The sequence below is a fragment of the Lacerta agilis genome, chromosome 6 (assembly GCF_009819535.1).
Source record: "Lacerta agilis isolate rLacAgi1 chromosome 6, rLacAgi1.pri, whole genome shotgun sequence".
In the NCBI taxonomy this organism is placed as follows: Eukaryota; Metazoa; Chordata; class Lepidosauria; order Squamata; family Lacertidae; genus Lacerta; species Lacerta agilis.
Genome location: NC_046317.1, coordinates 17,492,880 through 17,564,968, shown reverse-complemented (window position 1 = coordinate 17,564,968; position 72,089 = coordinate 17,492,880).

The window sequence follows — 72,089 nt, the reverse complement described above, 5'->3', positions numbered from 1 at the left end:
AGGAACATTGGCAACAGCATTACTAAGTTAATAGAAGAAAGGATATAAGAAGTTAAGATTTGGAATTTGATGTTTTATTATTAAGAATAAGTTGTATGATTTAAGATATGATGATTATAATTGTAAAATTAAGATTAGAAGTAAGAAACTAGATTTTACAATGTTACAAAGTTACTAAAGAAGATTAGAAATGAACGCATAAGAGAGAACGTGAGGAAGTCCCAAACTTATGATTTAATAGAAGAGAAGGATTATTAATTAATTGTTTTGTTTTGTTTGTGTGTCTCTATGTAGTTTGTGTAATGTGTGTATTTGTATTTGGTGTATTGTAATTCTGAAAATCCAATAAATTCTTATTTAAAAAAGAAAAAAGAAAGAAAATTGTTATCAATTTGTTATCAACTAATCCCAGTGCAATTACAGAGCTCGCACATATTATAAATTAATCCACAGTTACCACACAATGCAAACCCAAGATGCACCAAGATGCAAAGAGTTTGGATTCAGCTAATCTTGGAGTTGACTACCTCAGCTAGGTCTCAGCTGGCAGAAATTAAGCTGGTGGAACCTACGCTGGTGTAAGTCCCTAATAGGGGGCAGTGGGGGCAGGATGTGGCAAGGAGATACTAACTATTCTAACCCCCTTTCGGCTCTGTCATATGACTTATCAACCCAGAGAAACTTAGCCAGCAGAAAAGGCAGCGTGAGTCAAAAATTCTCCTGAAAGGAATTTGGAATGGGGTAATCTGATACAACATACACCAGATTTCTATAGTTAGAATTGCTCTGTTTGCATGTCGATATCTCGACCCCTCCCGAGAATAAATGACACACAAGGCACCGTAAGTAAGGTTAAATGGAGAATAAAAGGCCACAACTTTATTGGTTCAGGATGTTGAGCGGTATTGGCTTTAGGCATTGGATCTAACTAGACTATATCCGACTCCAGTACGACGTGCTGGCAGTCCAGGAAGGGATAATCACTGTTGGGTGAGCCCTTGCTGCTGCACATCAGCTAAGGACTCACCCTGTGATCACTGATCTGGGGCGTGCCTTAGGCCCTAACCACCCACGGCTCCGGACACGGACACGCCCCCGGACTCCTTTACGAAGTACCCTTCAGCACTTGGGGGGAGGTGTTGGCCCGTCCTCCCCCCCCCACTTCCTAACCTTCCTGACCTCATCCAATGCCTAACCACCAAACCAAAGTTGTGACGAGTTGCTACGAGGTAGGCGAAAAAACCACAAGGCGGAGCCAATTTGCCAGGTGGAAAAATTCCTACCAGGCCCCTCAACGGCGACCAACCGCGGTCCATAGCAAGGTCAATGAAAACCTAACCTAAAAAAGGGGAGGGTGGGAAGGGGAAAGCAGGAACGAACGGGAGCCCAGGAGAAAGAGGGCGAGCTCTGGCTGCGAGCCCACTTAAGTGCAGTGGGCACGCCCTAGCCGGCTGCGCCGGTTGGTCAGCCAGCTGGGCACCGCACCCAGAGCCCACCCAATAGCGGCAGGGGATGCATGCATCCCCTGTGCACGTGGAGGGCTCGTGCTAACTGCAACCCCCCCTCCTTTCTAAGGGCGGAAGGGGCTTTATTTTCCTGATCCAGTGAGGGAGCTCTTTCTGAAGTTCCTTATTGGACTGGAGATCATATGGTGGGACAGGGCAGCACTTTCCCGTATTGTCTCAGGCAGCAAAATGGGATGTGCACCCCTGGGTGCTATTATTGATTGAGATCTGCATCCCATACACAGCCATGAGTAATGTGCAACACGACTGCTTGCAACAAAAGCTGGGCTGTGGCCAACATTTATAAGCACAAACTCCTCAATGCAGCTCTGTTGGGTATTCGTCACAGCTACTTTGAATGCAACCATAAAGCAACAGAGACAAGAGAAGGCTATCAAACCAGGGACTCCATATATAATGATCGTATTTACCTATTAAAAGCAATCACCAATGCAAAATCGCATACCAAGGAAATTAAGCATAAATGTATTGGGTTTCGACATGCACTGTCAATAGTTGAAATATGGCAACCCTAAGCTACACACAAAAGCGGCAGAGTGGTGTCTGTAATGCAGGTTGCCACTAAACACCTCTAAGAATCGAGAAAGGGGGTAATTTAAAGCAGAGAAGCATGTGGGTGCAAGTGGTTGCTAACCCTTCCCCAGCTTGCTGCTTTCCCGGTCAAACTAGCCCCACCAGATACCCTTTCCCCAAGCTGTGGCTCTGAAACAAGCTAGGCATTCCTGATGTTCAAATAGCATGGGTCTGTCACAATGGTCTGCATCTGCATCCTCCATTGACTAGTGTTGAAGATCTTGCCCAGATAATATCTGCTCACTCTCCTGGTTGGACAAAGTGCCGTGGGGAAAGGTCAGGTACCTTTCCTTAGAACACACCCACCTTGCACTCTTCTCCATGATCATTCTCCTCAACCACCATCAATCTCTTACATCAGGGTCCAGAAGCAATGGATCCTTTTAACTTTCTCCCCCACCTCCTTTACTCTGGACCCCCAATTGTTCATTGCCTGTCTTGTGTTACAAGTTTCTTGCAAGCAGCTTAATTTTTTTAAATAAATATATATATATATTTATAGCCCTTGTATAAACAATATTAATAATGTACAGATCCATCAAGTATACAATTATAAACACACAGCCTTTCCATATCTCTTGCAGCGCAGTTTGAATATAAAATATTCAGTGCTTATCTTGCGTAGTGAGTTTTACGAAGTAATACTGTGCAGGTATGTGGAACTGGGAGGATAGGGAGACCTCTTTTCTCTTTGACTCAGGCAGCAAAACTTCCTCATGGAAGTTGCAGAGTAGGAGTGCCTTGTTGGCTTACATCTATCAACACCAGGAAAGCATCATCTCATTTGTCCAATACATCATTTTTATTAGTACCCCAACGATCCAACCATCCCATTCAAGATGAATATTACGTATTTTGTTTTATGCCTCCCACACACACACACTTCCCACTTTCTTTCTGTGTTACAAATCTGCAAAGACCACACACACACACACTTATTACACGCATTAATGAGCCAGTTTCCTGGAGACAAGGCTGGCTTTGGAGCACAACTTGAACACAGATCATATACCACAGATATCCGGTGGTCTCCTTTACCAGCTCTTGCTTGTGGAGAGAACAGAACTCAGCAGCAGACAAACAGAGCTGAGCCAGGGTTAGTACCTTCCGCAACACATGGAGGGGAAGGCACTATGAAGCCACACCCATTGCTTCATCTGAACTGGATTTTGGCACTTTGCAACTGATGTTAAAAGCGAGCAGACATTGAGAAAGTGTTAGCATTGAGGGTGTGCAATCACATGCAGCACACAATGTGTAGAGCAGGGCCAGGGAACAGTGGCTTGCAGTCAGTTAACTAGGAGGGCTAGGCTAGTCCCCTAAATGTTCCCAGTAAATTAGAGTATTAAAGTATTAAAGCCTAGAGTCTCCTCCCCAAATCCTGGGAAGCTTCTGCCCGGCTTGGGGAGGAAGGCACAATGCTCACACACATGACATAAGGATGTTGTGAGGTCACACACAAGCTGCACCCTTGCAAGCTGGTGCCTCTGACCCTAACTGTTCCCCTATGAAAAAAATTCACTGTATGCCACTGCTGGGGAATGCTCCCAGCATCTCTATCCAGCCCTTGGGACTCTTCCTAGACCATAGTAGGAGATGGTCCTAGGAGAGCCAGTGTGGTGTAGTGGTTAAGAGCGGTAGACTCGTAATCTGGGGAACCGGGTTCATGTCTCCGCTCCTCCACATGCAGCTGCTGGGTGACCTTGGGCTAGTCACACTTCTTTGAAGTCTCTCAGCCCCACTCACCTCACAGAGTGTTTGTTGTGGGGGAGGAAGGGGAAGGAGAATGTTAGCCGCTTTGAGACTCCTTCGGGTAGTGAAAAGCGGGATTTCAAATCCAAACTCCTCCTCTTCTTCTTCTTCTTCTTCTTCTTCTTCTTCTTCTTCTTCTTCTTCTTCTTCTTCATACCCCACCCCAAGCCCCACTCCTCAGTGGGCTTCCACCACATCCTGCTCCAGTGCTTTCCCCTAGCTGGAGTGTGATATTGAATTGTGATAATGCCTCTTGCTTCCTGGATGAAGCGTAGAGCAGTAACCTGCTGTACAAAGCTAAGACTCACATGCATTCCTCTGTTCACTTTTGCCTCTGGCCCCAACCACCACTCCTCCCCCCCCCCATTTAAAAAGGTCCACAGAATTCAACTAAATAAGTTATGCTAGTGAAATGATTAGGATTTCCCACCTCTCCTCCCCCAGTCTGTGCCCCATTCCATCTCCAAATCTGCTCTGAAGGGTTGGGGGGAAACCCATAACTTCTTGAGGGGATACACAGAGCGAGGAGATTATGCCACTGTGCAAATAAAAATCCATCTGCTGCCAAAACAATCTGCTTAATGCTACGTTGAATACAACCCAAGTTCTCCAAATTTATTTTCCTTTTTGCTCTGGCTGCCATTTTCCAGAATGGGGCTAGGTCTGGGTCATCGTAGCTGCTGCTATCACTTTTGGTACCAGCCAGGGAAAAGGAAAAATAGGAATCTAATTAGGGATGGACAGAGTTGGCTCTACCATCAGACAGACTGAAGCACCTGCCTCAAGTAGTGGATTCTGGGTGTCATGAGACATCAGTGAATGATTACTTTTTAATTAATTACAACACACACACACACACACACACACACACTCCAAGGAAACTTTGTGGGGTTTTCTGTCTTGGGTGCCAAAATAACTTGGACAGTTGGGGCACCAGAAGAACAAGCTGGATATTTTTTATTATAAAAGATTATATATATATGGAGGATGACACAGCTTGGGCAAGAAAATGACTTGGGCCATTGGTGGACAAAGGGCCATAATCAAGCACCTCACCAGGAAAGTTTTGATCAGAAACATAAAGGCACCTGAAGTGTCCATCCTCAAATCTCTTTATACAGACTAGTTACTACGCCTAGAGTGTTAGAAGATCCTGAATACAAAACAAAGAACAGGAAATCTACATTTAAAAAAAGACTGAAGAAGAACAAAGTCAACGCTGTTGACAGGCAGCCCTGTTTAGGGAAGTTTTTAATGTTTGATGCTGTATTGTTTTTAATATTCGGTTGAAAGTCACCTTATTATTATTATTATTATTATTATTATTATTATTATTATTATTACCCATCTCTACTTTGTGCATGAAACAGAGCATACACTGCTATGAATTCTCTCATTCTCTCTCTCTCTCTTTCTCTCTTTCTCTCTTACACAAACCCACACACCATAGCTGTCAACTTTTCCTTTTTTGGCAGGAAATTCCCTTATTCCAGCACCATTTCCCACTGCAAAAAAGGGGAAGGTTGACAGCTATGGCCGTTTCCCAATGCAAGAAAAAGGAAGGTTGACAGCTATCACACACACACACAGAGAGAGAGAGAGAGAGAGAGAGAGAGAGAGAGAGAGAGAGAGAGGAGAGAGAGAGAGAGAGAGAGAGCTCTATACTTTTGTCTAAAATGTGAACTGATAATGAGTTTCCTGGCAGGAGCTCATGGAATAGTACAAAAAGGAGGTGATTTCAAAACTACAGAAGCGACTGCATTTAGCAAAGCCCTGCATTTATAATCTGCTCCATATTTCTAAAAAGGAGCGGAAAGCCTGAAAGGGATTAATGTTTGGGAACAGGATGGCTCCCATTCACGCCACCAGGACAAAATTGATATCATTCTGTCATCCTGTGCAGACATGGATGGATGATCTCATAAACACAATGCTGGAGGCCATGTATCTATTTTCATTCTTTCCAGTTTCATCTCTTCTTCTTCCTCCCTCACAGTCTTTCTACATTTGGAATATTTCTGTGACTTTCTCATGACATCAGGGATGGCAAATAAAATACAATGAGCCAGCTTGATATTGTAGCTTACTGTGCCAGTATTTGAAATGTTCCGCACTCAGATTTCCTTGCCCTTTTGTTGAAAGTAGGATTGGGGACAAATTCGATTCAGTCTGCATTTAAAGAGGAACCTACTGACTATCCTTTGACATTTTCAGTGCCCTGAATTCTGCAACAGCCACAGTTCTCCAACCACATTATGGGCTAAAGAATTTGCATACGCTGTGGTAAAGTGTGCATATAAATTAATATATTGGGGAGAGTAACAGACAAAAAAGTTATGTCAGGGGAAATTGTGTTGTGAAAAAATGTGTATATTAGGCAAAACTGCATACAACAAATGTAAACAAGGAAACAGTCACACTGAAATGCTAATGAATTTTAATGATGCCCTTAAAATAATGTGAACATGGAGAAGTGCATTTAAGATTGGAAAGGTGAGAAAGCAAAATTGACTAGATTCCCTATTTAAAAGATGCAGATTGAATGGCAATCGTAGAAATAAGCAATTTAAGGATAATATTTTCCTTTTCACCTTTCTTTCAAAAAAAAAGAATAGCAAGTTTCTGACCCATGTTACAGAATAAACAGATACTGCCTTCCCATCTTGAATTCACTATTGCTTAATGTCCTACTTTTGGGCTTCCTATGGATATCTGGTTGACCACTGTGGGAAAGGGGATGCTGGACTAGTTTGGCCTGATCTGGAAAAGGCTCTTCCTATTTCTTACATTCCATTTGTTATCCCCCATAACACATGCTTTTAAGCTCCTTTGCTCAGCCCCTTGCATCTGCAGTTAAAAGAAACAGGTAAGGAAGTGAAGGGAAAGACCTCTAGCAAAGACTCTGCAGAGTTTGGGGTTTATTTTTATTTTTTTATTATTTGCCTTATTTGCCAGATTAGATAATACTTGGCAGGATGGACAAACAATCTGACCTGGTCAAAAGGCGGTCTCCTATCAATTCTCATCTATTTGGTTTCAGTCAGAATTTCACAAAGCATTACTGCTGGTAAACAACTGAGAACATGATGTTTCACTTCTGAAAATCGGATTGCACATTAAAAACAAATGCTAAAATGAAAGCCACAATTCCCGCACATTGAGAAAAATTACACACACATAACTGAATTTTGGGGACAAGGAGAGAAAATTTGGTGGGGTTATGGTGAGGGGAAGAAAAATAGCAACAAAGAATACACAAGGCCTTGTTTATATGTGCAGAAACAGTTTTGAGTGCTTTCACTGTGGTGTGTGCCCCAGTGCTCTTCATGGTGACTTGACCGGCAATTGACTTTACGAACTGAACTTGTTCTCTTCATAGACATGGTGTGAGTCAAAAACTACATGTGATTATACCTCATGAGTTTCTGATCAACACACAAGGTACACAGAGAGTGACACACACTCACAAAGCAACTATTGTTATAACAGTTACAAACAGTTATAACTGAGGCATACGTACTAGGCATCATCATGCATTAAAAAGGGGAGGCAGATGACTCTGTCTTGTGCTGATCATTTTTCTACACCCTAAAAACTTTTCTATAATCTAAAAAATGTAAACAGTCTCTAGGGATGTCAACTTGAATAAAATATGGAAGGGGGGCAGGTAAGCCCCGCCCCACATAACCGATCTCAGTATGTGGCGCATGCACACCATTTGAATGGCAATGCCCAACAACCTGGGGGGGGGGCTGAATCCCTCAAATATTTTATTGTGGGTGCTCAGCCCCTAGGAGTTGGCTCCTATGACACCCTCCTTTAATCTTAAATACTGTATATCCAAGGATTTTACCCATTCCTAATTTGATCTTCTCTGTACAACTTCATATCCAAATCCTTCAGTAATGCTTCAAAACGAACGAATGCAGGAGTGAACATGTTGAAACATGAGGTCTGAGGGTCGCAAGCATTTGGCTGCTAGAATATTGCCCCTTCCTTTACATTTTTATTTATTCATTCACTATATTGTGTACGTCAGCCACTAAAGGTATTATTACAGTTCCCTCAAGGTAGGCAACAGAATGTGCCTGGTAAATACGATTACCAAGTTAGAAGTGTGTGGGTCCCCCCCACACCCACCCCTCTGCTCACTCTGTTTTGTTTCTTTATTTCACAGTCTAACCACTGGCTTTAATTAAACTCAGCCAAAGGATGGCAAGCCCTGTAAATCTGGGAGTGCTGCCTATTCAGGTGGCATGCTGAAAGCTCTTATGGTTCTTGTTTAAGAAGCTTTGATTTAACGATTTCCCTTTCGAAGCCTCCAGCGAAAGGCGCTTTCCCTCAAAGTGACTGATTTAGCGGTAGCCTCAGAATATTCCGCTCTGGGTCCCACAGAGCTCATGATTAATTGATACAGGTATCAGGCACAAATGGTCTCAATGGGCTGTGGGAATAAAACATGTTGTGGTTTTTTTTTAATAGGATGACTTTTTCTCGATTACTGGTAACCACCTGCTACAGTTGCTAAATTCCAGACCTGCAAGTCTGTCCAACTAATTTAAGACAGCAGGGTAGATAAGAACATAGCATCCTGGTTCTGGATCAAGCCATCAGTCCATCAAACCATCTAAATCCACATCCTGTTAACAGACAAGCATAGTCAGCTAGATGCCTCGGGGGCACAGTGTGGGGAGGGTCAGTAGCCCTGGGTGCATGATTTTGAGGGGGTGCGAGCCAGGTGCCGCCCCCCCACAGGGATCCTTGCCCTGCCTGCTGCCAGGGGTCTCTGGGCCCCATAGCCTGGCCCAGCTTTGCCACTGTGCCTCCGGACCCCTCACTGAATGGCCATCATAGTTGGTTCCTCCACACTTCCCCTACACTTTGTGCCACAGGAACAAGGCTCTTGGGACTATTCTTCTCAGTGTCCCTGGTCAGAAGAAGAAGAAGAAGAAGGAGGAGGAGGAGGAGGAGGAGGAGGAGGAGGAGGAGGAGGAGGAGGAGTTTGGATTTGATATCCTGCTTTTCACTACCCGAAGGAGTCTCAAAGCGGCTAACATTCTCCTTTACCTTCCTCCCCCACAACAAACACTCTGTGAGGTGAGTGGGGCTGAGAGACTTCAAAGACATGTGACTAGCCCAAGGTCACCCAGCAGCTGCATGTGGAGGAGTGGAGACACGAACCCGGTTCCCCAGATAACGAGTCTACCGCTCTTAACCACTACACCACACTGGTCTGCAGAGCATCTTGCTGGTGGTGCTGGGATTTGTAGTCTCAGGCAGCTTTTTATTATTTATTTATTTCCACCCACCATTTAATACAAGCCCTAAAATGGTGTTATGAAATTATATATGCAATAAAATATAAAGCACAATGAAAACAGTAAAATGATCATAATTAAAATGTATTATTGCAAATATATATATACCAGTAGTCATGTCCACACAAAAAGTTTTCAAGAGATGCCTAAAAGTCAAAGGAGAGAAGATGCTCTACCATGTGCTATAGCACCTCTACCTTCTCTGCCCCCCACCCCCGGGCCTGGGCTTGGTTTTCTGGGGGACCCTAGGCTGCAAGAATGTGGAAAAGACAGAGACATCATGTGCCTTGTAAGCATTCACTGTAAACACACAAGGCTCCAGTCCATTGTGAGCATTTCACTGGAACATATACAAAACTAAACATTTCAGTAAATACTTGGGGCACAGAAGCAAAGGGAATATTTCCATTTTACCCATCAATAGTAGCAGCCTACAGAGGCTGCCTTCTGAGAGGCGTGAGAACCTTCTTAGCGGTGAAATTAGAACAATCCACTGCATAGGATTCAGGCGCATGTTTGCATTTAAACTTAGCACATCATGGGGAGCTTTTAGAGTTAGAACTAAGCTTGGGTCACCCTGACTGAAGAAGTCATGAAGAAGATCTATTTTGCACCAGCTGTAACTTTATCAGAGAATTACTGAAATAAAAATAAATCATAAGTACACTGAATATATATTCATTTTTGTGACAACGATTTGCATTAGGAAAATTCTCCCTAGACTATTAAGCAGATTTTGGGTAGCCTCACTTAAGGAAATGTGAAAATCTGATGTGGTAATTAAAAGGTTAGTATACTACGCACACCTGTTTCTGATCTTGGAAATGTGCTTGATTTATCTGAAGGGGTTTCAAAAAACGGCTTTAATAACCTATTCTGAAACTATCCCAAGTCTGATGAAAAATAGAAATTTCAGATCTCAGAAGGCTTGTTCAGGCATTCAGGACATGCAGTAATGTTTATTTTTGTGGGAGGCAGTGTCACGCTCACTTGTCCAGCCCCCACCATTGTGACCCATACAGACCCCCTTTAATGCTTTGCATGCAACTGGGAGTCTGTCCGCAGTGTGGACATACTGTCCCCATGTGATGGAACCTTGAGCACTCAGGATTCCAGCTCACTGAGACAGCCTGAACAGGTTTAGTAGTCAACCCCACGGCACAGATTTAAGTAAGAAGATCCTGCTGGATCAGGCCAATGGTCAATCTAGTCCAGCATCCTGTTTTCACAACAGCCAACCAGATGCCTTTGGGAAACCTGCAAGCAGGATCTTCCTGTGGTTTCCAGTAACCGCTGTTCAGAAGTATGTTGTCTCTGACCATGGAAGCACGGTATAGCTTCCATCAGTACTAGAAGTCATAGACAGATGTGTAGATACCATGGTGGATGGACAGGTAGGGGAAGGGGAAGGGCAAATATCTGTAGCCTCATTGCTGAGTTGTAGAGCCCCTGTCTTCCACGCAGGAGGTCCTAGGTTCAATCCCAGGTAGAGCTGCAGTGCGAATGAATCTCTTTCTGAAACGCTAAAGAGCAACTCCAGTACTGAGCAGAATGGACCAATGGTCTGAGACTCAGTATAAGATAGCTTCCTATGCTCCTTCCTCAGTGTGGCTGTCCAAATAAGGCTAGAGTTAAAAAGAGCAATGGCAGTCCAAACTGGGAAATTTAAGTGTTTCAGAGTAAGTCACAGTTACAAAATTCATTTCAGAAAGCTATTTCTCTATTAAGCTTTTAATTTTACAGAATCTAGGCAGGGCAGGGCTGTCAGTGATCAGAACCAGAAAGTAATGGTCCACAGTAAGGTTCAGTGGGTTATAGCTACAAGTAGGTTGTTTGGTGGTCTATTATTTATAGAGGCTTAGCCTGCAAGACCAAACAGAGAGCGCTTGAGGAAAATAATCCCCATGGGTCTAGGTAACTCTTGTGGTAGGACTCTGAAGTTATTTCAACTTTTGGTCCTCCCCAAAGAGGAAGACCCATAACATTTCAATAATGACCAGATACACATTAAAGTTCCACCTAAAACTCATTCTTGAGGTAGGAGTTTTAAAACAGCATAGAAAGCGGAGGAATTTCAAGAAAGTCAAAATATTTGAGAAGACCCGAGATACTTTGCAGTGAAAACCTTTTACACATTTCTAGATTGTCACCCTACCTTTAACTAATGCAAATGGTGAAACAAAGCTGCACATACTTTCATAGGTGAAATGAGTGAATAGTTTTTGAGGAAAAGCAAAAAGCATTTTTATTCATCCAATGTTTTTTCTCATGACTTTCTCCATACGTCCATAATGGCAGCACAATGAGTCTCAAGTCATATGAATAGTACCACCTTGAAGGTTTGATTCTGTGAGTGTGGCTGTGACTTAAATTCTGTCTAATAATGGTTCATTTATTTTGTGGCTTATTCACTGATCTTATATTGGCTGTGAACCAACTAACCAACCTTTTCCCCATATGGGATCCCTGCCCTTCTCCTCATCACTCTGTATTTATTCAAGTCATACTATTTTAGAAAGCCATAGCTGAAGGGACAAACAAATTCCCATGGAGATTAGGCACAAGTGGCTTCCCAAAGAATGAGACCTTTAAAATGATGGGTTTTATTTCCTAACGCAAACTTTCCCCTTTGAGAGCCCACTTGATGAGGCATTCCATGAGACATTATTGCTTGAAAATAGCTTAATGTAATAATATTGGCAGAGCTCCTGTTTTAAATTCAATTTTCTCTCATCACAGCCATGCTAAGTAATTGCATGTGGCATGCGAATGTGCATTCTCAGCTGCAGAGGATGTGGCCAGATACTTGTCTAGTTCATTTAATTGCCTCCGTATGAGAGCTACGGATGGGAATGTTGTGGGGTCCTAGCACTGATGAATATTAAGTGGCCTTGTCATACTGAGCAAGTAGAATACCTGCGAATGTTGGAAGGTTGTACCCATGGCATCTGCTGTATGCACAAATGGATCTGCAACAATAATAGTAATAATAATTTTACTATTTATGTAAAAGGTAAAGGTAAAGGACCACTGGACGGTTAAGTCCAGTCGAAAACAATTATGGGGTGTGGTGTTCATCTCCACTTTCAGGCCAAGGGAGCTGGCGTTTGTCTGCAGACAGCTTTTCCAGGTCATGTGGCCAGCATTACTAAACCACTTCTGGCACAAAGAAACACTGTGACAGAAGCCAGAGTGCATGGAAATGCTATTTACCTTCCCGCTGCAGCTGTACGTATTTATCTACTTGTGCTGGCATGCTTTCAAACTGCTAGGTTGGCAGGAGCTGGGACAGAGCAATGGGAGCTCACCCCATCTCGTGGACTCAAACTGCCAACCTTGCAATTGGCATGCCCAAGAGGCTCGGTGGTTTAGATCACAGCACCACCTTTACCTATTCTTTATATGCCACCCATCTGAGTGATTTGCCCCTGCCACTCTGGGTGGATCCCAACAAAATATTAAAAACACAATAAAACCTCAAACATTCATCAGCTCTGAGATTTTAGACTCAATATTTGGGATAAGACCTGTAGGTTTGGGGTTCAAGCTCTGTGGAGGAGCTTTCCTGTAGCACACATTCTGTAAGCTTTTCTCTGAGCAACTTATGAAAGCACAAAGATCTTCAAAACCACAGACCCGACTTTGGGACACATTATTTGGGACTATTTTATCAAAAGCTCATTTTCAACCTTGACTCAAAATCAAAGGCCTTGTGAGTTGGGCATGGGGACAATCTTCTTGGAGATAACAAGCAGCCCTGCCCCCAAAGCATGAAAACCACTGCTGTGCCCACTGCTTTTTTTTGAAGTTCTTTGCGGCCTGTTAAAAAGGCATTCCTTTTCTATCTCTTTCTCAAGGCTGAGGGAAAACGCTGAATGCATTTTTCATGAGAGGTGTTGGGCTTCCATGGGCAGCAGCACATCAAAAGATCTCTGGGCCTCCTCTCCCTGGACCTCTTTAAGTCACAAGTTTGGGTGGGATGAACAATTAGGACGCAACTATTTATTTATATTATTCATTTATTTATTAGATTTCTGTACTGCCCATCATCTGAGGATCACAGGGTGATTTACAATATAAAAACATTAAAAATACGTAGCGTAGTAACAAACAAAAACATCAATGGCTACTACAATATAGGGCTGAGTCTCAGATTGTTCTTTACTGAAAGCCAACACAGGAACTTTGTGTTCCTAGAGCATAGCCTGAATCCTTCTCTAATTTGTCTTGCCTCATTTTGCACAGTCTCGAGCCTGAACCTCACCCTGCATCCAACCTGACTTCTGCCTTGTCTTGCTTAATAATAATAATAATAATAATAATAATAATAATAATAATTTTATTATTTATACCCCTAGTTTCCCCCAGCTAGACAAATAGTCCTTGAAGTTTTGCCCCTCCGTGGCTTCTTTGGAGGTCTCTTCATTTCACCCTTCTAATTGCCTTCCGTGGAAATAAAATAAAATAAAATTGAGAAGAGCTATGGTCACAGCCAACACACACACACACACACAATGGTACCAAAATTATTTTTCTTTATTTGCATAACTAATCCAGGTACTGTCCTGAAAGGGTGGCATTCTTCATTAAGTATTTCCCACTGTGTTGTGAATACAAATTTTGTGTCACTAAGGTTGAAAGCCTATACTTCCTTTCCTTTTGTAAGTACCGTGATTAAGCTTAATTTGGTTTGATTCTAACTAGACATGCCTAAAACTGTACTGCACTTAGAGATAGAGAGAGAATACGGGGAAAGTTCAAATTATTCTTGACTTTCTGTAATAGGGTCACTTAATCACACATGGAAATTTTTAGAGAATGGAAGGCAAAAGCAAAAGGTGAAAAACAACAACGAACATCTTCATTACAGCTCAAGTAGGGTAATAAATGACAAGCATTATAAGATTATTAAGGTTCTCAAGCTTTTCAGATGGGTCAAGGAGGGAATAGGAGCAGAGTTTTTTTCAATAAAAAGAATCAAGGACAAAAGAGCAAGCTCACTAATAATATCTAAAGAGAAGGGAGCTGGTTATAAAAACAGGTGCAGAAAAAACCTGTGCATTTAAGTGTTTTGAATTATGCAGGAAGATCTCAGAAACAAATCTTGGCAGAAGGGATACCTTCAGGCAGGCTGCTACACGAAAGTGTGTCAGAGCGGCAAAGGAAAGGAATGAGCGGCAACTGCTGATATGGCCAGGGGCAGCCCAGACTTATCCAGCTCCACATACCCATGTGAAGTGGTCTTCCTTCCTGAGCTGTTGCCAAGGGACCTCACCAGCCAGTCCCCATTGCCTCCCATTGCACTGGTATTGCCAGACAGGGCGTCCTACTTCTCAGATCAGCTTATTCAATGGCCATTCAATGAAAACTGTTCTTTGAATCACCTTCCCCACCACCTTGTTTCAGCGAGGAGAAGGGAGGCTGATTCGAACTGCAGCTGGGCATGCAGATTTTTCTCTCCCCACTTCCATCACATGCTGTTGTTGTTCAGTCGTTCAGTCGTGTCCGGCTCTTCGTGACCCCATGGACCAGAGCACGCCAGGCACGCCTATCCTTCACTGCCTCCCGCAGTTTGGCCAAACTCATGCCGGTAGCTTCAAGAACACTGTCCAACCATCTCATCCTCTGTCGTCCCCTTCTCCTTGTGCCCCCCCCCTCTTTCCCAACATCAGGGTCTTTTCTAGGGAGTCTTCTCTTCTCATGAGGTGGCCAAAATACTGGAGCCTCAACTTCAGGATCTGTCCTTCGAGGGAGCACTCAGGGCTGATTTCTTTAAGGATGGATAAGTTTGATCTTTTTGCAGTCCATGGGACTCTCAAGAGTCTCATCCAGCACCATAATTCAAAAGCATCAATTCTTCGGCGATCAGTCTTCTTTATGGTCCAGCTCTCACATCACATGCTATATAACCTTAATACCTGGGGCTGCTGATACCACCACTGCTGCCTTCCCATCCCCACCAAGCTTACCAGGAAGGCTACCGGGTTCAGAGGGGCATGAAATGGCTGGGCCAAGAACAGCATATGGGTGGTAGGAGCCTGCCTTGCTCAAGGAGGAGGAAGTGGTTCGATGGAACCACTTCTCCCTCCCAGGGCACTTCCAGCAGTAGTGGTGGAAGAGGATAAAGAGCAGAAATAATTTATGTTTCATTCCAAAATGCAGACCTTCTTCTTCTGTCACCTAGCCCAGCAGCAGTGGTAGGAGAGGGGGCAGAGGGGAGAATGCTTCAACAGTCTAGGAACATCCCTGCACTCCTCCTTTGAAGTTCCCCTGGATTTCTCAGCCTCCCCATGCTTTGAAAAGCCCACCCCATGGCAACCCTTTCAGCCTCCAAATCGGAGATTGAAAGGAGCAGCACCGAGCAGGCTTTGCAAGGCATGAAGAGGTTTGGAAAGTCTGCCCCATGTTGCCGCTTTCAAAACGGATCGGCATGGGGCAAACCTCCCCACACCTCTTTCTCCAAGCTTTGATTGCAGAGTTTGGAAAGAGCTGTGGGGCTCGGAAAACCCACCCTGTGAGGATTCTTTTGATCTCTTTTTGCCTCCTGTGCAACAAGGCAAAGATAGATACACACACCATCCTTTCTCCCAAGTTGAAGGGGGATTCGCACCCATTAGCAAGCCTGTTATTTTGCCACCACCACCCCTTAATCTACCACCAAGGGCATCTGCCCACTCTTGCCCCCACCCTCAATCCAAGCCGAGCACATTACAGCAGGAATGAAAGCAGCTGGGCATCAGCTGAAAACAGTGCCACAGATCTGATACTAATGTACTATACAATTACATGCCTCTAGGAAACCCAGTTTTGATTTATTTTAGAATAGCATTTTGGGGGAAAGAAGAATTTGGACTGTAGAAGCAGCAGGCCGTGCAATGTACAATGTACATGTGATGCAGGGGTGAAGAGTTAAAAAGAACTATAAGGAAATGTCACCCTCTAACCTTTGCTGTTTGCCTCTTGGGACTTACAGCTCACTCCCTCTTCCCAGGTAGGTTGCCGTGTTGGTCTGCCATAGTCAGAACAAAATAAAAAATAAAAAATTCCTTCCAGTAGCACCTTAGAGACCAACTAAGTTTGTTCTTGGTATGAGCTTTCGTGTGCATGCATCTGAAGAAGTGTGGAAGGAATTTTTTAATTTATTTTGTTTTCCCTCCCAGGTCCTGCTCCTCAGCAACCACATCCTCTCCTTGCATTTCCCCCCTAGCTGGAATATAGCTTTGAACTCATATGATGTCTCTACCCTTCAATCTGCTGTACAAAGGTAAAATTTGCATTTGTTGCTCCGCCCACTTCTGCTTCTGGCCCTGCCCCCCACTAGCATGTGACCGCCAGAAGGGAATGTGGCCCTCGGGCTGCAGATGTTTCCCTTTCCCTGTAATTCTTGCCATCCAAAGCTCCTGACACACACTTGGTACATAGCACCCATGATTGTGACTCCTCTGAGACCAGGAAAAGTAAGCATGGAGTTTTCCAACTGGCTAAAGTATCTTCCGTGTCCTAGAAGGAGGATGCTATTTGCAAGCTGAAATAAAATATAACAGAAGCAAAATATAATAAAATTCTCCCAATTGCCAGCATTCAAACAGAGCTCTAGAGGGAGAAACAAAGCAATGGTGAGGTATTTTAAGAAGGACAAATATAATTTATTTCATATTTACTTAAACAAAATGGAAAACCTTCCTGCATATTTTTTTGCACCAAAGAACAGTTATATAAACTCAAGAGCACTCGCAGCTGTGGCGGCTGCAGAATGAAAATAAGACTTGAGACCATCTCCTTGAAAGCAACTAAATAAAAGTGATAAAACTATCTAATCTGCCCTGTGTAATATAGAAATAGAAGCTGTGCCAAGAATCAGAGATGGGCCAAACCCTCTCTAAATTTCACAGCCTTGTTCACCAACATTTTGCTGCCTGGGACTAATGTGGTGGGCATTGCATTCATTTTATACAGTATATAAAGGAATTAAACACACATGTGCAGTGAACATCACTAGGCAGTGTTTATTATATGGGATCCCAAGAGTCCACACTTCTGAAAGCTATAGTACACACACATCTAGAATATCTCACAGCTGTGGGCATAAGGCAGACATATTCCAGAATTCTCAGATCTTTTGGTAATGCTGCTAGCAAGTGTTCCACACACACACACACACACACACACACACACACACACACACCAATTAGAAAAGGAATTCATGTTCAGAGTCCCTGTACCCTGTGGCGAAGAGCCCAGGTTCTGGAATAGTTCACATTGCATGATCAATGTTGTCAAGGGACTAAGCATCCATTTGAATTGAATTTTGAGAGATTTCTGTGGGCACCAGTCACAAAACAGCTGTCATGTGAGACAGTATAGCACAAAACTGGTAGAAAATACCAGGGGATAACTTAATGAATTCTGAAAATTGTACGGAAGGCCCCAAGACCAACATGCTAGGTATCACTAGGTGTGGAATAATGTCTGTTATGATACCCACTGCTCTCCATCTACATCTGCTTTGTCATAACGGAGATCCGCTCCCCCAAACCAGACAGAAATGCTCAGAACATCTTCTGACATCCAGATATTCGCTGGCTCACCTATGGTCTTCACAGCAGTTTGCTCTTTAAATGTAAATGTTTACTCTTTAAACTTCTAAGTGTAAATAAAGCAAGAGAATATGTACGCAACTCCCCCTTTTACAGTAGATCACTCGCCATGTGGGAAGGCAGGTAGCAGTTACTTTCATTCAAATTAATTACATCTGAGCCCTTTTACTTTAAAATGCGGGCCCACAAGAACACATTCATTCTTCTTTTACCCATAAATTTCTCTCCATTCAGAACATCCACATGATGCTATTCATCTCTGACCACCCAGATTTGAAGTCAATCTATTTGAAATGCATCCCCTAGAGTTTTAGAAACAAGCTTGCTGTCAACATGTGTATGGTAGTTAGCTGCCAAATTCTTAGATGAGATCCCTACTGTCTGAACATACAGTTCGGTTTTCAAAGTGTTCTATCTTCTGTTTATTTATTACACACATCCTAATTAAATCAGACTTAAACACACACACACAAACATGCTGGTCTCTGAAGGCTTATAATGAGATGTTAACTTTGTCTAGCCTTCAAATTCTCTGAGTTGATTCCCACCCCACTCCCTTATCTATCTATTTCATTTGGCTTAAGCTCAAACTACATGTTACGCAGAGTTCTGAAAAGTTCTATAATTCTTTCCTTTGTGTATATGCTGTTTTCAAAGTCCAAAGGAGTTCTGGGCAGGCTGCAATTTTGAACAGAAGGGGCTATTACAAGAAAGGCTCTTTAACCATTTTTCCTTCTGTCTCATTTCAACTCAAAATCTCACTCTAAGGGAAGGCATGTGGTGACTCAGGTCTGAACCTCCTTGGTTGTGGCCCCTGTCTCTGGAGTGCTCTCAGTGATGTTTCTGTGAGGTTAAAGGTAAAGGTAAAGGGACCGATGACCGTAAGGTCCAGTCGCGAACGACTCCGGGATTGCGGCGCTCATCTCACTATATAGGCCAAGGGAGCTGGCGTTTGTCCACAGACAGCTTCTGGGTCATGTGGCCAGCATGACTAAGCTGCTTCTGGCAAACCAGAGCAGTGCACGGAAACGCCGTTCACCTTCCCGCCAGAACGGTACCTATTTACCTACTTGCACTTTGATGTGCTTTCGAACTGCTAGGTGGGCAGGAGCTGGGACCGAACAACAGGAGCTCACCCTGTTGCAGGGATTCGAACCGCCGACCTTCTGATCGGCAAGCCCTAGTCTCTGTGGTTTAGACCACAGTGCCACCCGCGTCCCCTTCTGTGAGGTTAGGGGTGGGCATATCTGTACATTTCAATGTGTTTCTCATGTTTCCAACCTTAATTTCAATTCCTGACATTTCCAGTTAGTGATTTAAAAAAAAAAAACTTTTAATGAAAATTCATCAGCATTTCTGTGTGAATTTCTCCTGCTAGACACATTTGTATATGCAAATTTTCCCTAATAGACATGTCTTTTCAAGCAATTTTCCTTAATATTATGTTATTTTCACTGTAAAAAAAATGCATTTATGTGCACATTTCACTCCAGCACATGCATTTTTGCACACATTACTTGGTTGCAGAGCCACATTGCAAAATGCAGAGCTGTGAATTTTGAACGATGGCTGTGTTTTGATTCTTATATTGTTTCCGAAAATGCAAATTAAATAAGTTCACCTTTTAATGCAAACTGAAACAAATTTCTCCCTCATCCCTACCTGAAGACTACATGAATGTCAAGGTTTTGCCCTGTAACAAAAAATTTAATAAGAAGTACTAAACTAATTATAGAGTTTACACATGCATGAACTATATGCCTGTAGGGTCTACAAAAAGCTGATTGAGATGTAGGGGATCAGGTCCAGAGACAGTAGGTATGATGGGGTGATAGTATGTGGATGCTGATGGTCTTTAAAAAAAAGACTTTGCTAAAAGAGGCAACCAAGTCTCTAAGAAAGTGCTTTATTGGAGATGTTGATGGATCCTAACTCGCATCAGTACTGTCAGGTGACAGAGGAAACAACCCCCATGGCAGGCTGCCAGGAATGGATAAGGAGAGCTGTAGCTAGGTGATCTTGCACCCCTGGCAGAACTGTCCAGATTGTGCCCCCTAGCCACAGACAAATTAGCTCTTCTTTCTGCCTCTCCTCCAACCCCACCCATTCAACTCACTCTCTATTTAAAACTATTTCTTATGAGGCAATAATCGAAATTTATGGACATTTTTGCCGATTTTGAGGGGGGGGGGTCATCACCTGCGCCCCTACCAGACGCCCTAGCTACAGCCCTGTGGATAAGACAAGGAAAAGTACTCACCATCTGCTTTTTATTCAATATTTACAGAGAGAGGCTTGAATTGCAGCCTCTTGGAATAATGGTGTTGCCCCAAGTAAATCTCCAACCCCCTTTTTCTCCCACTTCCTCATTCAACATCTCTTCTACAGGTGGCGCTGAGGGCCCTTTGCTTCTGAGCCCTCAGTTCTACTACTTTCAAGGCTCGCCAGGTTCTGGGGGGGGTATGGAAGGCTTTCTAAAGACACTGTGTCTGTCAGCTGCTGCCCTCCTGGTGGTTCCCCTTCTTCTTCCTCCTCTTCTCTCATTATTTCCCATCTTTCCCCCTCATCTGTCACTGAGCTGTGATCTCCCTCAACCCCCTGTTGTAAATCTGAACTGTCTTCTTCTCTGGAAGGGTCAGGCTGGCGAGGCGGTCTCTACCATTCCTCCTCTGCCCAGTCCCTGACAAGTACACAGCCTGAATCACTAATCATGAAGGAATATGGAAGTTTTATTCTACCCACATCCATGCCCTACTGAATTTGAACATAGATTACGGCTGTTAGCAGAAGCGAGCTCAAATTGTTCCAGCAAACTTTGAGGGTGATTGCTCCCCCAGTATCATCATAGCTGGCCATGGTGCATATTCCATGCAGCACAATCTGTAGCATGCTTATCCAAAAGTATATTTCATTTTCTTCACTAATGTAATGTTGGGAGAGGAGGGAAGGTTTAGGTGCTTTACCTTGGTGCTTTCAGACAGGTGTGTATTTTAAGACCAGTACTCCTCGTGTATGCAAGTTTTTTTTACGGCATCCATGTAACAGCCTTACATCAAAATATCAGCTTGTACTTCCACCAACCCCTCCATATAATCTAAGTTTACCCTTTAGATCCCATCTGGAAGTGTGTTCCATTTCATATAAAAGTATAGGCTTCTTATGCCCTGCTTTATATACTAATAGGACAGACATGTGCATGAATACATGTAGTTGCCCTGTTATGTCTCGGTTGGCCCTTAGCTTGCCACCTTGAGAATACTTAACTGGAAATAAGTCCCATTGATTTCAGTGGGGTTTAAATGCTGAGTAAACAAGTTTAGGATCGATCCTGGGACTGTGCCATTTTGAATATAGACTGATGGTGGAAGGAAATGCATTGATAGAATGTGTGCCCACAAAAAAAAAACTGCCTGTAGAAAACTAGTATATCACAGAAAAGTGTATACATAAGAAGCTAGCTTTCCACAAAGGGGGAGTCTCTGCCATATGATCTTCACATCCTAACCAGCAGCCTTTTAGAGTGAAAGTCTCCGGAGGGCTGTAACTCTTCTAAGTGTATTTACGAGCCTTGTGAAATGGCTGAATCAAATGTACACACTGCCCTATTAACAAATCCTGCAAGGATTCTGATTTGCCACATTCCTGGTATTTTCATTCCATCAATGGCAGAGGCAGAGTGCCAACGAAATATCATTACAATCATGCCAGCTCCTAACTGACACATTGAGTGAAATTATTTAGGTTCACAACTCTGAACACCTGGGCTCTAAAATTTGGGGTATAATTATGAAGTTATGTAACCTGCCATGCAATAGGCATTCTTTTTGTATCTCTGTAAAAAGGTGGGTATTTTTGTACATGACAGATAGGACAAAAATAAAAATTGATACAGGGTGCCAGGGCTCAGAGTTCTGAAAAGATTTCAAAAACCCAACACAGGGATAATCTAAGCTAAAAATAATTTCTCTCTCTCTCTCTCTCTCTCTCTCTCAAAAATATTGCAAGCTACATATTAATAGATCCTGACAAGAGTTTCATCCATTTCCCCCCCTAAATTATTATTACCTGAGAAATTACTTAGGGTTTGTATTAACATTTATTTTCTCCTTCATTCAAAGGACAGTGACACCTTAAATACAAGTTGTTCTCAGTTAATGTGAGAAGAGTTATAGAAAAATCCAGCACATTATAAATTCCTGAGAGGAAAGGGTTTAAAATAAAATTTCAGCCTCTATTCCCCCTCACCAAATGTTAGTAGTCTTGTAAGAGCAACAAAATATATTGATGTTGAAAACAAATTAAAAATGTTCCCGTTGCAATTTGATAAAGGCGTTATTGCTTTCTATCATCATTATTATTTGCAAGGTCCCTCCCCCCCCTGCTTGCACACACATGCACAAAAGCTCTCTTAGAAAATAGAAAGAAAGTCACAAAAAGCCCCTGGAGAAAAGTGAGATATAGATTGAGCTAAGCATTGAGTTGGCACTATCATCTCCTTGGGTCATCACCTTTCATATAGTGATTGGCATATCTGATCTGACATTGTTTGACTTGTCTCTTGATTGGCTGGTTCCCTGCTTAAGACCTCCCCAAGGCAAAGCCTTGGATTCTGTGCTTTGTCCAACAGTGGCGCTTCTCGGGAGCAGCTAAGCATTTTCATGAGGAAAGGACAGCGAGGTGAGAGGAAACGTCAATCATCGTGAGCAGTGTTGCAGTCCCTGCTGCACCGACAATGGAGAAAGAATATAATTTAGGTGGCTTCTGCATAAACACTATTAGTTTCATTCCATATGCTTTTATTTCTTTTTTTTTTATAAAAGGGGGTGGGGAGGGAGAAAGATGGCAGGGAAGTACCAAACGTCTAGCAATCTATATTTTCTACACAAATAAGAGGAGCCACTTTGAAATACAGCACTGAAAATTATGGAAGGTCTGAGATTACAGTGGTATCTCGGTTTAAGAACAGTCTGGTTTAAGAACAATTTGGTTTACAAACTGCGCAAAAGTGGAAATAGTGTCTTGGTTTGAGAATTTTACCTCGGTCTAAGAATGGAATCCGAACGGTGGAAGGGCACTGCCGGTGGGAGGCCTCATTAGGAAAAGTGTGCCTTGGTTTAAGAACGGTTTTGCTTTAAGAATAGACTTCTGGAATGGACAAAGTTCGTAAACCGAGGTACCACTGTTTTTACTGCTGGTGCTTATGTGACACTCTCAGAATAAATACAGTGGTGCCCCGCTAGACGAAAATAATTCGTTCTGCGAATATTTTCGTCTAGCGGTTTTTTCGTCTAGTGAAGCGGCAATGCAAACTGCGGTTTTCGCTAGACAAAAAAAAAAAATTCGTCTTGCGAGGCAGCCCCATAGACAAATTCGTCTTGCGGGGCAGCCTTCCACTAGATGAATGCCTTCATCTAGTGAGTTTTTCGTCTAGCGAGGCATTCGTCTAGCGGGGCACCACTGTACTGAAACTAAATAGATATCACTCTGTTCTGAAATCTTTCTGGGAGTCGAGGGGAAACCCTCATCACAGAATAATTGCGTCCAAGAGTTGCTATTGCTCAGTTTCTCTCTAGTCTCAACTGGCAGCAATACAAAACACAAATTGGGACCCACAATTTCAATTAGCATAGGGAGAGAGGTATATTGGACTAATTGCACTAAATAAAATACATTTAGATAAATATATATCTATTAGCTATATTTATTTTATTTACCTAATCAGGATATGGAGAGAGAGAGAGAGAGAGAGAGATAGCAGGTCCAATTTATCTCCAAAATACAGATGGATCCTGCCAGGTCCTCAATATAATTACATACAAAAGGATATGTAATTACACCCCAAGCTTTCAGGCAAATTGGAGTTCATATTGTGATACAATAAAATGTGAGATATAAGAAATATAATAAGCAATACAGTGGTACCTCGGGTTACATACGCTTCAGGTTACAAACTCCGCTAACCCAGAAATAACGCTTCAGGTTAAGAACTTTGATTCAGGATAAGAACAGAAATTGTGTTCTGGTGGCGCAGCAGCAGCAGGAGGCCCCATTAGCTAAAGTGGTGCTTCAGGTTAAGAACAGTTTCAGGTTAAGAACGGACCTCCGGAACGAATTAAGTACTTAACCCGAGGAACCACTGCAAAATACATTTTAAAAAAACATCCAGCATCCAGCACAGCACATTACAATTGCCACAACAAGCAGAAAAATCATTAAGTGGTCCACCAAGACCTTCAGCAATTTTCAAGTGGTCCATGGGGGAAACGGTTTGGGAACTACTGCTTTATATAGCTTATGGATTGATCCCCTCAATATTGTTCAAAAGAAAAAGGGCCCATGTCTAATCAAATTTCATAGCCTGGAATCCTTTCCATTACAAATTTAATCCCCCTCCCTGCCATATCATTTAGCACTGAATATTGCCACCATAGGTGACTCTGTCTTTTCTTCTTCTTCTTTTTACACTTCCAGCATTTATGTTATTTGTTGTGCCATCAGAACAGCAGTGTTGGATTCAGCCTACACACTTGTCTCTTCCTCACCAAGCTCATGTGTTCAGTATTGAAATTGGGAGGTATTTTTGCTTTGGTTTTTTTAAAGCTTCATTTGTTTTGTGTTACCCTAATTGTTTTCATGGGACGCAAGTGGCGTTGTGGTCTAAACCACAGAGCCTTGGGCTTGCCGATCAGAAGGTCGGCAGTTCGAATCCCCGCGATGGGGTATGTCTGACATCCTAGAAGTTTCCCATTGCTTTCAATTTTTTTAAAAAAACCAAAACATCACCTTCTCTTGCTTGTAATTTTGGTGTTTTCCCATTCAAATGGCATCAAATATTCAGGCTTTCGACTACCCTGCTGCTCTCCCCCAAGATAAGATCTACACAACTTCAGAAAGTCGCTCATGTAAAATTTGTATCGAACCCGAAAGCAAATGCACCCCAGGATGTTTGTTTCTAAATTCAGTTTCCTTTGAAACTAATGGGCACCTGATTTAAATGCATTTATTTATTTTTCAGAATGAACACGTCTAAATGGAAGACATTTTTGTTTAAAAGGGACTTTCCCTGAGGCCTGACCAAGTTGTTAATGGAATATGAATAGCAACATCTGCAGGAATGGCTTTTATTTATTTATATAATAATTTTGTAGAGATGGTTTTATGGTTTGTTTGTTTTTACAGTTTGTTGAAATGATTTTATTAGGGTTTTTTAAGAGCCTGTGCTTGTGCTGTAGACTCGTTTTACCTTGCACACCATTCCTATGAAGCAGTTTATCAATTGGTCAAACAAACAATTTCCTGGAAGCCCTAGGCGACATGTCCAACCTTTAGGGGCAGTTTGAGTTGCAGCTAATATCTAGAGGGCATCCCCGGAGTACGGATGCAAGTGACATTACACTGTGGATCCCATTTGTTCTGTCCAACAACACGCCAATTTCCCATTAGACAAAAAACACACTCAGAGATTCAGTTCCCCACCTGCAGCTTTTGAAGTGGCCCAACTGCACAACAGGTAGTATAACACATTCATCCACCTGAGCCTACTTTAAAAAATAATAATAATGTTATTGGTTTTTGCAATTACATACAATACAATTAAAACAATAAAAAAGTTTTTACATAATCAATTTCTGAGATTCTCTGAATCTCATGACTCCCCCACCCCACTCCCGTCCCTTGCATGGGTCATTATAACAATTAATCTACAACTACATATCAATACATTCTCCACAGTTTTCATTTCTCTAAATTATCCATATCTTTCGTTTCTTTACAAGTGGTTCTTAAGGTCTAGCTAACATTTTTTTATTTGTTTACAATGGTCTCCTAAGTAAATTATAATTTCCCCCCCCACTCTTTCTCTTCTTGGTTCCCGAGTCTCCCGGTCAGTTTTGCCATTTCAGCATAGTCCAGCAATTTGGCTTGCCTTTCTTCTCTAAGACTGTTGTTTCTTTTCATCTTTGGGCTAATAACATCCGTGCAGCTGTTGTCGTGTACATAAACACACCTGAGCCTCCTTTTTGATTGTCCCTGTTCAAAAATCAAGGCTGAATTGGATAAACACTTGCCTACAAATAAAGCCCATTGAACACAGTGGAATTCACTTCTGAGTACACATGCTCAGGATGAACATCTTTTTAAGGAATGGTTGGCACCAAACCACTCCTTCAGCATCCTGTGTCACACATGGAACACTCAACGACAGCTTATTATAGTCAAGCATCACTGACAGAATGGGATAATCAGGGTGGGTGGCATTTCCTAAATTGCTACAAAGATGTGGCAAGGATTAAAATATCACGCAGCTCTGCCTCTGAACATAGGTAGAAAAGCAACACAGAGTTTTAAAATCCCCCCACTTATGGTTATGGATTTTAAATTAGAAGAAAGAAGCTTTTGGGGGTCACAAAAAAATTGTTCAAAACATGCTGGGCATTTATAGCTGTCTTCAAAATATATTTTTCTTTTCTTTTAAAAAAATGACACCTGAAAAAGAAAAAAGGTGGAACGGTGAAATATTCAAGAGGAGGAGCTGCATTCGCTTGCTCCCAGTTAGGTTTACTAAGTCAGTCATGAAGGCAGGAGATGTAAAATGCATCAGCTGTCCTCTGTTCAGTCCCAGCCTGACAGTTCAATACTTCCTCATCTTCTGAGAATGGCAGTGCCTGAGCCCTGAGTAAACCATGTCTGTATGCAAACTGTCAAGGAGGGCTCGGCATATCATTAGGCTTGACCTCCATGGCTGCAGTGACAACAGGGAGCCTCGCCGCCAATTGCCACCTGTGTTAAAATTCATCCTTGCATCTCCCAATTCAGCAGCATGTGAAGCAAACCCCATAAATAGCAGCCATTTGATGAACTACCTCATTTACTGAGATAATCTTAACCCTTTAGAGATGGCAGGCATACATACACTGCATATTTAGCAGATCTATGGAGCCTTTGTTAAATTAGCGAGCTCCTACAATAGGATGCATTTCCAGGATTGAGGTTGCAATCCTATGCTAGGGGTGTGTGGGTGTGGGTGCAAATTGATCCAGTTTGCATCTTTAAAAGGCACGTCTAACTAATTTGCATGTTCTTTAGCAGTACATGAACTGAAACACAGCCATCCTGTGAAATTTGCACATCTCTGAATTTTGCAATGCTCTTCTCCAGCACATACTAAGGTAAAGTGTGCACAAAAAAGTCATATAGTATAACATTAAACATGCATTATATTAGGAGAAATTGCTGTGCAAAATTGTGTATATGAGGAGGATTGGCCTACAACTATGTGTCTATTAGATGAAATTTGCTGGTGAATTCTCATGAGGGTTTTAGGGGGGGGGATAAGCCAACTGATGCAGAAATGTCAAGAACTGAATTTAAGATTGGAAAAATGAGAAACCAAGGGAATAAAATATCCACTTGCTTCTAGAAACTGATAAAATGCTGTAAATCTGAGGAAATTTAAACAGGTTTTGACAATTCCCTCCTTGCTATTTTATTTCCAGCCAAATTTAGACTTCCTTATAAAGGTTTCCCTGATACAGAAAAAAAATGCCATGTCAAGGCTTGGGCTAGATGCCCACCAGTGTCCCTTTCAACTCAATCTCTATGACTCAATTAACTGAATTAGTGCAAACCTCATATGATCTTCATTCATTTCCCCGTTAAAACCATTCCTGTCAATTACTTCGTTTCATTCTAAGCACGCTGGAGTGTTCTTCATAATGTCACAATATAAGTACAGAATTGTGCAAGGTGGTGATCATTGCCTAATGGAGCTGTCAGCTGTGCAGAAAAGGGTTAGGAATAAGCAGCAACATTCAATAGTGTTCAACACAAAGTCTATTGTGGGGCTTTGACAGGAGGCATGAAAATGACTTAGATAATTTCACATGTATCCAGCGTTATGTCATAAGCACCTGGCTTATGCTCATTCAAGAAAAGAAAAGGGGAAAAAAGGTAGTGTTGCACTTCCAGTTCACTTCCTCACCACATTTTAGTCTGAGAGTGGCCTCACACCCAGGAGTAAAGCTTGGGTGTTTCCTTCTCAGAACAGTACCAGTATGCCCAATTAAAAACAGATCCATTTGCAGAAACAGTGCCATGTGCATCTGACAGAGCATTTTAAATTGGCATGTGTGTGTGTGGACCTCGAGATGGGAATGGAAGCTTTCGTATTAAATGTAGCAACAGCCATATTCATCAGGTCAAATATGGGATCAGGGAAGTTTTCTCCAGATCTCCCTTTGTCCTTACTTATAGGCCATGAGTTGGAAACAGATAGGTGGTTTTGGAGAGGTTAAGCAAACGTCAAGAGCAGGGTAAGGGGGATTCCCCCCCCAGTCTATCTTTTCCAGCATTTTGTTGTCTAAGTAGAAGTGATTTGAGTCAGTTAACAGCTACCCCACTAATCCATGTTGGAGCAGAGGAAGCTTGGAAGAAGAGAGGAGGAGAGGGGGGAAATGGCTTGAACAACCGATAGAGCAGAGAACCAATGAGAGATAGGGTGAAGACTTACATGTAAGGTAAGGATAGCAAGAGACATAGAAATGGGGATTGTGTGATATACAAAGCTCATTACTCCATGAAAAAAAAATGGGTTATACATCATGTGTCTCTTTATAGCATGACATCAGAAGAAGTACATCATAGCTGTCTATTGTGATGTGATACCCTGCACAGCTACTACTATTGTCTAAAGGGTGGCGCTGTGGTCTAAACCACTGAGCCTCTTGCGCTTGCTGATCAGAAGGTCAGCGGTTCGAATCCCCGCGACGGGGTGAGCTCCCATTGCTCTGTCCCAGCTCCTGCCAACCTAGAAGTTTGAAAGCACGCCAGTGCAAGTAGATAAATAGGTACTGCTGTGGCAGGAAGGTAAATGTCGTTCCCGTGTGCTCTGGTTTCCATCACAGTGTCCTGTTACACCAGAAGTGGTTTAGTCATGCTGGCCACATGACCCGGAAAGCTATCTGTGGACAAACGCTGGTTCCCTTGGCCTGAAAGCGAGATGAGCGCCTCAACCCCATAGTTGCCTTTGACTGGACTTAACCATCCAGGAATCCTTTACCTTTTTTTACCTAATGTTGTCTAATAATACCAAGGACTGTGATCATATCTGCCCTGTCACCAGTTGCTATATTTGTTCATGGAATCTTTTCTATTTTTAGAAATGCATTCTTCATAAAATTAATTAAGAGTTCTGCTACCAGTCAAATTTGGCAGTTGGAATGGATCCAATCTATTTATTCCGTTTATATCTCATGCTTCCTCCCAAAGGAGTTCAGGCAAGCAATGGATGCGCAGGCTGCTTTAAGGCCCTTCCTGGAAACTTTATATATATATATATATATATATATATATATATATATATATATATATATATATATATATATAAACAAACAAGAAACTAGGCTTCTCCTCTCCAAAAAATGTCATTGGGGAAAATTGGAAGGCAGGTTTGTCCAAAAAGAAAGTGGAACAGTGCATATCCGAGGGGGGGGGTTGATTGTTAAACCACTCTGGAAATGTGCGTTAGCCCTCAGCACCTTTAACAAACTACAATTTCCCAGGATTCTTGGGGGGGAGCCACAACTGTTTAAGTAAGCATAATACTACTTCAAATTTATAATGTTGAAGGGGCCTAAATCCACCTTGAAACAAGAAATCATTGGATCATATTCATGTGGCATTCCAAACAAACCACTTCAAATTTATACTAAAGTTTTTACAGTAAGGAATGCTCAGTGATCTTAAAACTTTTAGCAAAGTTAAATGAATTGGACACGAAGTCTATGCTTGTCACAAATTCTCGGTTTTCAGATAAGAACAACCTGGGGGGAAAGGCTCTTGGGTGCTGGTAAATGAAAAGATAATTATATAGTAGCTAAATGTAAAGTTAAATGTAGCAACTGAAATGTACATAATGAACGACTATTATTGTTTCTATGCTTCATCTGCTTACGAAATTATCACTCAAGACAGCTGCGCGAAGGTGATAGTTGTATCATCCGCACTCATGCCTGCACTGAAGTAACCCCAAAAGAATATAAGCACAGTGCAGCCAGTTATCAGTTTCCACCTTGAACGACAGGTAATTGTTTGCTGTTTTTATATGATACTTCATGAAATCCCAAGGTAGGGGTAGAAGCAAAGCAAGCACTCAGCAGGGAAGCCGATAAACAGATACAGCCTGCACAGGTGGCTTGGTCAAAAGTGACAAGTGGCAAAGATTGAAGTGCCCAACCAGAGTCTGAAGCTTCTGTGGGGCTAGGTATAGGCTTGACAACTGCTGATGGAGGAATTGCCACCAAGCATAGAATGTGGCTTTGGCCAGTACTTTGGCCACCTCATGAGAAGAGAAGACTCCCTAGAAAAGACCCTGATGTTGGGAAAGAAGGAGGGCACAAGGAGAAGGGGACGACAGAGGATGAGATGGTTGGACAGTGTTCTCGAAGCTACTACCATGAGTTTGGCCAAACTGTGAGAGGCAGTGAAGGATAGGAGTGCCTGGCGTGCTCTGGTCCATGGGGTCACGAAGAGTCGGACACGACTGAACAACAACAAATAGAATGTGGCACCTAGATAGAGAAAAGTCCAGTGTGAGAAAAGGCTAAGCAAGATGCCTTGGTGACACAGTGTGTACGGCTCTTGGGTCTTTATCAGAAAAGGGAGACCTGCACACCCTCCAATATTTGTCTGATGAAAATAGGGACGTACCATTCCATAATGATAATTTTACTACTTATACTTCACACATCTTACTGGGTTGCCCCAGTAAGGACAGCTTCCAACATATAAAACATTAAACATATATAAAACATAGTAAAACATTAAACATTTTTAAATAAAAACTTCCATATACAGGATTGCTTTCAGACAGCTCGGGGGTCAGATAACGACAAACCCTCAAACATTTTTCCTGTGAAAATAGGGACATCCTAAGGAAAAGTGGGACATTCCGGGATCAAATCAAAAACCAGGATGGCTTCTCTAAATCAGGGATGTCCCTGAAAATAGGGAAACTTTTTTTTTTTTTGCAAATGTGTTTTATTTTCCATTAACAAAACAAAATACATACATATCCATCAAATATAGTTTTTACAATATAACATAAACTCCGCCGAGTTTCCGGACTTCCTTCCTTCTCTACTCTAGTTTTCTAGTTTTCATCGTTCCATCGCTTTCCCTTATTTTCCACATGTTTTATCATCCTACTACTATAATTATCTATATTTACATTTTTTTGTTATGTTGCAAGAGTTTCATCACACCTGTAAGTGTTTACAAATTTTACAGTCTTTTATATATTCCAAAAATTTACTCCATTCTGATTGAAACTTTTGATCTCTTTGGTTTCTTATTCTTCCTGTTAATCTTGCTAATTCCGAATATTCTATTAATTTTCTTCTCCAATCCTCAACCGTTGGTAAGTCCGTCGATTTCCATTTATGTGCCAGCAATATTCTCGCCGCTGTAGTGGCGTAAAGAAAGAATCTTTGATCTCTCCCTTCAATCTCTTCCCCAACTAATCCAATCAAAAAAGCTTCCGGTTTTTTCGAAAATGTATATTTAAATATATTTTTTAATTCATTATATATTGCTTCCCAAAAGATTTTAACTTTATCACATACCCACCACGTGTGATAAAAGTCACCATCCTTTACCTCACATTTCCAGTATTTTCCAACCTTTCTCTGATTCTACTAATAATTCGTCATATGTTATCCAATTTTCTTCTGTATTAATTTTTTTATTGTCAAAATTTCTGTGGGCGATAGCCATCTAGGTGTTTTCCTCTCTATTCGATCTTTATATCTTTGCCACACCTCATATAACGGCTTTCTAAACACATGTGCCAAGAATTCCTTATGGACTTTCACTTTATCTTGCCAAAGATATGAATGCCATCCATATCTGTTATTGAATCCCCCTAAGTCCAGAATCTCCTTATCCTTTAGCACCATCCATTCTTTCAGCCAGATCAGACGGGACGATTCATAATAAATTTTTAGATCTGGCAGACCAAACCCTTCTCTTTCTTTTTCATCCACTAACAATTTATGTTTTATTCTTGGAGGTTTGCCCTGCCAGATGTACTTTGACAGAATTCTCTGCCACTCCTTTAACTGACTTGTCCCTTTGATCACCGGCAACATTTGGAAAAGAAATAAAATTCTTGGTAAAACATTCATTTTTATACTTGCTATCCGTCCCCACAGTGATAAGTTTAATTTACCCCAAATATCTAAATCTCTTTTAATTTCTTTCCAAATGGGAAGCCATTAAAGTGGTTATCAATGTGCTTTAAATGAATGGTGCAGATAAATTTAACAACACAGCAGATACAGCAATGGACTTAGATGTCTTACTACAATGAAGCAGTATAGAATTTTTGCTAAATAAAATAAATAAATGTGGCCTTAGAATCACAGCTAATTTGCAGGCTTACTCTGGCATGTCAATAGGGAACAGTGTTCTTGCATGAGGTAAGAATCATGTTCCTTTCTGGTTTTCTTTATGAAAGGGTATTTAGTAAGACTCACTATTGCTCCAATATATTTGCTTCAAAATAGTTTCACAGCAAAGGGGCCTTTTAAAAAGATTGACCTGGAAGATATGTTAGCCTTGCCACTGTGGCAAATGTTATATCTCACAGGAATGTTTTTACCACATATTGGTTAACCAACGCTATTCACATTCTTCCTGTAATGGGACCTAAATCTAGCTGTAAGAAAAGCTATAATGCCCACAGAGTTAAGAGCCTGTCAGTGTCTCTGTTTTTTGCAATCTATAATACCACAGGAAAGGAAAGGAAAGGAAAGGAAAGGAAAGGAAAGGAAAGGAAAGGAAAGGAAAGGAAAGGAAAGGAAAGGAAAGGAAAGGAAAGGAAAGGAAAGGAATTTTGGCCTCTGCATTCACAATACAGCCATACCTTGGGTTACGAACACTGCAGGTTGCGTGTTTTCAGGTTGCAGACTGCGGACTGTGCCGAACTCAGAAGTATTGGAACAGGTCACTCCCGGGTTTCAGCACTCGCGCATATGCAGAAACACAACATGACTTCACACACATGTGCAGTAGCACCGAATCGCGTCACGTGCGTGCGCAGACACAGCGCTTCAGGCTATGAATGTTGCAGGTTGCGAATGTGCCTCCCGCACAGATCACGTTCGCAAACCGGAGGTATGACTGTAGAAGTTCGAAGAATTTGTTCTCCCCATCCCTGCTTTTAATATTTTTAAAGAGGCTTGACTCACTTGCACCTCTAACACGTCGATCATTCTGTTGTAACAAGAGTGGAGAATTTATGCTGAGCAAGAAACTGAAAGTTGGCGAGACTTTTCTTATCTTAGAGACAGAGCATATAGGACACAATTGAGAAAATCTGGTGGCGCTGTGATTAACAGCGCAACACTCTGGAAATTATTTTGAGGGTGCATGGCAGGAATCTATTAATCACCTTTTTTAAAAAAATCCTTACAAAGAGGGAAATTGCTCATACACACACACACACACATCAAAGGAAAACTTAGCACTCCTGGCCTCTGACATCTGTGTGTGTGTTTGTGTGTTACTGTAATAATCAACTAGGACCATTGTTTCCCCTAGAAAACAAGCTATTGCATTAGTTCAACAGCTAACACCCCTCATTTTTGAAAGCAAAACTCCACTGGCTGCAGTGCTAAAAGGCATCGCTGAGGTCTAGGATTATATCATAAACCATTTTCATAAGGGCTCTTCCGAAAGGCTGAATTATCAGCGTTTGCTTAATAGACTGTCACACGGATTTGAAGGTCAGTGATCCATGAACTAAAACAGTCTTTAAGAAGCCCGTAATGTGTTACTTGATGATGACTACAAAGAAACTAAGTCTATTGAGCAGATAATTGCATATTTATATAATGGGCAATAATGGGAATTACAGTCTGTCCGTTATGTCAACTCTCGGGAATATACATGATTGATTTTTTATATATATAAAAAAGAAAAGAAAAACCTCTTGGTAGGAAATAATTATGCCTTTGTTGCCTTCTGGTTTTAAAGGCTGCTTGCTTAGTTAGACATCTCTTTGATGAGAAGGAGAATTGGGAAGTGTCTAGAAAAGAAAACGTTGCTGATATATTTTCACCCAGTCTATGTGGAGCATGCCTCCTATCTAGGCATTGACCAGACATTCACCTACTTAGCTTTAATAATGTAGGAAGCATCAGTCGACAGACCTTCTCATGTATTATGCTGCTCGTGTTCTTGCCTGTCACTTAACACATCCCATTTAGACAACCAAATGAGTGGGAGAAGAATTAGTTTGTAAAGTTACCATGAGACTTACAAACTAAGTTTGCCATAATCTTTATGCTTACATAGGTGTAAGCGCTTACTCTCAGTAAACATGTATAAGAATCAATTTAATACAAAATATTTCTTGGTAGGGACTAGCATGCAGCCTTTACATGAAACACCATGTGCATGTATTTAGTCTAGTGTAAGATCACATCAATAAGATTATTATTATTATTATTATTATTATTATTATTATTATTATTATTGCAAAGGCATCAAGCTTTTATAACAGAGCCTCACAAGAACCCAGTGGTAGTATCCATAAAACATTAACTACTACCATCATTGCAAACGTTCCAAATATTTTGGATCAGCAAACCTTAAAGCAGCACTCTGATACACTTAGGCTTGCAACCAATGTAAGCACTACTCAGAGTAGGCCTACTGAAATCAATAGAGGTACTATATTGAATCCAAATGCATAATACACATTGCCAGTATTCAACTACCATGCCCTGTCAAAGCATGGATTTCTGCTTGCACAATGGGACTTATGCCATTCCTGTTCCCCGAGTGCCCTCTCAAAATCTGCTCCAGAAGGTTGGGGAAACCCCTAGAACAGATTTAGGGAATGTGCAGGGGGTGGAAAGGTTAAGAACATTGCATTGTGCAGGCCGAAATCATTTCACTGACAAAATGAGGGATTTAGTACTATGTTAAATTCCACCCTTTAAAACAGAACAGGCAGGCAAGCAAAATATACACAGCTACCAAAATGGGGGGAGGGGAGAAATGCTCCAATCATCAACTTAGAGTCTGGACAAATAAGTCTTCAACTTATGCTGGAAACTTGTAAGAGTTGGTGCTAGCCTTATTATCCATAAATTGGGTGCCAGTACCACACAGAAGTTCCCTTCTATACATGAGACAGTAGAAAAACTATATGTAGATCAGAAGAAAACATTTCTGAAAGTGAGTGCAGCTTCCACACAGGACACATTTGCGGACAAATTGAAGAGCTAATTGTAAATAATACAACCTTGGGGGCCACCTGTATTTGACCTTGGTGTCAGTTTAAAAAGGGGGGGGGAGAGAAGGTGTGATGGAATTAGCTTGCTCTGTTCCTTAACCATTAAAAATATCCTGGAAGGGTGAGGGAATGAGGGTCAAGAGATCTGCAAGCCATAAGGAAAATAAACTCCTCTCCCCAAGTTATATGGGAAGGTTTCAGGGAGAAGGAATGGAGAGCAGGTGAAGAGAGAAAGATTTTTCTCCTTTCCCACTTTTCTTTCAGAATGATGTTTTTTGCTCAGTTAGCAAATTCATACATTGTGAACGTGACCTGCTGTATCCTTGGGGAAAGACCTGCGGTCGCAGTAGACAATGCATCTCGATACTTGTAATTCAAAGGCACCGAGGCAAAAACTGTCAAAACATTACTAAAGTTGACAAGGACATATGGTTCATTAGTTTTGGAACTGATGGGTTATGGACCAGTTTGCGATCCACTTGGTAGTTTAATTCGAGTTAGGTTATGTAAAACCAGCACTGAGCATCATCGTTATATTTCAGGTCATCAGCACCCGTAATCACAAGCATCAATCACTGCTACATTAACAATGTCTAAAATAAATAAATAATGACTTATTGAAAGTCTCTAGCTGCTTCCTGCATACTGACCTGAGGTTTAGAATACTAGTAGTACCAACCTTTGTCCATACCCAAACATTTAGGGGCCAAGTGAGCGGTATTCACAAATAGTCAAATGTTGCAGAAATAAACAGTCACCTGCAGCTGTAAATATATCTTCCTTCTCAGCATTCTTTCCCATGCCAACTTAAACCTACCCAAGCATGCATGATGCTTGCCATTGCGTACACCTGACAGCATTATTCCTAAGAGACCAGAGTTTTAAGTGCATTGGCTGTTACCATCTCTTCAAAAATACTTCAAGACATATGGCCTGACTCACACACTTTCTTTTGAAACAATGAGCTAATGCTACTCAGATTACCAGAGCAGGGCAAAGTCATTCAGTTACACATATTCTTAACAATTATTATTATTTAACAAAGTCAGCCAGGGGAGGGGTTTGTTAAGTATTGTGCTAAGTCAAATCAGTACTCCATCTAGTTCACAGAGTTAGTCCACCAAAGCCACACTCACACTATACATAGAAAGCACTATGACACCAGTTTAAACAGTTATGGCTTTGCTCAGAGGCTTCTGGGAGCTGTAGCTTATTGGAGGTGCTAAGAATTGTTAGGAAACCCACTTTCCCCTCCCAGACCTAGGATTCTCAGAGTGGTTTAACAAGCACCTTTCCCAAGGTCTCTGGAAACTGTAGCTCCCTTAATGGCACAAAGGTCTCATAACAACCCTCAGAACCCCTAACAAACTACAGCTCCCAGAATTCTCATGGCTGCTTAAAGTGGCATCATTACATTGGACATCACTATTTACCCGCCCAGCTACTTAGCAAAATTTATGTACTGATTGTAATTAAACCTCCAAGAGGTTTACAAGAAATATTAAAATGATCAACAAAAACATTTTAAAATAAAAAATTTAAAATACTGAAAAATAATTAAAATTAACAGTAGACCTATAAGAGATTAAAGCACATTGGCATCTACATGTCTAGATAGACTTAAATAAAAATGTTTTAAACAGATTCCAAAAGGTGTACAGTGAAGATGCCTGCCTGGTGTCAATAGGCAGGGAGTTCCAAAAACTACTAGCATGGGTATATCACCCATGATTGCTAAGCAATCTAACCCAGATGTACGGATGGAGGAGAAATTCATTTCAGTTCACATTTAAAGGCAAACCTACCTAATGCTGAAACAATGTGTGAGCCATAATATGGTCATTTGGCAAAATGAGCATTTTTCTGAATTTTGCAATGCAATCCTGCAGCTGCATAATGTGTACAAAAATTCATATATCAGTGGAAAGTGTGTATAAAATGCATATGAATGAAAGTAGCATATCCATATGCATTATTTTAGGGCTAATTGCTTTGCAAAAATGTGTATATTCGGCAGAAATGTCATCAAAACTGAGTATATTAGCAGAAAGTCACACTAGAACACATGAATTTTCATGAGGACTTTAAAACCATCACTATGATCATAATGTTCACAAGCTAATATTGGAAATGAGGAGAACTAAATGTAAAAGAAGAAATGAAGAAACTGAAACTAACAGATTCATCCAGTTAAACCCATAGGAGATCAGGTGGTGGTTGTTCTTGACGCATATACTGCTTAATCTCATAATCAGCTTCTATGTGGTTTACAAGGTATAAAAACCAGTTACACGAAAATATTTGAGTATAAACATCCATAATTGAAATAAACAGTGGAACCATCCCTTTAAGAGAATAAAGCTGTTAGTATTTCCATAAAATGATAATGCTAAGAATATGAGAGTTCACGTAATTCTGGAGAAACTAACACTAGGAACGGTGTTTGACCTAGTATTGGGTTTTGTTTGTTTGTTTAGAAAAATGAGGGAATATAAATGAAGTTTTATACAGAGTCTGTAAATGGAGAGAAATTATGCTTCTGCCTCAAAATGCCACAGTTGGGAGAAACTGAACCACAGAAGATTGACACCCAAAAGATTTGCACACTGCATACAACTCACTCACATAATTCTTTATCAGATGTTCACCAGCACAGATGACTTCAAGATGGGGGTTATGGGAATAATGGAGGAAGACTGTGACTGAGCATCTTCTACAGGTGCAGAAGGTCTCAGGTTCAGTCCCTGGCATTTCCAGGTGAGCCTGGGAGAATTCACTGTGCAAAGTGCTGGAGGGCTTTTGCCAGTCACTGTAGATGATATTAAGCTAGGTGGGTCAATTTATTTCTTTTTAGTTCATAATCAGAAACCATGTAAATATAAAGGGATGGGACTGCCTATCACACTCTGCTTCGGAGCTCTGCAAAGCACTGATAGCTGTCATTCGAAACAGAGCTAGGTGCTCCTTCAGTCTGATTAATTTTTAATCTTCATATTTGCTGTTAAGCAATCCATAATTGCCAGCTCTTAGGCAGGAATCCAGGCCACAATTATATGTGTTTAAGCCACACTAAAACCAATGGGACTTTCACAGATAGAATTGTGGCTGGAGCACAGCCATAAATATTACTGTGTGAACCTTGATGTGTTAAACAAAGATATAAATTAAAACCCATTTTTCAACCTGCCTCACATAAGCCATTTAACAAATATAATTACAGATGTCTAATTTTCCACCACAGGGAGCACCAGAGAATCATTCGCAAATAACCAGCATCAAAATAAGTCTAAAATAGGATGTTATTTTTAAAGTGGAAACTTGTTTGTTTGTTTGTTTTAAAAAATCCAGTTGCAGGTTAATAGACACATTCAAGATTTATGTTAGAGATATGAGAGCTTTTTACTTTGAACTGTCAAATATTTCCTTTTTTCCCATAGATAAAATTAATATAGTGTAGTTTAAGGCAAAAACAGTTACATAACTGCTTTGTTATTCGTATATTGCACATTAAGGCTGGGATCCAAAGAGACAGACTGCTCCTAACAGGATTTTTTTTACTGTTTCCTTTGAAAAGCAAACCCTAATGCCCTGTTGCAAAGTCTTTTAGGTTTTCCTCAGCTTCAAAAGCGACTCATCATGACAGCCAGTATGAAGTAGTGGTTAGTGTGATGAACTGGGGGGGGGGGTCAGGATTAAAATCCCCACACAGCCATAAAAGTTTGCTGTGTGTCATTGGATCAATTACAGTCTCTCAGCCTAGCCCACCTCAAATGATGGTTGTGAGGTAAAAAGAGTGGGATAAGTGTCACCTTGGACTCCTTGTAAGGAAGGTGGGGTAAATATGTAACGATAAATAAATAATTGCAGACGGGTGAGTGTGGGGAACCGTTGTTCAAGAAAGGCAAAACCAAAGCTCCCTTCAGTGGACAGAACTGCCCAGGTGGTTCCTGAAAGTCAGGTTGAATCAGACCAACTGGAGGAAAAATGTATGTGCGCAAAGGAAAATGTCGTACAATCAAAGGAAGCAAATGTGGCCACCTACAGATGTTTTTGAACTATAACGGGCATCATTCCTGACTATTGGCCAGACTGGCAGGGCTGATGGGAGTCCGGCATAACCCCTCCTGGTTTGGGAAGCTCATTTTACATTACAGGTTTTTAAAAAAACCAAATCCATTCATTAGACATATGGTTTGTGACTTCATGTGCATCTTACCCAGGAGATGGAACCTGAGGATCCCTTAAAAGGTGCGGGAGGATTTCAGCTAGAAACTCTTGTCTCCGGTGCTTCACTTTTCTTTTGCTACACATTACCTCCCCCCCCCCCCATGTACATTCCAGCTCTCTCCTCTCACAAGGGCTTCCTGCATTTTAAAGATTTGCACAATTTGTGGGTAAAGACGAGAAGCTGAAAAAATTGCCACTCTCTTAGGGAGCAACTTCCTCCCTTTAACTAATCGCCAATGCTTCTCATGCTATGATGTCCCTTTAGTGCCATTTTCAGTCCTTGCTCTCTCTAGCTGGTGAGATTAGCAGGCAAAAAACAATGCAAAAAAAAAACCTGTTAACAATTACATCTCCTTCTAACAGTGATACAGTTGCTGCCAGAACTATCAGCAAGGGAGCACATAAATGCTGGCGGATGGGGCTTCCTTATTGATCACTATAAAAACACTCACAAACAAAACGTGAACTCCGAAAATCCATTCACGGGCACAGATGTAATCTTTAAGTACAGCTTGTTGATATTAAGCCAAGTTTGAAGGGAGTGCTCTCTTCTTTCAAGGACATCCATTACACCACATACATATTAACTCTATGCCTAACAGGTCCAGCAGATGCGTTTGTTTGTGAGATGGTGCATGCATATCGATGGCCTCCATCTACCACACCACACTTTACCCTGCTCACGACAACTATATTTGTAAGGATGTTATTTATTAAAAAAGGAGAAACTTTTCTCAACGAGTGTATGAAATCACACACAAGTCTATCACAGTCTTTTTAATTTAATGTCTGAGACAGGAATCGATTTCCACATAACATTTGAATTCCCACCCTCTCCTCCAGAGCACGCAGAGAAATATTTATGATATTAGCCTATTTATTCTCACAACGACATTGCGTCATGGTAGGACAGACAGAGGGCTAAACTACATGAGATGATAAATATACACAGCTACCAACCAAAACGGCAACTGTGCACCTAACTTTGCCTTCAAAACATCTAATAACATAACCTTTGTATTAAAAAAAGTAATGATAGATCCACATATGAAGGGAGCGGTGGCTGCTGCCTACTGGGGCTGGTAGGGTGGAAGGAAGTGAGACCAACAGTAGGTGGGGCCAGAGCCAATGAGAGGCAGAACCAGCCAACTCTAATTTCATCCCCATCCTCCTCCATGCTGTTTTGTTCAAGGAGCAACAACGACACGGAGGAGGAGGAGGAGGAGGAAGCTGATAGGCAGGGCTAACTTCTGGTCTGGTTGTAAAGAGGAAGACAGATAGGTGGGAACTAGTTGAGGGCAAACTGAAGATGGTGAGGCTGTGCCCCATTCACTCTAGTGAACCACCTCATCTGGGATCCCAGTTTGTATGCCTGAAGGAATATTTCCACACTCACTCACCTGAGATATAAGCAAACTAAAACATTGGACTAGATGATCCTCATAGTTCCTTCCAACTCTGCGATTCTGTGATTTATGGGAATACATAGCAAGGAGCTGAATACATAGAAAGGAGCACAAACAACATACTCCACACCCAAGGAAGCTCTACTTCAAAGGTTTGGTGCACAGCTAAAACTCTAGACCTCCAGTTTTCTCAGAACACCAAATGTGCTCTGCCACTTCATGAAGTTGCAGGTAGGTAGCCGTGTTGGTCTGCCGTAGTCAAAACAAAACAAAATAAAATAAATCCTTCCAGTAGCACCTTAGAGACCAACTAAGTTTGTTCTTGGTATGAGCTTTCGTGTGCATGCACACTTCTTCAGATATCTCAGGTATCTGAAGAAGTGTGCATGCACACGAAAGCTCATACCAAGAACAAACTTAGTTGGTCTCTAAAGTGCTACTGGAAGGAATTTTTTATTTTATTTTGTTTTTACTCCATGAAGTGACATCCAAGTCAGAAGTGCTGGCAAGATGCAGTAAGTTCACAACATGATTTCATTTGTTGGGAACCAGCTGGCCTTCCCCGAGATCTGATCTCTTCAAGGGTACTCAGGAAGAAGAGCCTACACCAGAACAGTGATTTCAGCTTAGGAAGTCAGCTCACGCAGGGATACCAGCTAGAAGGCAGCAATAACTTTTTCTTAATGCTTGCAAACCAGCTCGGCTCAGGAAAGGGAGCAGCAAAGCTGCAGGCATTTTGCTCACCCTGCAAGACTTATCTCACACCTCTCAGACAACGAAAGCCTCATTAGCAAGCAATTATGCCTATTTAAAGTATGATTTTATGCAGATTTTGTGCTGAGGCTGTTTTGTATTGATTGTTTTATTTGTTAATTGATTGTGTTCTATTGTTCTTAATTGGTTAACCACTCAGAGGACATGGCTAATTGAGCAGGATATAAATAAACTCCTGCCTGCCTGACTCCTGCCCAACAGTTTCCTTTAAACCCATTGTCCTAATAGCATAAGCAGTTGTGGAGAGTTGTACTTGTCATTATTCAACTTCTTCCCCTGCTTGTTGAGATGCAGTCTCAACATAATTTTGCCCTTAAGATTTTTACTGAACAGTCTTCATAGATAGATAGATAGATAGATAGATAGATAGATAGATAGAGTGGTACCTTGGCTTTTGAATGTCTCCATTGATTAATGTTTCAGAACTCGAATGCCATAAACCCGGAAGTAAATGCTTCCATTTTCAAATGCAACTCGGAAGTCAAACGGCTTCTGCTGAGTGCATATGTTATTTTTCTCAATTTTCTCTATTAAATTTGCAGACTGCGCTTTGTGCCTAGGTTTTTGAACATTTCAGAACTCGAACGGTCTTCCAGAACGGATTACGTTCGAAAACCGAGGTACCAGTGTACATGAAAATAAGCCCGATCCAACTTCATAAACTAAGGGTCTCTGTATTTACTTTCAAGACAGAGGTAAGGAACCTTTTTTAAGTCAAAGACTGCATTCCCTTCTGGACAACCTTCCAATGATGACATACCCATGAGGGACACAGCCAGAAGTAAAAGTGAATGGAAATAAATAATACTTTTGTACAGTGGGCTAATTTCTGTGCCCTCTCCTCCATCCAGACATGCAAGAGGCATTAACAGAGTTCAAGCATACATTTTAATTAGGCTAAAATGCTCAAAATAAGAACCAGTGGGGGGTGGCGGCCTGTGGAAAGTTCTGCAGAGCCTATACCTCAGCCCCAGAGCCTGAGGTTCTCATCCCTGGTCTAAACCCCACCAATATACATCCTTTCAGTGTCGTTGTAGTCAATTCTATTGCACCATTTGTTTTCTACCAGGAGATTCCTATAATTTTATGTGCTTCTTAAGTGCTTCTTAAGTAAGCCCTCCATTGTGAAAAAGCTAGACCCAATTTTATTTCCAAAGGTTGCATGCTCTATATATTTATAGTAAGAGAAAGAGGGGGGTGAAAATACTGAGGAATAAGATAATACAGATTTTGGTTTAGAAGCTATGGTCCACATTTCCTACTGGGAACTGTGTATATATAGCAAGGACCATTTAGTTTCAGATGCAATTAGAAATTGATTTTCTAAATAATTTACATTATCTGCATGGCTAAGTAAAGCACCGCCAATGCATTTGCACTATCTGCAGGAAGCGGGATGCAGCAAAATGGCTATGGTGGGAAAAAGAGAGAGAGAGAATCTGTAGGCATGGTGAGCCCTTTAAGAACAGCAGCTCCTTGCACAAGAGTAAGCAAATTAAGCAGAATCATACTCGCAAAGTGAACCAGCCTCCCCATTACATCCACTGGGCAGGGACTCTCACACTACACTATTCAGTGTGTGTCTATGCTCTGTGTGCTTGCCTGCTTCTCTGCCCCTGTGAAACCATAAACCAGGGCCAAATCCAGACTCTTTTGTATGCTAAGCCTTTTCATAGAGTTATAGCTCTACACCAGTGGTGTCAGCTGAAAGGTAGGCAACGTGTGGTTTTTTGAGGGGGAGGGAACCCTTGGCAGGCCAAATTATTGTTATTTTATTATTTATTAAATTGATATACTGCCTTTGATCTGAAGATCACAGGGCAGTTTGCAACTTAAGAACACAAGATACACAACAAAATAGCAAAAAAACAACAACAACAAAAAACCAACCATTAACACAACCGGTTGGAGTGTTAGAGCAATTGCCTGATGAGTCTAGCCTTCAAACTTTGTAAGCTTTATATATAGGCAAATTAGAGGTTGGGACACGATAGGTGTGCATTTATGCATGACGTAGAGCAGGCACCCCCAAACTCAGCCCTCCAGATGTTTTGGGACTACAACTCCCATCATCCCTGACCACTGGTCCTGTTACCTAGGGATGATGTGAGTTGTAGTCCCAAAACATCTGGAGGGCCGAGTTTGGGGATGCCTGATGTAGAGAAACAGAAATGGACAGAGAGAAGTGGGTGGCTCTTAGGTTTACTGACCCCTCTCATAGAGCCCAGTGAACAGAGGCAGAGCTAGGTGCTCCGGCACCCATAGCGGCGCATATGCTGCGTGCATGGTGGCAGGGCTAGCTGTGCATTAGGGTGGAGCTAGCCGCAATGGGTGGCATGCCGCCCGCAGCAAGCGGCGTGTGTCCCAGGAAACGCTGCCTGCGGCAAGCGTCCCATGGGGACAGGGCAGCGATGTCAACCCCCTCTGGGAAGACACCCGGGGCGGGCCGCACCCACCTTTCTCCACCAGCGCCGGTGAAGTTGAATGATGAACAACACTATCCATGGCTAGTAGCTGTTGTTCTACCAGTTGCTGGGAATTTGAAGTGTGGAGATGAGAATGTTGTTGTGTTCTGACCCTTCTTTTGGGGTTCCTGTAGGCTGACCACTGTGAGAACAGGAATGCTGGACTTGAGGAACCATTGACCTGAAGGAGCAGGGCACTTCTGGTGTTCTTCTGCTAAAGGTGGGAGATTCAGGACAAAAAGGACCTACTTCTTAATGCGGTACATAGCGAAACTATGGAATTCAGTTCAACAAGATGCAGGGATCACTGACTTAGACACCTTTAACATGGATTTGACAAATTCATGGAGGAAAAGTCTGTTAGTGATCGCCATGAGGGCTGTATACTACTTCCAAGATTAGAGGCACTGTGCTGCTGAATACCAGTAGCTGGTAAACAGCAGCAGGAGATGGCAATCTGCTTGTGTCCTGATTCTGTCCTTCCCATGGGTGTCTGTGTTGGCACTTGTGGGAGACAAGATGTTTGACTAAATAGACCTTTGGTGTGACCTAGCAGGGACTTCTGTGTTCTTAAAACTGAATGCAGCAAACTCCGAGTCCGCACACATATATTCGCTAGATCCATTTGTCAGGGAGCTCTGAGAGGCTGAAGCTTCTTGTTGAGTGCACACTTAGAGGGTTTGCCTCTGCATAATGTGAAAAATGGATCTTAAAGTCAAGGAACTTGGGAGGCACATAATATAACGTGGTGATTTAAAAGATCTATTTAAGAAGCAAGTCATTTATTGACTTTGCATGCTATGGGGTAAGATTAAAATTATTTGCATAACCTGATTTACATGATTCACGCCAGATTTCTCCTCTTGGCCCCCATCATGTAGACAATGAAGAATTTTTATATCTCAGGCAAAGTGCATCAAGGTGTTTATGTTTTCTCTCAAGCACAACTTGCCTACTTGCCTACTGAATTGTTTATGGACTAGTGCTGCGTAGGTAAACTTCAAAAACGTTATATCTGTAAGGTATTGCTCTAATAGACTAGGAAAGGAATAACATACTTTAGTGTGAGGGTTTAATGCAGCCCCTGCATCTATAATAGCCACATCGTAACATGCACACATGTAATGTCATAGTCAAAGAAATATAAGCACCCACCCTATGCTTCCTGCAGCTTTGTTGCTTTATGTAGATCCCCCCCCCCCCAGTTGCATTACTAGATGCAGTCTGTTTTAGTAATAAGCTTACATGACTTTAAAATGTAGAGTCACCCAGGCAGGGTATTTTAATTCTGTGCGCACTATAATTGTTGAAGTGAAATACAATGATTCTACGATCTGAATTGCTTTTTGGCTGGAGTGCTATTTAGAGATGGTGGGTGTTGTCCTGTCCTTGTGCTTCAGACTGCAAGTGGAACGAGTTATTCTTCACAGAAGCACTTTTATGAGCAACTTGTTATTAAGACTGAGCTGGAAGGGGGAGGGGCTTTTTATTCACCACCACCATTGGGGATCTTTCACGAGGGCACACCAACAAAGGCTGGAAATGTTTCCATCCCTTTAAAGTGGCAAGAGGCACTGGGGGGAGGGGATGAACTCCCGCCACCCTTTTCGGCGAGTGCTGCTCTTGTTGAGAAAATTTTGTGTGTTTGAACTTGCAAACAGGAAAAGCTACCCTCAGGAAATTTATGTGTAGTCCTAACTCAGTGAAGAAAACTGAGTGTTGATTGTTACGAACCATGGGTTGCCGATGTGCTGCCAGTGGGCACCAGTCTAGCGATTCTGCCTGTGGTGTTAATAAAAGGTCTCAGTAAATATCCCCTCAAAATCCTCATTTTGTGGGAAACAAAGGCTTGCTTGCTTGAGGACTATCTGCAACACAACGATCAGTGTTGTGCCTCTCTGCTCCCACCAACTCCCAAAGAAGGCTTCAAAGCCTTTGCTACGATATACTCTTGTCAATTTCTGGCGTGTTGTTGTCCAGCTCTGATCCATACAACCAAGAATGCCTTGGTCGCTTAGAAGACACACATAAGCCTCAGTTCCTGAGGTCTAGGGAAATCCTGGTGTGGAGAAAAGTCACAGTACAGAATTCTCCAAGATGGGCCAGCGCATTCTCATGTGACCTTCATAGCCTAGGAAAGAGCCACACCTACAGGGCCTCCATGTCACACATAAAATATAAAAAGGGGGACCAGAATGGCTCATTGGTGGTCATATCAGAAGTCTACTTCCAGCTGCTTCCTCTATTCTGCTTTCTAAACATCTTGAGATTGTGAAATGTACATTGGCGCTGAACTGAAAGCAAGCGGCTAATTAGATTTCAACTCCCTATTTTACCAATATTAATGTTTCTTTTTATAATTACTTCTATAAGTGAAATATAATTAACATCCCAATTTGATTGTTGTGCAAGTGCAAGCCATTTGGGGCTCATTGACATTGCTTCCTATCATTGTGGTGCTCTTCAAGTGCCTCTGTTGGCAAAAGTAGGAGTGGGAAAGACAAATGATTTGTGACAGTTTAAAAGACGTGCTTCCACCTCACAAAAAGTCATTCATGTCCCTCAAGTGAAAAAAAGAGTTGCATGGCAAGGAATAGAAAAATGACTCAATGGGGAGAGAGTCTTGTTATGTTAATGAAATTGTCACCCAGAACAAACTGCTATGTTTTCCTTTCCTCCCACCCACCCATGGCGGGGATTCCCAAGTTTTTGAGATCTGAGGACCAATCTAGATGTGTGATTGCATTTAATGTGACTGCTTTCTTTCGTCTAAATAACAACCAAAGCGTCCCAGTCAGGTTCAGAACCATGACATTGTTACAGAAAGTGCTTAATGTGTTAATTCCATATGACTTGGTAATGCTGACTCATACCCCACATGCCAGCTGTCTGAATCTGGTGACTGTCTTCTCTGTTATCTTAAATCTATGGCAGACAATATTGCACACATGAATACTTCCACTTCCTCTCTTCCATGTGAAAATTCACTTATCTGAATGTAAAGAATTATGCTCAGAGCTTGCTGTACAACACAGATCTAAATATCCGAACATCTAGAGTCTGCCCACTTCCTTAATTGTTTGTGCTTTGCTGGTTGGTGGCAGCCATTTTGGGGCAGAAACCATCCACGGAATGAGGAAGGGAGCAAAATCTTGCAATTCAGAGAATGGGAGAGATTGGACAAAACAGTCCCCCCCCCTTTCTCTTTTGCAGGTTGGCGGCAGCCATTTTATGAAGAAACCATGGAGAGAGATGGGGGAGAGATTGGGCAAATCCCCAATTGGAAATGTTCCCATAGGAATAAATAGAAACTGTGGATTCATTATGTGAATGGTCGCCTAACGAATGATTTCCAGGGAACACATTGTGAATACTTTTATTTATATCTATGGATTATTTGGAGAGTATTGAGATTTAACTAGTCACACCACACACATACAGGGGGGGGGGACCTATAGAAATACCAGCTCATCTCTGTGTGGTGTCTTTATCTGGCAGGACAGATGCAGCAGCAGCAACACAACTTTCAAGAAAAGAACATCTAAAATATGCATTCCACAACATCTGTCTAGATTTCACTTAACTGCATATTTTAGCACCCTCTTTAAATATGGGCAAAGAGCTGCCCTTGCACTGACCTTCAGAAAAGGAACCCAGAAAATCATATGTAGGCCAAACACTTTGACACGGTAGCAGCCAGTGTATTTAACAGCAAAAATCTGATTTTAGGAAGAGAATTGAACTATCCATTTGCATTGTCTACATCACAGATGTGTTCCATAAAGCATTCAAATTTATCAAAAAAGGAATTAATTATATTTAAATATTACTGAAGAATATTTCACACTTACAGTGACCCTTGCCTGAGGTACACGAGGGCCACTGCTGGGCTAATAATTAGGAAGCACACACAGAGATGCACTGTATTTCAAATGCACTGAAATCAAATACCTACAAGAGAGGTCCTGTCACAATATAACCCTTGACGAACTACAGTTGCCAGGATTTGGGGAGGAGGTGGTGATGTGTTTTGAATGTGCTTTAAAGTTATGGTTTGCACAAAGCCTTCTAGAACTTTCATTATCTGGGACCAATACTATTTAGGTCAGCCTAATGACTATTTGAAATCAGCAACAGTGTTTCTTAATATTTGTCATACTTGTTGTATCTCTCCATAACAAGAAAAAAAGAAACATGTATTTTGAAATACATCTTAAAATGACTATTTTGTGAGAAAACATGTTGAAAATACATATTTAGATGAATATTTTTACAGATACCCCCCCCAAAAAAAAAAACAATTGCCGCTTAATGTGGAAAAGGGTGGGATGGTGTTATTAATTAATACATGTGCAAGTGAAGGGGGGTGGAGATTGACTAACCCATCTACCCCTAGTACATAGATTGGGGGAAATCTCTTTTGTCATAGGGAAACATGTTTGGAGGGAAGGAAAGAGTTTGGAGGGAAGGAAAGAGAGGAGATTGCTCTTTTTCTTCCTTATTTTGAAAGAATGAGAGGGACTTTTGCCTACACAGACTGGGTCTTGGATTCTTAAAAAGAAAAAAGAAAAAAAGATGAAATTCTGAGGAGCAATGAACCAGTATGAGTTTGGAAAGAACTCCTGGAAATCAAATAAGTTTTTTTTCTTAATGAAGGAAGCTAATGAATACTGAGCCAATTCCGAATCAAGCTCATAAGACTTTACCCATCACTAGACGAGCTTCAAAAAATTTCTTGTGCAAATTAAGAGACTTTCTCCTAGAAGTCTGAACAGGTGTGCTTAGTTTTTGACATGATTTGCACTGGTTATGGCATTTGCATTATATAAAACCTGCTCTGATAACCTTCACATAAATTTGGAAAGAAAAGTTCATCTGCGAACTGAAATCATCATGCATTTGGAGAGGGAAAATTGATGATGGAATTCTATAAACATGACTTGAAAGAAACATTTGAGGAATTCCATGAGAACCAAGATGGATTTTGATCAGGACTGCAGTCACTGATGGAGGAACGGGGGGGGGGGGGAAGGAGCACACCGCCCCCAGAACCATCAGAGAGGGGGTACCATCACGGTCACACACACCCGGACATGCGCTGCGCAGCCCCCCACCGCGCTGGGCGCCATGCCCCCTTGGCTGCACCCCATGCCCCAGGATGCATGCCACGCCCCTGGGACACATGCCACGCCCACACGGGTGGCGTGCCATGCCCCCAGCACGCACGCCAGCCACGCCCCCGCCTGCTCTCCACCCCCGGTGCCGGAGCATGCAGCTTCGCCACTGACTGCAGTCCTGTATATAATTTAAATCCTGCCTAAATGCACTGATCCACTTTGAGATTACCTAAAAAGTATCTGGTCACTCCTATTTTCCACTCTGATTCTGTAGGGAATTTGATTTTACACTTGAACCTATGACTTTATGACAAACAAGAGGTGAGATTACAATTCAGCCTCATGCATACCTAGCCATTTTTGCAGCACTCAGTTTAAATTATATTAATTTTGCTCTTCAACTGTGTGAAAGTTATCACCTCTGATGAGAATGCATGGAGTCAGAAAGCATAAGAAGTGAAGTGAACAGCACCTGATGGAGTCGGACATCAATTCCCATTGTCAACGGAGAGGAAGAATTAAATTGATTGCTGTACTTAGCCTCCACCATTGTTAACATTGTCTTTGGTTCCAAGAATAATAAAAAAGGCCCTGTGAATAAATGAAAATCATACCACTTATCTTTAAATCATTTTACCATCAACTCACAGTGGAGAGAAACACCTGCCTGTTTACTGTATATGAGCAGGTGCTCATCAGCTGCTGTTATAAAAACAAGGCTCCAAAACAGTATGTATTGGGAGATGTTTCTGAATAGACGTTGAAGCTAAATTTGCATAATGATGCCCCTGTTGGTAGGGAAATCCAAATGGGTTCATTCAAGATCTTCAGCTTAAAGGTTTCAGAAAGCATTCGAGCTTCAGTTCGCTGTTTTGTTTGCCAGTGTGACACAAAGGCTCTGCAGAGGGGCACCACTGGGAAGGTGCAACTGGGAAGAAAGAACAATTGGGAATATATGTATAATACTCGCTTCTGCACTCCAGGATCTCAGACATAGGCCTTCTACTTGAGATCTTCTGTTTCCTTTTTGAAAGTGGCAATGGGCTAGGGACTGAACACAGAACCTTCTAGCTATCCATTTACTAGATTTGTTAGCCACCCAATAATCAGCACTGCCTGGGTGACATAACAGCTTATAATAAAAACAATTTAAAGGAACAAAATAAAAAATATAAAGCTTCCTTACAAGATACAGACCCTCCAAGTGTCCCTATTTTCCAGCGACAGTCCCAGATTTACAGAAGCCATCCCAGTTTCTGATTTGATCCCGGAATGTCCGACTTTTCATTAGGACATCCCTATTTTAATCATAGAAATGTTAGAGGGTGTGGAGTTATGTGACCCCCCGAGCCAAGCAGATATGTAACTCTACAACCTTTAGATGACATCTGAAGGCAGCCCTGTATAGGGAAGTGTTTTAAATGCTTTATTATGTTTTTATATATGTTGGAAGCTGCCTGGTGTGGCTGGGGCAACCCAGTCTGATGGGTGAGGTACAAATAATAAAATTTATTAATCATCATCATCATCATCATTCCTATTTTCATCTGAGAAATGTTGGTGGGTAAGACAGTATATTGGTTCAGTAGCAAAAGCTTTGTCTACAAAAGGTTCCAGGATCAATCACCTGATGTCACTATGAAGGGAGTTTTTAATGTAGGGGAGCATTCAGAAAAATGTCACTGCCCACCGGTAGTGTGAAGTGCCGCCCTCCATTCCATCACCTCATTCTGTTGCATGCGTAGATCAAGCCTTTATTCTGGATGAAAGAAATCACACTAGCAAAGCAACCAGCAGAAAATCTTTCTGCTGAATCATATGCACACTTCCAAACTACTTGCAATGTGTCCTCATTCTGATCTCTGCTGCCCTTTCCACTTCCTGAATAATCAATAAAATATATTGAGTGGTGCTGCTACACGCGACATTGACTAGCAGGGTTCTGCATATGTGTTAAACCATAATCCACCCCCTGGTAACAGGACATATGCATACAATCTAGACTGTCGCTGTTGACGGCGGAAGAGCTCACAGCTCCCCTAGCAACTGCACAAACCTCCACAGGGTTGCCTACATTGCGGTTGGAAATCGCCATCCCTAACCTCTCCTTGTTTTATCGAAAAGTGCCAAGTGTTGGTGGGGGATGGGGGAAAGTGAAATCACAATAAGGAAACCAAGTAGAAGTGGTTAAAAGAGCAGATTTCATGCTGTGTGTCCATATGCATGTTTAGATCTATCCATCTGTTTGCAGCGTGCAAATGGTTTAAACATATTTCTTTCAAATGATTTATATGGTCTCTTAAACTGTCCTCGGTTGTTCTGTTTCTTTTCCCTCCTCCCTCTTTCTCAAGCACAGTTGGCTGAAGAGCACACTTTTTTTGCGCTCGCGAAAGTAGACTCCCTGCTTCCTCTCAGGAGTTAAATAATATAACTCAGAAACATTTGGAGGGCAAAATTGAAGGCTTCAATATATGTCCCTGATTTTCTGCCTGTATTGCTTATTTGTTTATCCTGATGGGAATAAGCTTTTGTCTATTGCAGAGAGAGAGAGAGAGAGAGAGAGAGAGAGAGAGAGAGAGAGAGAGAGAGAAGGATAAAGATTTAGAGTTCCCATGGGGGAGAAAGCAGTTTTCATTGGCATTTGAGTGAAATATTAAAGGTAAAGTAGATTTAGAGGGACATACTGTAAGGGTTGTCACAGTGATCAGAGAAGCATCAGAGTGAGGAAAAGGACAGCTAAAAGTGGAAGAGGAGAGGCAGGTCTTTCAGGCCAAGGTATATGAGTTACGGATTGGCTGCAGATGGAAGATGGCAAGCCAGAAAAGTGGAACAAAATTATATTGGCATTGCCGTGTTGTCTAAAGAACACTACAAGACCATTAGTATTGTTGCACTGCCAGCAGGGAGGTGCTGTCAGGGTGAGATTTTACTTAGGCAACAGGTATTGATTTTTGCTCTGCTGCCGCAACATAGGAAGGGGAAGATTCCTTTGTCATCTCCATATTCACAGGAAACAATGTGCTGTATTTAAAATGGAAATATCAAATGAGACTAGGACCGTTTTATCCCTCAAAAAAACAAGCCACACACCAGAGAGCAACTGAATGCATTTTGAGTTGCCATATCTAACCTTCAGTTTGTCTTTGTTCGATGGATTGTTTTGATTTGCACACTTAAAAATTCCATACCATTCAGAGAGTGACTTAAGGATCATTAGTTTGTTCTCCCTCAAAGCAGCAGCTACTGGAGAATAGATCTCTCAGGGCCAGGCTGGACCCTTGGGGGAGTGTGTGTGAATCATGTCAGGGCAGCCAAAAGACCAGGAATAAAATGGCATGGTTGGGCATTTTCTCTTAGAGCTTGGGTTTGGAGGCCGGTTAGGAGTGGGGCTGTAGCTCAGGCATAGAACATGTAATTTGAATACAAAAGGTCCCAGTGTCAATCGCTTGCACCTCCAGGTAGGGCTGGAAGAGAACCAACTCTGAAATAATTGTGAGCTGCCGCCAGCCATGGCTTGACATACTGAGGCACATAACTGATATCCAAGGCTTCTATGTTCAAATATAGGCTAGGGCCATTTTGCACCTCCACACTCAGCTGTTTGTTCTAAACTGTGTACAATGGATGGAGAATAGGGTGTGTCAGAGGCAAAAGTGGGTGGATCAGTTGGTGTGACATTTACCTTTGTCGCAATCACACTAAAGCCAGAGGTTTGTACACACACCAACATATCCATCTTGCAAGCAAGGTACAGTATTATAGTGATGTACAGAGGAATCTCACTTTGCTTTATTCTATATACTTATATTTCTGATCAATTATATGCTTGCAATATATTTTGAGTGACCATTTATGCATTAAGACTGTGCCTTGTAAGGAATGCTTCTTACAATGAGTTCTGTGGTTTACAGCTGAGCCAAACAGAATAACATCTAGCTAAGCAGACTGACCACGGAAGAAATAAATTATGCCATGGGTCCTATGTCCCCAGGTGAGACAGGATGTTGGGAGAAACAAGATGTCTGCAGATTGGGGCTGGTTGTTCGAGATACATCTAGGACAAAATTGTTTTGACCTAGTCTGACATAATGAGATTTATCCGCTTACTAAGCTAAAGCAATGGCCTGACGAAAGGAATTGGGGGAAATTTCATGGGGGGCAGAAAGTCATTATAAGAAAGCAGAAGTGAATCTCCTTGCTTCAGCAAACTAGGGTAAAGTTCAGAGAGACTTCTGGGGACAAGAGGGTTGGATTTCTGGGATGCTGTTATATGCTGTCATATGCTCATTGGCTTGATGCTTAATGCAAGATATGAATATGTAACGTTTGAAGGATCTATAAAAACCTTTGGATAACTGTGAGTGATGTCCAGATCTTGGAGGTGACTCACTGGACCTTATTGCTCAGCAATAAATCTTACTCTCCAATTCTCTTTAATCCTGTGTTTGGCTATTATTTTAAGAACTAAGGTTCCCAGCTGTACAACAAAAGTTCAAGAAAACATTCAAGCCAAGCTAAAGTACTTGAGAAGGACATGGAGCAAGGCTCATGAGAAGCTAAGTCTAGGGGAGAAGCCTACTGAGAAGCCTGAAGACCACATTCCAGCTCCAAGGCCTGAAGCTCCCCACTATACCTTAGGTGAACAGACAGGTTTTAAACTAGCTCCACCTCCAAATCTACCCAAAAACCACAAGACTCCACTTCTGCAACCTACTAGCAGCCTTCAGTTCTACTTCAGAACCTTTAGGAAGAGTCCTAAAGCTTCCTTGTTTTATTTCAAGCATTGGCAACCCTAAGCCAGGCCCTGAGATGAGTAATTATAGTAGTAGGAGTTTGATCTTGGAGGCCATAGTTGGAAGTGTATCAGAAGTACTACTCTGTCCACACAGGAATATTCTGGCTACTATCAGGTCAAGGCCATGGATGGGATCAGTGAGGAAAGTCAGAGGGAAGTAGAGAACTGACTCTTTTGAGTAAGGAAGTTGTGTTTTTGGTCACTGCACCTTAGCCTAGTATGATCTCATACTTCTGTTATGAGAGCGTATAAACATTGAAGCCTCTCTGGAATTATGCCTTCCATTTAATACTTTAACCATAAATCCATGCTTATGGGACCCAGCTATAGTTATATTTTCTGCTACAAACATGATTAGGTTTATGCAAGCATAGACTGAAGTGCGAGACAAAGAACTTTACATTGAACTCTGTTGGTATTAATATGTCAATCATGCCTGCTTCTTACTGAATCTCATGATAAACAGCATCCCTCAATACCCTTGAGGTTTCTGTAATCCACACCTATTAAATCTGTGGCTCAGTAAGGTGTAGGGGCATTCTGCACGTAAGTTTAAATGACTTGTGGTTAGAGTATCTGAAGGACCACATTTTACCTTACAAGCCCACCCATCAAGATTAGCTCTTTAGATCATACCTGGCCATCATGGCTAGTGCTGATGAGTGTTGAAGTTCAAGAGCATCTGGTGGGTCACGGCTTCTCCACATCAGATTTAGAACTTTATCAGGGACCTTTGGGCAGATTCCCCTACCCATTCATCAATTAGATAGACTGCATGTACTTTAAATTCTTTGTTTAGGCATCAGATGAGGAATTATTCAACAAGCTTTTACCTAACCGGATTTTGACAGGTGGTGGTTTTGTATAGATTTGATTAATTGGCTTGTTTGATTGTTTGGCATTTTATATGTGAACCACCTAGGGCGTGTACCTAAAAAGATGGGATGTAAAATGCTGAATGTATGGCCAGAGAAAAACTATGTCAGTCAATGGAAGAAAGGGTAGAAATCCCTCTAGATCTACAGATGGATTTTAGGTTAGAAATGCATCTCTGTACAAGCCAAGTCCTGGCTGTACTTCACGTGGAAGTGTAGGAGGCTGAAGACCTGGCCCCATATGCCTAGCTGGAAGGAAGATTATGTTCATCTGGCGAATGACCAGGAAGCAGAAACTGGAAGTTCCAGCAAAGGGAGTAGGCCAGAGCTGGGATGAATGCCAGAAACAAACACTAGTGAAATCCAGGGAAAAGCAGACGAAATGCCCTTGAAAACGTTCATAGCATTTGATTAGTCTAGAACAGGGGCAGAGAACCTTTTGGGACCCAAGAGCTGCACTTTGCAACCATCTAGCAGTGCTAATGGCACTGCAGCGGGGGCAGAGACAAAAGTGAATGGACTCTTACCTTGGTACTTGGTACAATAAACTAAATCTGGATGTCATTGCAGAGCTCAGTGGAGTAGGAGACTGGCAAACCAGAAGAGCCTCTGAGGTTTACTTGCCTGGAGGTAGACTCAGCGTCCAAAGTCAGGTCCAGTCCTAGGGTTGGGCAAAGAGCAATGCACATGATCAGACGGTTCAGCAGTCAGGGAATCCAATTATCAAGGGTCATGATGAGCGGCAAAGTAGAGCCAGGAACTCCAAGTGTTCTTTTCAGCATCCGACTGCTACTGGAAGCTCTGCTTAAGAAGGCTGAAGCCAGCTGGTTCTCATCAGTGGCTTCTCCTCTGTATCCTTGAGGGTTGATCAGCTGTAGGTAGAGTCATTCCACCTTTTCCCCACTTCAGGCCGCTGTTCAGCAGGCGAAGCTGACTCCTGGCCCATGACACTGGGTTTCCCAAACTTGGGTCTCCCAGTGTTAAAGTTCCTGGTGTGGTTTAACATTTGATCCCTTTTCATAGGGAATGCCAAGAACTGTTGTTCTGCGAGGGGTGGGATATTCTAACAGCTCTTAGCACCTTTAAATAGCAACAGCTTAAAAAAAAAAGCCAGTTCACTACAAACTGGGAGATGCAGTAAAGTGAAGACATAATGTGCAGAATCATAGAGTTGGAAGTGACTCTGAGGATCATCTAGTCCAGGCATCCCCAACCTTCGGCCCTCCAGATGTTTTGGACTACAGTTCCCATCATCCCTGACCACTGGTCCTGTTAGCTAGAGATCCTGGGAGTTGTGGGCCAAAACATCTGGAGGGCCGCAGGTTGGGGATGCCTAATCTAGTCCAACCCCCTGCAATGCAGGAATATGCAGGTACCAATTACGGGAATCAAACCTGCAAACTTGGCATTATCAGCACCACACACCAACCAGCTGAGCTATCCAGATGCTGTTGACTTGAATTCATGATGCTACTATAATTTTTTAAAAAACTGAGCATGGGTGCTGTAATGTAAGGAGAACCCACACTACTCTTGGAACTGAGGATGCTGTAGGGGAGAGTAACCAAAACAGTGGGGGAGATAAAAGTGATTCCTTAAAGCTGTCATTTCAGGAAAGCTACTACAGTGGTACCTCTGGTTACGTACTTAATTCGTTCTGGAGGTCCATTCTTAACCTGAAACTGTTCTTAACCTGAAGCACCACTTTAGCTAATGGGACCTCCCACTGCCGCTACACTGCCAGAGCACAATTTCTGTTCTTATACTGAAGCAAAGTTCTTAACCTGAAGCGTTATTTCTGGGTTAGCGGAGTATGTAACCTGAAGTGTAGGTAACCCGAGGTACCAATGTACAGCTATTCTTCTAAAATTTGGTAGGATTAATCTACCAGGAGAGGCTACTGTGCCTTCAAATTCCACCCAGTTCTTTTGCACATACACACACACAGTACCCAGCACAGAATCTACTGTATTTCATGTGCTCTATCCATTCCTGAAGACCACTAAGCTTGCAAATCTCATCTGATTATGACAAAAGAAGTTATAGCTGTGTATTTATTTCCTCATAATTATAGATGGAGCAAGATTTCATTTCCCCCCAGAAGCAGATTTGACTCCGAGTCAAATAGGGCAGCCTGCAAAGCACTTTGGACTGAGGTGGGCTGTACTCTGGAGCACCAAATCTCGGTCCAGAGCAAATCCCATTGTCAGTGAACACCCCTAATAAATTATTCAAATAAAGAAAGTTCCTTCTTCCATGCATTTAGCAGATTCCTTGTGTCACAGAACAGGTTTGTTCAAATGGCACTAGTCTCCTGCACATTTGATCAGATAGTGAGAAAGGAGATTGGAAAAATCATCTGTTTTCAGGGAAGCTGAGTTGCAAATATTCCTTTTAGAACTCCATTTCTTAATTATTAGTTATTCCATTACATATTGGTTTCAGTCCCTGAAACACAGAGGTTAAACATCACTATAAACTTTGATTTATTTGTACTATGGAGCCTGCCTAGCTTGTGATACAGCAGATTTTTTCCTTGCTCTCAAGTTTTTGTTTGCTGTTTCATTATTTATCCACTAGCTTTTATACCCTTGACTTTGGTGAAGTATATCATCTTGAATTTAATTGGAAACAGGCACCTATCCATAGCAGGGTTTTGTTTTTTTTCAAACTTGGTGTATCTGGAAAATTGAGAAGTTGCTTTCTTGATGCATTGATTTGTCTGAGGAAAATATTTGATGGTTTTATGTTTTCCTATTGGACAGTGTTCTCGAAGCAACTAGCATGAGTTTGGCCAAACTGCGGGAGGCAGTGAAAGATAGGGGTGCCTGGCGTGCTCTGGTCCATGGGGTCACGAAGAGTCGGACACGACTGAACGACTGAACAACAAATACCTTATGTGTTTGACTGTGAGATCAATATTCATGGGTTGATCAAAGCCAAAAATAACAGCTAAATGAAAACCATTAAGCTGAACATAGGATTGGGTTCACAAACATATGCAAAACCACCTTCATGAGTGTGGTCTGGAGTTCTCTTTGGACATGAATAAGAATCTGAAATTTGAGGAAGAAATTGATGTAATTAATGGTGTCAATCAATTTATTGACCTTATTAAAAAGAGAGAGAGAAGAAATAGATTGTCTTCGGTTGAGCTCTGAGTGAGTAGTTCCCGTGTCTGAGAAATTGGCCAACCACCTTCCCTAGATGGAGTTGCACTCCCCCTGAAGAAACAAGTACACAACTCGGGAGTGTTTCTAAATCCAGATAAATTACTGGAAGCCCAGGTAGCCTTGGAAGCCAGAAGTGCCTTCTAGCATCTTCAGATAACATGGCAGCTGTGGACATTCCTGAACCAGGGAAGCTTGACCACAGGTAGTCCAGGCATTGATTACTTCAAGATTTGATTACTGTAATACTCTGTATGTGGGTCTACTCTTGCACTTGGTCCAGAAACTGCAGGTAGTACAAAATGCTGCAGCATGGTTGCTGGCAGGAGTGAGCCGTTGTCAGCACATAACATCCTTGTTAAGAGTCTGCATTCACTTACAATTTGTTACTGGGGGAAAGTGAAAGGGTTTCTATTGGTATATAAATCCCTTAAGAGATTGGGAGCAGTTTATTAAACTTGTTTGTTGAACTAATTTTATTATCCTTAGATTTTGTGTTTCTGTCTTTTATTCCATTTTTACCATATATACTGCTTTTATGGCATGAAGCTATCTATAAATTTCATTCATTCATTCATTCATTCCCTTGTACTCAGAAGCTTCTGGCCGAGAAACACTAGCATCCTGGAGTGAGAGGGTTGTGGCATTGGAGATATTAGCATGGTTCGGGTGCATTGGCAGGAGTGCCAAACTCCCTGCCACCTTATCCCTCTCCTTCTTGATAAGCAGCAGTGACCCCACTGACAGGAAGTTGGCACTACATCTTCACACCACCAGGTGAGCCACTTCAAAGTTCAAGGTTGTGTAAGGAAGTGGCTGTGGTTGGTAGCTATTGGTAGCTTTACCCGCCATGAATTTGCCCAATCCTCTTAAAACCATCAAAGTTGGTGGCCATCACAGCTTCTTGTAGGCATCTAACACCCACTATTGCCCCCTGACTACACACTAGGAATATGCGTGAACCTGCTCAAGTGGATTGGAGTTCTGTAGAACAGCCTGTCAAGAATCCTGATGATGCTACCTGTGTGTCATACCCATACAGCAAACGTTTACAATATGTGTTTGCTTTGTGCAATGTAGCACATGAGCATTCTGCACTGTGCTAGGCTTCAGGCAATTGCCGTGATGAGCAAGAACACGCCAACCTTTCTAAGAGGCTGCTTTTGAAAATCCAACTATTATTCAGTTTCTAAGGACCATTCCCTTGAAGTTTAAAGGAGGAAAGAGTGCTATTTTACATATAAATCCTAAATCAAATCTAATTGAAGAGGCTTTTTCTTTGAACCGGAATGATAAACAGGACTTTGGTGTGGTAGAGGATATCTTGGGGAAAGAAGCAGACATTCAATTATTAAAATATCAGTCAACACAGTGGAGGCAGAAGACACAGGAGAGAGAACTGCTTAAATATTCCTCTCTGAGCGGTAAGCGCAAGGAAATATTAACAATTCCAGGATGATACAGATTCCAAACCAGCTGAGGTAAAGTAACAGTCGAAAACCTGGATAACTGGCTGTTAAAGCTGTGATTCCATGCACAATTATTTGAAAACACCATGTGTTGGGACATCCAAGCAAACATGCATAGATATAGGCAACATATAAGTACCAGCTATGTTTCTCAAACACAGCACTAGGCTTCTCTTGAGGCTTGCTTAGAAACCCCAGGTGTGAGCAGAAAGAGTTGTTATCGATGGCTGAGCAGGTGAGAGATGGAGTGGGGCCTCTGGATGCTTAAAACTCTTTGAGTCTCTGATCCAGACTAATGGATGTAGGTGTACGACCCCAAACATGGTGACGAGTTGTATGCTATGGTTTTATTTTGAGGTTAGGCATTATTCTCTCATCTGTTTAGTTTTAAGAGGTCAAATTAGGTTAGCTTATTTGTATTGTTTTATGCAATGTTGCACAGAATGACTTTTTGTAATTGCTGGATTAATTAAAAATTCTAATTGTTCTGTTTGTTTGTTTTTAGCTAATATATTTATTTATTTTCAGTTGATATGTTGGGTACAATTTTGTGGGAAAGTGGCACATGCATAAACTGATCATGACATTAAGCCTTTCTTTGACCACATGGCTAATATGGAGCACCCAAGCTTTTCCAGACGGATAGCAAGCAACAAGGTCAGTCCCAGATGTGAAAGGGTAGACCCAAGCAATGAGGCCTTCAGTGCTACCCTCAGTACCACCCCAGTGGCCATGCTGGACCCAGTGAGCTTACAAGGTAAGCAGGAATAGTCAATGGCCGCTCCTCTCAGTGCCACCTACTGTGTTACACTGGGGCCTATTAAGAAATTAAGATGGCAGCAACTCAAGATGCTGCTTGACCCATCCATTTCCCTAGAGACACCAGTGGCCATAGTGGCTAAGAACATATTTTGCCAGCTACAGGCCAATAATATTGATTCTGTTCTGTGCATTCTGCAGGCAATATACGTATTCCTGGAAACCCGTTGGAGATTATGCATAATCACTGTAGAATATACAAAATGAACTCGAGAGATGCACATTCCCCAAGGCCTGTCACTGGGTATGCATAGTGACCAAGAAATGTTTCATTCAGCAAGCAGAATGAGAGCTTCACCCAATTCAACCAGCACTCCCCCAATCTGGTGCAAAGGGTGTCTGGATTGCAGCTTTAAGCAATTCATCATTTGTTGAGTGATCATTTTTAGCTATTTAGCTGTGATTTAATAAACAGCATGTAGTACTCTTAGAGAAATTAACACAGAGATTCAAATTATTCCAGGGACAACACAGCCTTGCTTCTTTTGCAGCTGTTTGCTGGGATGTTAATGATCATACAAACAACAGAAAACACAACCATTCTCTTTCTCCTGCATATGTAGGTTTGAGGATAGTACACAATGTTCCTGGAACTGGGTTGTTTTCTTTACTGAGATCTCCATATTTTCTTTGTCCTTGGCCTTATATACTTGGGTGTGGGCACCCATATAATAGTAGGGAAATGAAGAATTGATATGTGTCCAATTTTCTAATTTAAAGAGTGATCTGGAATGTACTTACCTTACCCTTTGCAATTGCCTGCGCTATGTTCTTTTAGAGTCTGTGTTTTGCTTTTGCTTTTTGGACTTGTTCATCTTTATTTTTGAAATTCAATAATATTTGAAGCACCATTGATCACCAATACATGAAAATATGAACACCAGTAATGTCAATTCAGAATTGAAAAACTTGCGTTAAAATGTGTTGGGTATTTTATGGCTAACACAAAATTCCCATGTCCTACTCTTGATTCCTTGTTTTATTTTTGTTTTTATTTTGCTATACTTGGCTGCTAGCCACCAGTAATTTAAATTGACCATTACAAGGGACCTTTCCATTTCTGAAAGTCCCGTCGCCTCCCCTCCGCCACTTAAAAGATCTAAGCTATCTCTGCAGCAGAATTCTGATGCTTGATAGTCAAAACAGAAAACATTATGACTGACCATAAATCAAATAAGTGTGAAACTGAATCTCAGCCCAAGTGGGCTAGATTTAATTGTATTACTTTCTAGTGGAACTCAATACCTATACCCTTCTATGACTTTCTTATTTTGAAACATAGATTTGACTATGCAAGGCTCTATATTTTTCACAGAATAAACTAAGTAAATATGTTTTGAATAAAAAAACCAAAGAAAACCCCCCATGGAAAAGACTAAAGGTTCTCTTAGTCCAGAATTCTGTTCTCACTGTGGCTAAGCTGAGGCCTTTGGATGTGATGGTGTGGTGGGTTCACCTGACCTCCCAACAGCTGAGTCACTGCTGCTGAGTCATCGGGAGTGGTGAAGCACCATGGAGGTTGATGCAGTGTGAATGCACCAGTGGAGCCAAGCCAGCACCAATGGTGTCAACTGCAACTAAACATTGAAGGACCGGGCCCACCCCTCCTGACCCCCACCCCACCCCTTTGCCATGCCACACTCAGGCAGGTGCAGTGAGCCTCCCACCAGTCACTCCTACACCCGCTGCTGCCCACTGGCCAGTCATGCTCATTGGTGCTCATTGGTGCTTGGGCTTCCATCACAATAGTTTGGGGGTGACACCCAAGGAGGCTGCTGTTCCCACCATGGGAAGGCACCATCTTTGCTGAATCACCTGTGCGCTCCTGCTGGGCTGCTGTGCGCCAAGCTACACAAAGGGAAAGGAGGGGCGGGCAGCTAGGCGGGGGGGGGGGGTAGACATGCACACACCACACACCTGTGCCCATGCCCACTATCACTGCTGTGCCCTCTTGATGTTCTTGGAGGCAAGCCAGAAACAGAGCACCTGGCTGGGGGGAGGCAGCAAACCTAGGGATGAGATGAGAAGAGAAAATATTGAAGGTTCTGTGCCCCCAGAAAAAAATTAGGGGGCACAGAGTTGGCACCTATGTCCAGCACTCATGCTAACATCCACACCACCTCACCCTCTTCTTCCAGGTGGCAGCAACAACTCAGCTGTTGGAAGGTCAGGTGAGCACTGCTATCCCACCATGAACAATTGAGACACAAGCCAGCTAAAATACTTCCTTTCACTAGTATGAATAGTCTCTTGCCATTGTTATAGGATGGGAGCTGTTGCAACATGTCCATTTTGCAGGCTTCTCCAATAACCTTGGAGGTATGAGCTCATACAAGAGGAACTTCCAGTGGGAGGTACGTACCTATCCTCTGTTTTTCTTCTGGTCTTTGCCTCATAAAAATAAAAACCACGAACAAACAAAGCTTGCTATCATGGAAAGACTTCAATGAAAGTCATTTGTAGCCAACAGCACATTGCTAGTTTTCTTTGCCGTATAAACAAAGGGGGGTGGAATCTTTGAAGTGCTTAGTTGAGGCCTGGGTGGCCAACTGACCAGAGGGGGGGGTGAAACAGCCTCCTGGATTGTTCAAGTGTGATGTTCAGAAATCAGCAGGTAGATTTCAGTTAAGGTCACTTTTGCATGTTTTTACCCATAAAGCCATTCCTGTTCTGCATAGATCTGTGAATATCTACCTACCACCTACCTACCTACCTACCTACCTACCTACCTATCTACCATCTTCCCTTCAAAATCTATTCAGGAGAGGTAACTCTGTCCAGGAGTCCACTGGGGGACTGATGGGCCAATACACCACTCCCAAAGACAGCCTGTGTGGGGCTGTGGCATCTAATCCATGTCGGGGACAACAAGTTTGACCCCACCAGGTTGCTATCAGGTAGCAGTCTGATGCTGGATATGTGCCCAATGCCTTAGTGAAACCTACTCTTTCCTGTAATAAATAAAGTTGTGGCCTAATTCAAGCCAACACCAGTCTCCTGTGCTCATTCTTGTGCCCCTCCCCTTCACCTGTCACTGCCATTATGCACCTGTGCTGGCAACTGACCAGAGCGAAAGGGGACGGGGAAACAACCTCACACAGCTCACGTTTGATGTTTAGAAATCAGCAGATGAATTTATTTTCAGTTAACGTCACTTTTGCATGCTTTCACCCATAAAGCCATTCATTTTCTGCACAGATCTGTGGATGTGGATGTGTTCCCTTCAAAATCTATGTCTGAATCTGACTTTTCTCACACATACTGGATTACAGGCAGCATTTTGATATCTTTAAACTGCCGAGAACGGTGTCACAACATTTGTGCAAGTAGTCTCAGACAGGTGGATCAGATCATTTCCGAATTCACAAAGGTCAAACTCCTCAAGCATCTCCAATAATATTAGCACATCATCCTGTTCTTAAAGTCATACCTTGTTGGAAAGCTGCGCCTTCTAGTTTGACTCCCTTCCACGGCTTCTCCCTTGCCATTTCCCATCCCCCTTTTATTTTCGTGGGAGGGCAGAAGCAATGCTTCTCAAAGTGGCCCATTTTTGTGTATCTGTGTCTGCATCCCCCAATGGCTGAGCCATCCTTGTTTACAAATCTACTCATCCCACAATAATTAGGATCATTTGCGCTGAAGGATTGTGCTTGTTCTCCACCAGCCTAACTCCCACCAATCTGCTCACAAGCAGGATTAAATGAAGCAAACTCAAAGCAGTTCTCATTTAAATAACTGGAAACGCCAATCATGCACCTGCTCTAAGCTGCACATTAGACACATGCCGGAGACCAAAATGCTTTTCTATCAGTTATTGTGGGAGAAGAAGTGCCATTGCTGTTTTTTTGTAGGTTGGCCAGACATGAAGGAGGACCTTCTTGTGCCTTGAATAGCTGCATGGCAGAGAAATTGTTGGCAGGTGCAAGCTGTCATGAGAATGAGAATAGTGACCCCTCTCTGCTTGAAATTCACTCCCGACATCATACTGTTTGACTCTTTCTGTCTTGCTAGAGTGCGGAATAAGGAACCTGTGGTCTTCCAAATTAAACTGTACTCCAACTCCCATCATTTCCAGAGAAGCATAGCCAGTGATGAAGTATGATGGGAATTGTAGTCCAACAACACTTTCAGGGCCCCAAGTTCCCCCATCTCTGCCTTAGTAGCATCACAGACACTTTTTCATGAGCAAATTGGATGGGGTTTGAATCCCCCCTTGGCCATGAAGCTTAGTGGCTGACCACTGACCTGTCACACACTCTCAGCCTACCTTCTCGCAGGGTTGTTGTGGGGATTAAATATGGAGGGGGAGAACCATGTATGGCCCCTTGAGCTCCTTGGAGGAAATGTGGGGCACAAATGCAATGAACAACATTAAAATAGCAATAATGAGATGATATTAGGGACTGGGGGGTAAATGAATCAGTCTGTTTCTAGTATCACATTCCCACGTGTTCATTCATAAAACAGAACTTCCTGTTTCCACATTAAATTTCTTTTAAAAAAAGAAAAAGAAATCAGCATTAAACTCTCTCTGCAGCTTCTTGTGACTAGCACTTCTTAGAATGCTCTGGGAGTGACATCACATAGCATTGCTCCCAGAGCATTCTGGGAAGTGTGGCCAGTGGCAGGAGCAGGCAGAGGAGCAGCACTGCTGAACCAGCTTCCCCAAGCCACCCATTGCTGCCAGGTACCAAGATGAGGAGGGTCAAGGCAGCAAGGAGTTTGGCGTAGGGTAGGCACAGTGGCAGAGCCAATCTAACACTCCTACCTCTGTGCCTACACTGTGCCCAGCACCCTACTGCCATGCGGCTACACCTCATGATATCCAGCAGCAATGTACAGCTTTAGGAAACCAGGTCTGCAATGAAGCACAAGGCTGTGTCCATAGTTTCCCAGCAACTGGTGATTCCCAGAAACTGGTATTAAGAGTGGAGGTAGAACACAGCCCTCATGGCTAGTAGCCAGTGGTGAAGAATGGTCCAATCCATCAACTGAAGGAACAAGAGCCAACAAGCAAGACCACCTAGGAGGGAAGACCAGTCTGGCCCCAGCTGGATATACATGCTCACTTTTAATTAACCACTTCATTCCCACTTTGTAGAACTGATCTGTTGTTACTGCGACCCTTCGCTGCACTTCTGCATTTTCTTTCCCCACCTTCCCATTGTCTTTGTGCATCTCATGTCTTTTCCTTCCAGTTTGTAAGTGTGACTATGCAAGCTTCTTTTGGAAACCATCATTGTCTGGGAAACTAGCTAAAAAACACAGAGCAAATCAATAAATAATCAACTTGATTTTTAAAATTTAAAGATATCGTTGAAGAGAAGGAGTGCCATCTTTATCTTTTACTAGTCCCTGCTCCTTACAACTACCACCACTGAGAGAGAGAAAGAAGTTTTCTGCTGCTTCACAAGCTCAGCATCTAAGTCCTCTAAGGCGAAATTTCATGTGCTTTTGTGGTATGACTCAGCCGGAGAGCACAGATGTAGCAGTGTCCTCATTATATCTGTTACCTTATGGCTTTAGCAGTTCTGGTTCACACTTGAATCCATTTGAAAGACCTCCAAGTCCTTCCCTATTAGGCTCTTTGTAAAGGAAGATATCAAACAAAAATATGTTATGCTAGCAGAAAATGTCACGCTTTAAGTGAAGGCAAGTTAGCAGCATCCTTATTATACACTCATAAGCAATAGGGACTTTTATTGATGTTGTTATGAGTAAAAAGGCATGTAAGCGAAGCAATTTTGAAGGAGGTGTTTACTACCTCTTCTATCCCCTTGAAAGGACCAGCAGTGCAAAAAGTGAAAAAATAAAAACAAGGAAACAGCTGCCTACATATCCTTTACTGAAAATGGTAGACCAACAAAAGGGCACAGCTTTTTTTCTGGGGGGGACGCAGAGGTACGCATACCCCTAAACATTTTGTGAATCCAAGTTTGGCCTCATTGAGGGGCATTATTTCAATATGAGTAGGAAAATGAGAGTACCCCTAAATATTTGTTTTTTGGGGGGAAGTACTGCAAAAGGGTATACGTTCAAATGGTTGGATAGTATGAGTCATCCAACAATTGCCAATCAAAAGACCAGATGCTTGCATTTCAGTATGTTACTAAGGCCCACTTCATATGTGACACAGTAATGGAAGCAGCTCCCTGATGAGTCCACCTATACGATAGACAAGTGTGTAGCATTCACATTTTGTGTGTGCCCTTAGGTAACCCCGGTGCTATTTTTCTAGGAAAAGAGGTGCCAGAACCAGGGCTCACTTTACCTGGGGGTGCAAGAGGTGTGGGGCACCCGGGTGCCAAATTCTGGGGGCGCCAGGCACCCGCCGCTGAAGCCGCCTAAGCTCTTAACTGTCTACCTGTTATGAAATAATAATTTTGATCAAGCTAGAAAAACAAAATACATATATACCTAGGTATTACTGAAATGTATACCTACTGTTTCACTAAAGGACTTTCGACTTTGTGCACTCATTTACCAAAGACGCGCCGCGCCAGCAGCGGCGCCTGTCATTCACAATGGTGCGACTTGTCAGACTCAACGATGGCGCTTGTCATTCACAACGGCGCTGTGCACGCAAAATTAACTCTTACATCAAAATATTATGTTACGTATTGTATTGAGCTGCTATGCGGCAGCAGGGTCAGCAACACGTTTGACACGACTGATGTTTCTCCTAAGTAGGTGCCTAAACAATACTTACAAGTTTGAGTGTGGTGGTGTTTTATACTTAAGTATAAGTGTATTGTAAATAAATGAGCAAATAAAAAAGTTTATTTCTTTTTCCTCCCTTCTTTCGTAAACAAGAGATATGGTGTAAGTGTGGTGTCTGACATAAGCATAATAAAAGTTAATTTGGGGGCTAAACTAAATTTGGGGGTGCTGGGTGGATCTCTGCACCCCGGCAGTGCATATGCTAAAGACAGCGCTGACCACAAACACCTCCCTTCTTCTCCCTTCCATAATGGCCATGGCACCTGCCTGAGAGGTGTCAGAACTGAGCTCCAGTGAGATCTGGCTGAAGAAAAGCTCTAGGTAACCCTAAGTGTTATTGAAGCCAGAGGTAAAAGCTCACACATGGGAAGGGATGCTGTGGATGCAATGAAAGTGTGTGAAGGGTGGGGAGTAAGGATGAATACCGCTGCTGTGTGGCAGGTTCCTTGCTAGCATTGCTTGGTAGTGACAGACACAGAGGCAGAGGAAGACCATATAGGTAGCACCAGATGAGGAAGAGCCAAGTATCCCAAGCAGAGAAGTACCTCACCCAATAACCCTGTTGTTATTGAAAAGCAAATCACTTTCCATTTACAAATTGTAATGGGATCCGCAAGTGGAAATTAAAGTAAGGTGTCTTCCAAATAATCTGTTTATTAAGATGATTATACAACAATGTGGGACGCGGGTGGTGCTGTGGTCTAAACCCCAGAGCCTAGGGCTTGCCGATCAGAAGGTTGGCGGTTCGAATCCCTGCAATGGGGTGAGCTCCCGTTGCTCACTCCCTGCTCCTGCCAACCTAGCAGTTCGAAAGCACGTCCAAGTGCAAGTAGATAAATAGGTACCGCTCCAGTGGGAAGGTGATGTACATTCATCCTGATTTGCCTGCATGGTGGTCATGTACCTTCCTGTCAAGCAGTAGTTTCATCCCACACTTTTGAGTGCCTTCCCTCATCACGTTTCCTCATCACAACAAAAAATCCCTTTTAAAAGTTGTGTCAGAGCGTTTTAATCCACTTTATTTGTGCATAGCTAATTTCCAATATGCTATTGAATTCCACCCACAAAAGACTGATCTTGTGGTGACTCTGATCCCAAACAGGCTTGCTTCAGAATTAATTCTGGAAATACTAGCTTTAGACAAAATAGGTTTTGGGTATGAGCATTAACATGAAACCTAAAATTATTTCTCTTTCAGACATCTAACCCTGGACAAAACTTGATCCTTCCCAGTAAATGCCATTTTCCCTTTCTGTGCTCAGTCACAAACACACAGTGGCAAACACTGACACACATATCATTTCTTCCTGGTGCTGGAATTGGCAGAGTGGGTTTGCATAGTACAGGCTCAATGCCAAGAGCATAGTGAGAAACTCCCACCAGTTAATATATCCTGCACTTGGTTGAACTCAATAGAAGATAAGAATTCAAAATATGTCTCTGAATACCAGTTGCTGGCAATTGTGAGTGGACTGAGTGCTGTTGCAGTCAGGTCCTGGTCGTAAGTACAGTATCTGGTTGATCAACTCCAAAATGCTGTAGTTGATGAGCCCTTGGCCTGATATAGCCTGTTTTTTTTTCTTATGACTCTGACTTTGGCCTTGGATCAAACTTCCTAAATTTATCTTCCTGCCCCTCTCAACTCATGTACTTCCAGATTGTACCACCAGTTTGTACCCAGCCACCATGTTGCATGTGTTTCCACCTGCCCTCAACAAAAGATTTGTGCATGCAGAAAAGAAAAAAGAAAACCCAACCCATAGCAAATTCCTAATACATGGGTTTTAACTTAATCAGTCATGTTAAAGAAGGGCATGAAATGAATGATCAAAGCAAACCCATGATCTGTAAATTGAACAAGAAAGATAAAGAAGGCGGCTCTATCGCAATCTTGTAGTTCTGCCGAGTAATTATCAGCTCAATTATCTGTTACAAAATGTGGTCTGACTGGGCTTTTGTTCTTTTCCAGACAAAACTAATGTATGCTCTCTCTTCCTATTAAGATTAGGGATTTGTAAAACCTCTCCATTTCCCTCATGGATATTTCTACTTCCCACAATGCTGTGGTGAGCAGGAACATTTTTGTGGCTATGCAACGTTAGTTTTTGTTCGTCTTTCCACATTCAAAGCACAAGCCTTACATCATGCTTAGATTCACATTCACCAGTTCCTCCATTCAAAATTCAGCTGGCTATTGTATTCCATTTCACACACACACCAAACAAACAAACAAACCTGAATACATAGTGGAAACTGTGACAGATTCCACAATATACCCTGGGAACAAGTAGAGATCAACCCTCAGATAGGAGTGGACTTTGGTCTTTCAAATTTCAGTGGTGCCCTGTGTGAAGCTGAAACTCGGCGTCCCCACCTCTTGCCTTCTGTTCTGCTCAGTTCACTAGATCATAGCTGAAATGTCCTGCAGCACCCCCTAGGTTTGGCAACCGGTGCAACAGAACCAGTTGCACTGCCCTAAATCCTCCTCTGTCTCAGATCATGCAAAGTAAGAACCGGCATGGCTCATTCTGCTTCCACAAGACCTCGCCATGTGTACCCCAAGGTCTCCAATATGCCTGAGACATAATGATTGGCTGGAGGGCCATAAACCTAAAAAGCAAGACCTAGCACCATCTGGGGACAGCACTGCATCATGCCAGATAGGGTGGCCACTAGCAAATCACTGAAAAGGAGGAAATGCTTCTCCAAAAAGAAGGGCAATGGCACATGCAGTGTGGTGTAGCAGTTAAGAGCGGTGGACTCATAATCTGGTGAACTGGGTTCGCTTCCCCGCTCCTCCACATGCAGCTACTGGGTGACCTTGGATTAGTCACATTTCTCTGAAGTCTCTCAGCCTCTCTCACCTCACAGAGTGTTTGTTGTTTGTTCTGAGGGAAGCCACAGCAGAGTATAGGGCATGGGTCAGCAAACTAAGGCCCGGGGGGCCAGATCTGGCCCAATTGCCTTCTGAATCCAGCCCATGGACGGCCCGGGAATTGCTGCATGGATCGGCATGGGGATTCTGATCATTTGGGCTGTGCCATTCCCCCACACACACACACACAGACACCACGGCGGCACCTCCTCCTCCCTCCTCCTGGCTTCTCCCCGCCCTGCCCAGAATAGGAATGGGGCTGGGCTTTGTTGAGCCATGGTTGGCTGAGCGCCATTTTAAGGAGCCCCTCTCCAGAGCCAGCCCTTTCGCATCACTCATCATCCCTCCGCTGCCGCTAGCCCCTGCCACTCGCAAGGCACAGGTAAGCAGCCACCAGGGCTCGTCCAGTGCTGTGGAGAAGGGAGGGGAGATTCGGGGAGATTTCCTCCCCAAAATATAGTCTGGCCCCCCACAAGGTCTGAGGGACAGTGGACCAGTCCCCTGCGGAAAAAGTTTGCTGAGCCCTGATGTAGGGTGTATGTCAGGTTGCACTCTCAGTTCACACAAAGCAGCAACTTCGAAAAGGTCTGGCCTGCCCTCTGTGTGAAATGACAGTGCCCCCTATGATGTCAGAAACCATGGGAGAGTTCTTTGACAGGCAAGCTGGTACAGAAACCAAAAGCACTGGTGTGGGGATGATACCCTATCTCAGGTTAACAGTACAAATCCATACAAACCCAGAACAGTTTAGCTCCGTGGTGATTTCTCTCTCATGCTCCACAGCAGTGATCAAGAAAAGAATTGAAATGTCAGGCTGGGGCCCACCATATGCTATATTTATTCATTCAACACAAAAGCATGTGTTATAGAGGCAGGTGCTGCTGATTTTGCTGGTGAGAGAAAATAACAGATACAATGAGAGGCAAAGTGAGATCCTTTGTTGAACGTAGGAATCAAAAGAGAGGCTGCTGCAGATGGAAATACTCAACAAGGACAATTCCTTTCTTCCAGTGCAATCGGCAGATTAATTTGTGCTGCCTTCTCATAACGCACACCTGATGTTCTGAGTCCTCTGTTCCCTCTAGGGCGCCTTGGATAGACAGGCTTCCTCCTGGAGGTAATCTGCCATCAAGTCTGTTTCTCTGCACAGTTGGCAAGTGGCTAGTCTGGGGGCACCATCTATGTGACAGAATCCCAGAATAAGCACTGCAAGCCTGGATAGGAATTGGCACAAACGGTTCCTCAGATGGGGCAGAGTTGCTATACTTGGTTCCTATTGCTTACTGAGAGAAAGAGGGCGAGTGGCAGAAAGAGAGTTGACATGGTACCAACATACTCCTGCCACTGGGTTTGCATTTCTCTAACCTCCCAGTAAGTAACAGTGACCTACGTGCTGGGAAGCTAGTGCAGTAGCTCCAGCCAGCAAGTCACTTTTGGGTACTGGCCCAAGGTCCTGTCAGGGCCTGGACAGAGGAGAAATGGTGGAGACCTCCTCCTCCTCAGCCTGAACCTTCTAGGGAAGAGGAATACAGTATAGAGTTACAACAGTGGTCACAGCTCAGAGGTAAATGAGGGGCAAAGTTGGGAAATAATGGTAGATGAGGAGAGTGAGGCAGAGCCAGAGAAGCTGGCTGACACATTATCATTAGAAAGCATTCCAGACCCACCATCTCCCAGAACCCAGTGAGCATTGAAAATAGGAGAGCAAAGGGCTTGGAAACAAATGGCCCTAAGCGGCCACCATAAGGTGGGTGATGCTGTTGACGATTGAGGAGAGAAGGGGGGGGGTGGAGATTACTTGGAGCAACGCCATTACTCCAATAGGCTTTATTTCTAAGCCTCTCTCTGTGAATATTGAATAAAAGACAATGGTAAGAACTTTTCTTGTTGATCTATTCCTGGCAGCCTACCGTGGGGGTGTAGGGGGGGAATCAGTTTCCCTGACGCCTGACATGTCCTTCCCTGAAACATAGGAAGCTGTCCTACACTGAACCAGACTATTGGCCAATCTAGCTCAAGATTGTCTACACACTGACTGGTAGCAGTTCTCTAGGGTTTCAGGCAGGGGTGTCTGCACTACGGAGCTACATCCCTTCACCTACTGGCCTTGTCCCAGTTCAGTTATTGCTCTTCTACATGGGAGAGGAAGAGTGAGATACAGGACTGGGCAATATCTGGTTTTCAACATCATGATATATCACCAATTTAAACATCACAATATACCAATATATCCCAATGTCTGAAATAAGGATGGAGCTATGTAGAGGCATTGGCTGGCTTCACGGTTTTTCCCACATTGTGATTTTGCATAA